Source organism: Malania oleifera, chromosome 9 (genome assembly GCF_029873635.1).
Source record: "Malania oleifera isolate guangnan ecotype guangnan chromosome 9, ASM2987363v1, whole genome shotgun sequence".
NCBI lineage: Eukaryota > Viridiplantae > Streptophyta > Magnoliopsida > Santalales > Ximeniaceae > Malania > Malania oleifera.
Genome location: NC_080425.1, coordinates 33,408,973 through 33,481,061, shown reverse-complemented (window position 1 = coordinate 33,481,061; position 72,089 = coordinate 33,408,973). Strand labels below are relative to the sequence as shown.

Genomic DNA, 72,089 nt, shown 5'->3' with positions numbered 1-72,089 from the left:
ACAACCTAGGCTCTGATACTAAACTGTAATTACCCAAAGATTACACCATTTTTTTTATTTACTCTGATACCCCTGTAATACCTACTAGAACATCTCAGGGCCCATATGGCACTGAGGCATCCCTGTATATAAATCGACACACCTATTTAGCGAAAAAGATAAAGTTATACATCCATATTTACAATACCAGAATTCAGTGTTTCCAAATCATACATACATGTTTACACGTCACCACAGTTTCATCTATTCCAAAAATACATTCCCATGAATACACTTACCCTTTAAAATAGGGCAGTACAAAAGATCTCTCTATCTGCGAGCCTGATCTGCTCACCTAACCGGATCACCTAAAAAATGTTAAACCACTGGGATAAGACAGCGCTCAGTAAGAGGAAATATGCTATTACTAGTGTGTGGCAACTGAGTTCATAAATATTATATTGACAATATCTAAAACTGTAAAAGCTGGTAAATCAATGTACAGTATAACTTGCATTTATCATAGTTTAAATTATAACTATAATATTTGAGTTTTCTACTTACCCATACTTATAGTATCATACTATATTTGCTGATATTCTGTAAATCTATATACATATACATAACTGAGATGTTTACCCTGGAAAACTATACATCATTATTTAACCCCTCATGACAGGGTTGTGCGGCCCGTAGGCGACACTTAATCTTGGTTGGCCTACTAGGTAAGTCAACTGTACTCTACCAATCCTTAGTCCGGTCAAACTGCAACCTCTCCTAGGCCCGAAACTAGTAACTACTTCATCAAATCAGCCTTCTTAACCCTGAATACTGGGGAGATTGCAATCTCTCCATAGGCACGGTTGAAAAAATTCACATACTATCTAAGATATGTGATTGTAGTCTGATCTGAAAATAGGAACAGTACCATGCTCTGCTGACTGAATCTGTCTAAAATAATTCATCAGGGATCTGATATTGTATAATACTTATAAATATAATTATCTTGTTGTTTCATCATGATTCCAAAATAACCATAACACTATAAATCTGATCTGAAAATACTATAATATCTTACTAAAATAACTGTAATATCTGACTGTAACAACTGTAATATCTGACTGGATAATCTGCAATGTCTGAGTGTTATGATTTTGGAAAGCATGACATTCTATAATTACTGTAAAACACTTGTTTGTATAATATTTGTAAAATATTTGTCTGGTAAATAACTGTCAGTAAAACATATCTGTCTATATATACACTGTAAATCATGATATTCTGAAAAACTATACAAATTCTATACTAAACGAATATCTACTCAAGCCACACAATTAATAAAACTCATATTCTGAAATATGTAAAACTGTATAATTTATACCATGTACCTTAATAAACAAATACTATAATTTACTAATAATATTTTTGAATTTGCTAGCATAGCATATTTCCCTTACCTAATTGGCTGGGAGGCTCGCCTCCAACTTTATCCTCACGCCCACAACATACTATCCCCAAAATTCTGAAACAATATATATACATATTTCCAATAAATCAACTATATTTTCCCGAACCTATATACTCGTAAATTTTTTAAATTATAATTTACTTAGGCTCTTGAAAATATTCACTGGGTCCTCAACCCATGCGTGCAGGGTCCCAACAACACCCTAGTCCCAAAATCATAACATCCAAATTTTATTCCACAAAACTCCAGTATATTCCCATATAACTTAAAATCTAAACTCAAATAATCCTGATAAAACTGAAAATATCAAAATATTCAACTCACCCAAATTTTGGGATGGTGCCCAAGTTGACCTAACCAACGATCTACTCCAACAGGCTTGAAGAGGATCTTCCCAAGAGTAACATGGCGGCTTTCGATCATCGAACCGGAGAAAAACGAAGTCAAAATATTAAAGAGAAGGGTAGAGGGTCGGTTTTAGAGAGAGAAGGGGTGTGCTGCGAGATTTTCTCACTAAAAACCCGGATTAGGCATATTTATAAACCTGGGTTAGTCAATGAGACACGTCACCTCGTCAATGAGTCCATGAAGTGAGTTCGTCGCCGAACTCAAATTTCTCGTCGACGAACTTCAGGCTCTGCTAAACCCCGTCTTGGTAAATTCTCGTCAACAAGACACGTGTCCACGTTGACAAGCCCAAGAAGGATGCTCATCGACGAGAAACCTGTGTTCGTCGATGAGACCCTTTGAGTCCCCTTTTTTGGAAATTTTCTTTTCTTCCCTTTTTATTTTACTACTTAATTACTATAATTCTTCGGGTCTCTACAACCCGGATGTACCATATGCTAAGAATGATGTGCCTCCTCCAGGATCGTCCTCTTTATCCCATCATCATTTGGAACGCACAGTCTGGTCCCAAACCTCAGTACACCTCCCTTGGAGATGTTCAAATCTGTAGCCAACCCTTGCTGCACTTTCTCTACAACCTTGACTAACTCCGCATCATTAGCTTGCATGACTTTAATCCTCTTAAATAATATCGGTTGAATCACCAAGTTAGTAATGAAATTCTGATGATTACCATCCACCAAATCCACGCTGAGACTCTCTAAATCCTGTCTGATATGATGTTGACCTACTATTGCAGATACTGACGCATGCTCTGACTTCCGACTCAACACATCAACTACCACATTAGCTTTTCCCAGATGATAGCTAATGGTGTCTTTGATCAGTTCCAGCCACCTCCTCTGCCTCATGTTCAACTCCTTCTGTGTGAAAAAGTATCTGAGGCTTTTGTGGTCCATGAAGATCTCACACTGTTCACCATATAAGTAGTGTCTCCAGATCTTTAATGCATATACTACTACCGCCAACTCTAGATCGTGCGTAGGGTAATTCTTCTTGTAATCCTTGAGTTGTCGAGAAGCATAAGAAATTACTTTCCTTTGTTTCATCAGCACACATCCCAAACCCTTCAACGATGCGTCGCTATAAATCACAAAATCACTATCCCCAAATGGGATGGTTAAAACCGAAGCAGTGAACAGTCAATGTTTCAACTCCTGGAAACTCTACTCGCACTCATCATTCCAATGAAATCTCATACCCTTTCTCATTAACCGTGTCAGGGGGCCAGATAACTTAGAGAATCCATCCACAAATTGTCGGCAATACCCATCCAGTCTTAGGAAACTTCGAACATCCTACACGCTCTTCGGTTTCACCTAGTCAACAACTGCTTCTATCTTACGAGGACCAACTGAGATACCACCCTTCGACACGACATGGCCTAGAAACGTGACCTGATTCAGCCAGAACTCGCATTTCTTCAGCTTCGCATGCAACTTCTTCTCCCGTAGAACCTGAAGCACCAACCTCAGATGATTCTCATGCTCTTCCGAACTTCTAGAGTATACCAGAATATCGTTGATGAATACCACTACAAACTAATCTAGATATTCATGGAAAACCCTATTTATTAGGTTCATAAATACCGTCGGAGCGTTAGTCAACCCAAAAGGTATGACCAAAAACTCGTAGTGACTGTATCTGGTTCGGAAAGTAGTTTTCGCAACATCCTCCATCCTAACTCTTACCTGATGATACCCTGACCGTAGATCGATCTTCGAAAATACCTATGTTCCTTACAGCTAGTCAAAAAGATCATCTACACGAGGCAACAGGTATCGGTTCTTCACTATTACCTTGTTGATCTCACGGTAATCAATGCACATTCGCATCGACCCGTCCTTCTTTTTCACGAACAATACTGGAGCTCCCCAAGGCAAAACACTAGGTCTGATAAAGCCCTTGTCCAGTAGTTCCTGTAACTGCTTCTTCAACTCTCTAAGTTCAGCTGGAGTCATCTGGTATGGAGCTTTAGAAATCGGTGCCTTGCCTGGTAGCAACTCAATAGCAAACTCCACCTTCTGATCAAGAGGTAAACCGGGTAAATCTTCCGGGAATACATCCAGAAATTTGTTAACCACTCGGATATCTTCAAGTTTTAGAATATTGCAAGGTGGTTCATTCACGCAAGTTAGGTACCCCTGACAACTGTCCAAAAGTAACATTCTTGCCTGTATAGTTGATAGAATCTGTGGCGTCGAATGCACACATGATCCCACAAACTCATACTCATGTTCCCAAGGAGGTATGAACACTACTACCTTCTTACGACAATCAATCACCGCATAACTAGAGAATAGCCAATCCATCCCCAGTATGATGTCAAATCCACACATGTTGTATACTACTAGGTTCCCCGATAGCAGCCTTCCCTGAATAACCACTGGGCAGTTTCCTAATATCCTACTACAGATCGTTATACTCCCAATCGGTGTAGACACAGACAACCACTCATCCATCACTTGGGTTTCAACCCCACAGTTTCACAAAACTTTCAGATATAAAAGAATGAGTTGCTCCCGAATCAAATAAAATAACAGCTTCATTCGAAAGTAATAACAAGGTAACTGTCACCACGTTTCTCTCATGTTCCGCATCTTCTGGAGTAGGAGAGTACGCCCTCGCCAGGGCCGTGTTTGCCTGATAGTTTTCCCTAGGCATCTGATTACTTCCACGGTTCTAGCTCTGTGCAGGTATATCACTCCTCTGTGCCTAGTAGTTTTGGGATATATGGCCTAGTTTACCACAGTTGTAGCAGTTACCCCAGAATGGCTGGCATTCACCGTCGTGCCATTTACGGTACTTGGTGCGTGATTCGGAAGATGGATCTCCCTAAGAACCCTGTCGTTCGGTATTCTGGAGATAATTCGAACTATAGTTCTTCTTTTTCTTCCACTGTCCCTGTCGAGGACCAGTCTGAGAACTAGAAGATACTGGCCTTTTCTTCTGTTCCTGTACCACCTCATCCCCCTGAAGGTCAGTCAGCCTCAACTATGGTGGCTTTATCCACCAGAATAGAAAACTCTCAAATATACAGCATCCCCACAAGCGTGCAAATGTCCTTCTTCAGACCCTTCTCAAACCTCTGAGTCTTCTCATACTTGTTCGAGATCAAATAAGGCATGAAACGAGATAACTTAATATATCTGGTAGCATATCTCTGCACCGCCACGGTTCCCTAAGTCAGGCTCAAGAACTCAACAGCCTTCGCGTCACGAATGGAAGTCGAGAAGTATATCTCAAAAAATACCTCCTTGAAGTGGCTCCAAATCATACTAGATGGACCAGCTCTCTGCTTTTCAAGCAGACTCACAGCCGTCCACCATCTTTCCACTTCTCCTGCTAGATGAAAGGTAGAATAGAGAACCTTCTGCTGATTAGTGCAGTGTAGAACTTCCAATATCTTCTCGGTCTTCTACACCTAGTTCTTTGCTACTATCGGATCGGGTCCTCTCGTAAACGTCGGAGGGTACATGCGAGTGAACCTCTCTATGGTACAACCCGTAGCAATAGAACAGTGCTCAAGTATCCTAATACTTCGTCCAATCTCCCGCATAACCTACCTCATCAAACCCCGAGGCACGAAGGGAGACTCGTCACTCGCAGTCCCCTCGGAACCACTATCCAAGTTGTTATCCTTGGGCTCCATTCTAAAAATAGGATAGGAATCGGTTAGAATTCCTATGTCATACATAGTTAACACAATCACTGAAAACTAATCATGTTAACTACAACTCTCACGGGTCCATATCTGTCCTACTACACCGACACGAAACCATCAATGGTTTGCTGTGATTTTACTAAAATCTTCATTTTAGGAAAAATACAAAACACCGCCAATGAGTCCCCATCTAGAAACAAGACAACCCTTGACCTACTCTACCTATTTCCTACATCTTTTACCTTGATATGTACACATAGCTACGCCTAACCAAGTCTACAAGATCTAACAACCTGGTTTGCTCTAATACCAAGCTGTCACGTCCTGAACCCGCAAATGGGCCCCCAGGTGTGAATTCAGTAACCTAACTTGTCTCTGTATAAATTAAAACATACACGATAATACACCGAATGAGGGTCCAACCTCGTGGAGTACACGTATACCCTATACAAATTCACACACATATCTATACACATCAAGTACACAGCGAAAATATTTTTTCTAATACATACATCATACCATACCAGAGTCTATATATGACTAGAGTCTATGCTCCAAAATATAGTACATATTCCGGGTATCTACAAAACCCAACAATGACACCCAATTACAAAATTCGTACTTACACAAGTACTCTACGTAGCAAACTAACACCCACGCTCCCAAACACTAGGATGCTAGTTTTAACTACCCGAAGGACCTAAAAAATATTTGTATATTCAGAGTGAGACACCTCTCAGTAAGGAAGAAAGTAGGTTATATCAGTGTGTGGCATACAAGTGTTATTTCGATATAAAACATAACACAATACAGTTCTAGTATTTTCACAATCCAATTCCAGTACATACGATACCAAACATACGGTCAGTGTCATCACACTCAAGCACTCGATACCCTGCAATAATCGAAGCCTTACAGCGATATCGTGCTAATACAGTGTCCACTCACACCAATCGGTGACCAGCTGGAACAAACAGGCGATATTTCACACCCTCAGATATAGAGTCAGACACTCTCGCCCACAATATTTAGCCGAAACATGGCGTTTGCCCACGGTAATCAACCGAGACATGGCAAATTTCACAAAACCTGGAACCAGTTTGGAACTCATGTTCCTATACCCATTAGCGTACGATAATTAGCCACCACTAGCTGTTTTACAAAACTTGGAACATTTTACATACAACAGTTTATTCCACACTTATTTGAGTATACAATAATCATATCGTTTTCAATTCGAGAATACAATTTAATATAAATATAGGTACGGTCATCCCATTACTACATTTTTATGCAACATACGATTTTCCAACATAAATAGAGATGATACCCAAAACCACCATTTTTCCCAAAAACTGTAACCCGAAAATCTCGTATTTTCACTTGATAGATTTTTCCAAATAAGTAGCCAAAACATACATACAATCGTGAACTACATGTTTACCAATTCTGATATCAAAAATAACTGATATAAACAGAATCCCCTTACCTTTTCTCGAAAACCAAAATACGAACTCTACAACTCCAAAACTACGAATATAGTTCCAAAAACCTAAACATCCAAGAGCTATACTTCACTATAAGTCTTACTACTACATATATACCGAAACGAAAATGAAATTGGCCCTTACCTCGGTTTTGGGTCAAAACCTAAAAATCCTCAAAACGAATTTTTGATCCGCTAAAAACATAGAGATTCCTCCCCTGATCCACGCAGTAACGTCGAATCGTTGAATCAAGCGACAAACAGTGAAGAATCGAAAAGAAAAGGAGAGATTTAGCTAGTTCTAGAGAGACAGAGGGAGAGTTTGAGTTTACTTAGCCTCGTCAACGAAATGCCGCCTTCATCGACGAGCTGAAGAAGGGAGTTCGTCGAAGTCGTGGTGGCTTTGTCGACGAAGCTGAGATTCAGAATTTTTCAGAATCTCTCGGTACCTCTTCGTCGACGAGAACAATGGCTTTGTCGACGAAGCCTGCTAAATTTACCTTTTTACCCTTTTGTTATTTATTAAATATGAAATTCTCAGGTCAGGTTCTTACATCTTAATCCTCCATAAACCAAAGTCATTTTTACCGGTGAATTTTTCTATCTCAAACTTAGCAGTCCCCATCACAAAGTCAGGCTTTGATACCACTTGTTGTGATATAACCTGATTGTTGATTCGTAGTTTTCAGATTTTAAAAACAAAAATAAATCTTCTTGCCAGTTTTCAGAAACGAAAAAAAAATTGAACTTGTTTTTGTTTATAGCAATCAGAGCAACAACAATAAATGAAACCTGCTTGTTTCAATGTGTGTCCGCGTGTGCAAAGCTTGATCAAGAAATAATCTCTTCACCAAACAACAACCAACAAGCCACAAGATTTGCAATAAACCATAAACATGCAAGATCAAAACACAAGAACACATTTACATGGTTCGACCCAAAAATTGGCCTACATCCACAGCAAGAACTCACCTTCGAAGACGCTTTATTAATAATGGTGGAAATGAATACATATACACAAATCTACCTTCTCGGCTTACCGATCTCCTTCACAATCAGCTCAAGAAAGACCCCAAGAAACCCCTCTTCGCACCTGCGAAGAGCTCTCAGCTTCCGTCTCTCTCATCCACCTAACTCTCCTGGAAACCCCCCCTCCCCAAAAATCTGAGATCTGATCTCCCATTTCAGCCTATTCGTGAGTGAACCACCGTTGGAAACGAGAAAACCCACCCCTGAACTTTTCTTCCACCTGCTGTGTGCCTGCTCTCTATTTTTATTTTTCTCTCTTGGCTGAACCTTCTCAAACTTGCACTGCTGGTTGTAGTTTATAAATATAATACAAACAACAGAAAATTACAGTAATGCCATTAATTAAAAATAGATTGCAGTCGTTAGATCTTCGCTGCAATTGACGACTAGGATTTTTCCAGCAAGCTTGACACTCCAACAGACACAATGATATTCAAGATTACATCAAACTTTTTTATGAAGTTGGAGACATCGTATTAAGCATAAGACTATGGTGAAGAACCTTTAAGCGTCGTTCACTTCTAAAACATAGTTTTATTTTTCTTTTCTAGATTTTAAAATAATTACAGAGCTTATTTATAGTTTTCTAATTTTGCAAAAAGAAATGAAAATATATTTTTTTATTATTTTCTAGATTTTTTGTATGAACCTTAAAATTTTGAAAAATAAATTGCATTTCTATAATTATTTAAAATCTGATAAGAAATGCATACTGTTTTCCAATAATTTTTAAGTCAAGAATTAAAGAAATCAGTGAGAAGTAATCACATATCAATTTGTTTTTAAAAGATGGATTTTCTTAAATGGAAAGCCTAGGTATGCTCACCAATTATTTATTTTTATTTATTTTTTCAATAATTTATTTTTAAAATAAACATAATGTCTTGATATTTCTGCTAGAAATTTGCTAGTTATATATATTAATTTTATAATATGGACACTACTGATATTTTTTTATAATTATTAAGAAAAATTCTTGGTGCCCGTTTGGAACTCAATAAGCATCATGAAAAAGAAAGAAAAATATGAAGTCGAAAAGAAAAATGAGAAAAAAAAATATATACCAAATTAAAAAACAAAAATTTGATTTTTTAATAGTATTAACATTTGACTTTTTAAAAAATTTTAATCATATTAAAATTATTTTTTTATTTTTAATATTATTTGATATATAGGGAGAGAGAATACAATAGAAATAAATTTCCCTTCTGCTTGAAATACAGAACCAATATTCTTAAAGGGAAATTAAATCCTTGGTATGCTTAAGAGTGGAGTTCTAGAAGCTAACATAAATCCATCTATTACAAAAGGGAAAATGGATGAGTTTCTGCTCTTGTTTAATGCGAAGAGTAAATTCAAAGGCAGAAATCTAAAGAGAATTGACTAAAGCTGGGGGATAGAAACAATCATTTCTTTTTTGCTGTTATAAGGGAAAAGGGGTGGGGGGGCAGTTCTCAGATTAAAATTTTGAAATCTGCAGAAGGTGAAATTCTGAATACAGCTGAGGAAATTAAGGAGGAGTTGTTGAATCTTTGTTCTAATCTACTTGGAAGGAAAAGATGCTAATGTCAGGAGCTGTAATAGAGATAGAGACGTCTTCTTTTCTTTACATAGTTTGCTGGAACATCATTGGCAAAGAGGTAGCAGTTCAGCTATTTTGTCTTTTTTTAAGGATTACCAAATGAGGTAAGCAAGTTAATATTACTTTCATCACTCTGCTTCCCAAAGTTAAAAACCCTCTCAAGCTAAGGATTATATGCCTGCAGCTTGTTGTAATCTTCTGTATGAGTGTATGACAGATTTTTTGCAAAGAGACTTCGAAAAATGTGTTGGTGAGTTGTTGGCCTTAACCAAATAGCTTTCATAAAGGGTAGAGAAATTCATGACAACTATCTTCTTGCTCAAGAATTTTAAAAAAAAAAGCCTGCTAGGGTTTATCAGAAGGTAGACTTGAAGTAGGCTTTTGATTTCGATCGTTGGAATGCAATAATAATGTCGCTAGATTATATTGGAACTCCTAAGAATTTTGTTGGTTGGGTAAAGGAGTGTATTACATCTTTTCCCATTATTATCAAAGGAAAATCAGAAGGTTTTCTTAAAGGTTAAAGGGGTATTTGTCAGGGTGATCCTATCTCACCTCATTTGTTTGCTCTGATCATGGAAATCCTGTCTAAGCTGCTCCTACAGCAAATGGTAATTTGGCTTTTCACCCTAAATGCAAAACAGATAAACTTGATGAATATGAGTTTTGTTGATGATTACTCATCCTGGCTCGTCGTGATTTAAATTCTATTGTTCATATTCTGCATTGACTTGATTATTGGTCTGAAATGCAATAACTCGAAGTCTGAAATTTTCCACTTCGGATTAAATGTTGAGGATGCAAGGAGAATTGCTCAGAACTTGGGTTTCTCCTTAGGTTTGCTGCCAGTGAGATATTTGGGTCCTACTTTAATTCCTAAAAGGATAAGTTAATAAGACTATGAAATACTAATAAAGAAGATCTCTAGAAAAAAATAATAATTGATTTTCTAAAATGCTCTCACATGCCAGTAGGCTTCAGCTTGCAAAGACAGTTTATAAAACATAGTAGTGTTTGAGAGTATGGATTTCGGATTTGAATTTGAATAGATTTAGACAATATATAATTTTATTCTATATTTTATTCAAATCTAACATAACTCCAAATTCAAAATCTCTCCAAACATAAGTTTCGGAGTTATTAGCAAATCTCCTTGTTCCCATCATAAATGATCTTGAAAGGAAATTTAAAACCTTTCTCCGAAAGGGAACTGACTGGAAGATAAGTCATTGCAAGGTAGAGTGAAAAGATGTTTGTAAGCCGGATAGGGTCTAAAATTGCTAGTTGATTGGAATATAGTCTCTCACATCAAATATGTTCCTCTAAATAGTTCTTGTGCGTGATTGGGTTTATTATTACAAAATTAGAAGAAATAATTTTTGGGAACTTGGTGAACCTTCGAATGATTCTTGGTTTTGGGAAAAAGCCTTTTAACGGGAAAAAAAAATCAATTTATCCATTGCTAAAATGTCAGGTTTGTACTGGAAAGTCTATATGTTTGCTCTACGATAACTGGCATGTTAACAGCCCTCTTATCATTATGGTCCTCGAATTCAGCAGGACTTGGCTCTCATGAAATTTGAAAATTTTATTCAAAGAACAAATTGGACAGGGCCAAGAAGAATTTCAAGGAATGGTGCAGGGTTTGATGAACTAGATTCGCTTTTACCCATATTCTTCTGCAAATAGCTTTGTTACTTGGAGCTTATCTAAAAAGGGGACTTACATTTCAACTGCAGCTTCGAACTCCATTAGAAACAAAAATTTAAAGATTGATTGGGCTCCAGTTATTAGGGAAAAATCTAATTGTCCAAGGCATAGCTTTGCAAGCTCGCTAGCTACTCGTGATAGACTTCCAACTCAGGAGAGACTTGTGCCTTAAGGAAAGATTGATTCCAGTTTATGATGGTTATGTAAAACATAATCTGAATCAAGAAATCACTTACTTTTTTACTTGCACTCGGATTTGCCAAATTTATTCAAGAAATAGAAATGATTGGAACATCAATGGAAGTGTAAATGATTGGGATACAAATCTATCTTGGCTTATTTCTGTTGGTGGCACAAAGGATAAAAAGCTACTCTCTTATGGGCTACATTAGCTTACTTTACTTGGAAGATGAGGAATAATTTGATCTATAATGAAATAAATCCAAGTATCAGTTCAGCTCCATAATCTAACAGGTACACACAAATGTTAAAATTAGCCCAGCTGATTGATCTTTTTGTCTGTAGCTTGTAATCTAATTGCATGAGGCTGTGGCCTATCCCTCTTTGGTAATAAAGTTGCTCGTCTTCTACCCAAAAAAACAGTGGGATCAGTGCCAACTTTGAAAACAATGAACACAGCCCATGGACCAATTTGGCATCTTGAAAATTCATGCTCCTACCTTCACCCCTCTCTCTCCAACCTGTCTTGCTCTGTTGCGAGTGGAAGTTGGATTTTTTACTGAGTTGGTGTAAATAAGGAATACAGATGCATGCTGTCACCTAATAAGTGTGTCATGTGTGGCACTTAATGTCTAATGCCAAAAAGTTTTTGAAGGAAGCCACCTTTGGAGAAAGATTGAAATGAAGTGCACTTTGTGTAAAAGAAAAAGAAAAAGAATACCAATATAACAGAGGCTACAGTGAGATTTACAGAAGGCTTTCTGTTTTACGAATGAGATTTGAGATCTACACATGGCATATGACTTCATTTCTCCTCGAACTCAACATCAATAATCTCCGGTTGAGAGTTTGAGGGGGGTTTGCTGCCTCCATTTCTTGAGAAGTAGTCCCCTTGGGGCTGCCACACAATGTTTCCACAGCCCGTGCAACGAACAATTTGGTTCTTGTAACCAACAAACTGCCTTCTACAAGCCGGGCAGGCCCCCTGTCCAAATATGTCAAAACAAGGCAGGTAAATACTTCTATGATTAACATATGCAACTGGTTTCTTTTGAGATAAGTATCCAAAATAAATGCCAACAGATAGTTCTACTATTTTACCACTAAGGGTGCTCAACATTGAACTTAAAAACTAAAATACTGCATATTCTCTGCAAGCTCAGTTCAAAAGAGAGCAAATTTCAAGAGGCATCGCGGCTATTGCTCTACTTTGACCAGCATGGAAACAAATTTGGAGTCCAGAAGTTTGCTTTTATCACATTGAAATAATTCTTAAAAGAAGAAAAAAATAAAAGGGTTGTGAACGATTCAATGGATGTCGAACAAGGAATTAGATAAAAAGAAAAATCAAGAACTAGAAAAAAAAAAAAAAAAAAGGGGGGGGGGGGGGGGGGGAAGGGGGGTGGAAGTTGCAGCATGAATTATAATAGCTCAAGCTGCTCAACAGAAATGTGATCACTTATTGTTTGAAAATATTTTATCAAGTGGATAAATTTTGGTTTTGCACACATGATGAAAACACAGAGAACTGAGGTTGTGAAGATAATTCAATGATTTTGCTACCACATCTTCTTGGTGATTCAGGATTTGAGTCAATTCCCTAATGAGATCAAACAATTCACGTTTATGTGATTGTAAACTGAATGGCTGAAATTCAAGAAAAGTTACAAGGTTCTATTTGTTAGGGAGAAAAACAAGAAACATTATGTTTTATATTTTAGAACATGTTTTGTCACACTGCAACTCCCACAGCTTTATCAAAACAACTAAATAAAGCATCATAGGAATCCCCAAGCTCAGGACAAGTGTGTAGAATTAGATACCTGGAACGCCATCTCTTGAAACATGATGCCACTAGAAGCTACGGGAACAATTTGTTAAAGCATTAATAATCCTAGATAACGTACCATAGGACACATCAATGGATGTGCCAGACCATAATTCATTTTATAGCATTACATCAGAATTTTATCATATACCTTAAGCAATCTAGTACCCATTTTCTTGGTTAGTAATTTAGTAATAAGACATTATGATGCTTGAGTCTTCGTCTATGATGTTCAGAGAGTGACAAATTGTAGAAATAGAAACTCAGTATCCTGCCAGTTAAAAAAGTGGCACCAGCTTAAGAATTTTTGCCATAATTTTGGAACAAAAGATTGCAATTACACACTTCATCCTCCGACCAAATTCCACCTGGCTGATGACCAAAGTTTTCAGACTAGTGCCATTAAGTATGCTCATTCCATTTAGCCAAAATGTGTGTGTGTGTGTGTGTGTGTGTGTGTGTGTGTGTGAGAGAGAGAGAGAGAGAGAGAGAGACGGACAGAATCCGCTTGTGACATGTTTTCACTTGCTTAACTACCAGGATTGGCAAACCAAAAATGATAAAATTGTGCAAACTGCTACCATCAAACCCTAAGGGCAATTTCACTACCAAAAATTTTGAAAATGAAAACCAGAAATGAAAACTAAAAACTGAAAACTGTCAACCTGTTTGGTTCTTTCACTAAAACTGGAAACCTGTTTGGTTGCTTGTTTTCAGTATTTTCTTAAAACTGAAAATGAAAAATAAAAGCCTGTCTAGTTATTTATTTTCAATTCTAATCTACATTAATTGGAATAATCTAGTAGATTTCATTTTAACAAAACAAAAAATTAAATCCACATTAAAATCCATATGAACCAACAGAAAGTTCCATTAATTGCAATAAACAATAATATTTGATGGAAAATAAAAAATGTAATAAACTGATTGGCTGGAGACAATGCAGATATAAATTGGACCTACATTTTACGTTAGTTGAAATAACCTAATATAGATCTAATTTACATTAATTGGAATAATTTAGTAGATCTAATTTTAAAAAAACAAAAATGAAATCCAAATTAAAATCCACATGAACCAGCAGAAAGTTCCATTAATTGCTGCTGTGGGCTGTTGCGGCAATTGTAAATGAAGGGGAAGCTGCTGCTCCTAGTGTTCGGCCTGCTCAAGAGAGCTGCTGCAGGGTGTTGCAGCTGCTGCAGGTTGCTATGGCTGCCCTTAACATTCACATCTCAGCAACTTTTATTTTCTTTTGATGTTGTTTCTAGTTGCCCAACATTTTGAACCATAAAGCATAACTGGCCTTATAGCAGTCTTATAAAACTTTCCTTTTAATTTTAAGGGTATTCTACAATCGCACAACACACTCGACGCAATCTAAAATATCAGTGCTATTAATCTCTTGATTATCAAATTTAATCTTCTCTCTATTGCTACTCCTTACATTGCTGAAATTACATTTCATATACTTTGTCTTATTCCTACTTATCCTCAACCCTTTTGACTCTAATGTCGCTCTCCAAAGTTCTAGCTTAAATTCTATTCTGCTCCTACTATCATCAATCAACACATTATCATCTGCAAACAACATATACCAAGGGATCTCATTTTCAATATTCTTAGTTAGTTCATCAATTACTAAAGTAAAAAGATAAGGACTCAAAGAAGAACATTGATGTACACCTATTATAATTGGAAAATTTCTAGATTCACCTCCTACACTCCTAACACTAGTCAATACTCTATCATACATATCCTTAATGACCTCTGTATATCACTATGAACTCCCTTCTTTTCTAAAACCTACTGAATAACTTCCCTAAGTACTCTATCATAAGCTTTCTCTAGGTCAATAAAAACCATATGCAAATCCCTCTTCTTTTCCCTAAACTTTTTCGTTAAACTTCTTAAAAGATAAATAGCTTCTATTGTTGATCTCCTAAGCATAAAGCCAAATTGATTTTCTGAAATCTCCATTTCTAATCTTATTCTATGTTCAATTATCATTTCCCATAATTTCATCATATGACTCATAATCTTAATTCCATGATAGTTATTACAATTTAGAATATCGACTTTGTTTTTATACACAGGTACTAATGTACTACTCCATTCTTCTGGTATTTTCTTGGTTTTATAATAGTGTTGAATAGATTAGTAAACCAAACATACACATAAAATCATAGCATAGGATGTATAAGCCACAATTAGAGACAGCTTGTCTTTAATTTTAAGTTTTAATCCGATTTCTATTGCAATTGACGGGTGTTGGAATAAGTCACAAATATAGTTCCCAATCACTAGAAGAAAAACTTCTTAAAAATATGATTTTTGCACTCACATGTCAGACGATTTGTTTAACTTCAATTAATTTGAGTTTAATTCTTGACAAATTGATGCTTGACAGTAAACAAGAGTTTATAAAATCTACTTTAAATATTAAAGCCTCAAATATTTCAAAAATATATAAAATTAGTGTAAAAAGTCATTAAAGCAATTCACAGCCAGCTTAGGGAATAAGAGCCTGTAGTCTGGGGCAGACAGTAATAACAGGTAATGGACCATAATGGCTGTTATGGCACCATAGCAAGCCATATCAGATGATACAGATGTGAATCAAAACACTCGCAAGATATCTTCTTTTACCAGTTTCAGAAGGCACCAATCCTGTACTAGTTTTAGTAGGCACCAGTACAATTGGTAACAGACAATTGTTAAAACCATGAGAATAACTGACAGACAAGATGGGCTTGTAGCCATCTAATCAAGTAGGCTACGTACTGGTGGTGCTAAGAGTGAGGCATTGAAAGGATGGTGGAAGTTAGCTAAGTTGCAGTGTCCATTCAAACTTCATTTCCTCCAGGATCAACCAACCACAATCCCATTTCATCCAAAATATTTTGGGCAGCAAAATCCTGCTCACTTATCATCTCCTCAAGGATAGGAAGAATCCCATCACTCACAGCCAAATGCCCCTCCAAAATCTTGAAGTGGAGAAGGGGGCACAAAAAATTATCCCCCGGTGCATCAGATAAACAGGAAGTTTAATCCAAAATTTTGCAAATTTCATCCAACAATAGACCACTATCACAAGCAAAGCCACTATCAAATTCACTTTCCCTTTCCAAGGAATCCCCAATTTTATTTTATTTTTTTATGATTACCTTCTGTATCCATGTCAACCTTTGAGCAATTTTGGGGCACCTCAACTACCAAAAAAAAAAATCCCCACCGCCATACAACAACAACAACAAAACCAAGCCTTAGTCCCACTAAGTGGGGTCGGCTATATGAATCCTTTTCCTCCAATTTATGCGATCAGGGACCATTTCTTTTGATAGATTCAAAGATATTAAATCCTTACTTATTATCTCCTCCCAAGTTATTTTAGGTCTACCCCTACCCCTTCTACTGCCCCCTACAGTAACTAAGTCACTCTTCCTCACAGGTGCACTATAAGACCTACGTTGCAAGTGTCCATACCATCTGAGTCGTCCTTCCCTTATCTTATCTTCTATAGGAGCTACACCTAACTTACCACAAATATGTTCATTCCTTAATTTATCTTTCAATGTTATAACCACTCATCCATCTAAGCATCCTCATCTCGGCAACTTTTACTTTTTGGATATTATGTTTCTTCGTCGCCCATCTATTTTAAAAATTTTCCCTCCTCATATTTGAATTATGCAATTATTTACAAGAAAATTTTTATTAATCCTTCTTTGCTGATTAATGCTCTTTACGTATTCATAACCAAAGCCTTCTTACATAATACCCCGAAATGCTACTCTTGACACGAATCATTGTTAAAACTCTCAAAGTTCTCTCCTCCATGACTGAATTTTCAGCCGCACCTGAGAGATTCCCCAATTGTGTCTTTGACTAAAAACAGCCTTCTCAAACCATTATCCCTTTCTGAAAGATTCTGCTCACACTTTTCTCTCAATTCCAGGTTCTTGCTATGAGAAACTTCTTGGACCTCCTCTAATACCTGAGCCCCCACTAAAGGAAAACCCAGCCCTAATTAGAAGTAAACCAGACCCTAAGAATGGGCTTGATCCTTATAGTGGTCCAACTCAGAAGCAGAAAAGCAATCTGTTTTCTCCAAAACCCTATTTAAGTCTGACCCTTTCACAGACCAGGCCTTCTCAAGAGCATGGCCCAGCTTAGATAGGAAAGGGGTCTCTCCCTTGACACAAAAACTGTACCAAGTCTAAAACAATCAACAAGTTATAGGCCCAATCTTGATCTCCTTATCCTTTCCAAGAGATACCCTAGCTACCTCTTCTACCTTCAATACTCCAGTCAAAACCCTAGCCGCTTTGACTGCAGTGGTTGACACCTCCAAACAAGATGTGAAAGCTTATAGCGCTGAACCCTTCAATTGCAAATCACCACACCGCAACGAGAGTGTCTTTCTCTCTCTAAAACACCACCTCCACCTTCACCTTCAACATTATTCACTGCTGCCATCACCTGACCCATGACCCATGATCTTGCTCTTTACCCTGAACTTCCTTCATGAGCAACATCATGATGGAGATCCCTAGCCAACGCACAGAAATCATTTTCAAGACTTTGCCATCCTTCATCTTCAGATCCATCAGGAATGAAAATCAAATATCTCTTTTCCTTGCACCCCAACCTCAATTACAAAAATCTTCCCACCTCTAAATGAATCAACATCCAATAATGCACACTACCCAATCAAATGCTACAACATCCTCCATCCAACCAACAGAACAAAGATAAACCATCTGAAAACCATTTAGCAGCACCTGTAGATAACCTCATCCATGTTGCAATTTTGATTATGTTCAAGAACAAACAAAAACCGATTGACCACTACTTTCTCCAACCTCTGATTGACGGGCTTTTGTTCGATATGAGTTGAACTTTTGCTCATATCTACTGGGTTTTACCATCAATTTCATGGCTCAATCCTGCAAGAATGAACAGAAGAGGTTTCGCGAGAGAGAGAGCATATTCCATCACCAGAAGTGCTGATAATAAGTTCTTAACTAGAAAAGTGCTAGTCATAAGTTGGTTTGGCCATGTTTTAAAATAAGTGCTGATTATTCATCTAATTCATTATTATTATTATTATAAAAAAATAAGATATTATAATACATAATAAAATAATATATGGTTATTAATTTACGTTATTAATAATATTATTAATTAAATTAACAATTATAATTAATATAATTCATCATTATTATCTTCTAATTAACAATAATATATTATAATGCCTACATAATTATATATGATTAGTAATTTTTGTAAATATATTATTAATTAAACCAACAATTTTAATAAATATTTTCTAATTCATATAATCCACCATTATTATTTCTAATCATTAATATGTCCAAATACATAATAAAATACTACATGATTATTAAATTTTACTAATAATGTTAGAAAATTGCCACCCTGCATGAGCAGTGCCCAGTTTTAAGTGGCAAAAAGCAGTATTACTTTGCTTCTCAAAATTCACTTTAAAAGTGGTTCTTTTTCAGCACTTTTTAATAAGCATTTTTTTGGGAACATGCCAAATTTTTTTTTATTTTTTGCATGAAAACTTATTTTAAGTGATGAGTGCTATAAGCATTTTTTCTTTTTAAGTGCCGCCAAACTGTATCTACGTATGCCAACCACTTATATGTTATCATTAACACCATACATTCACAGCATAATATTGTTCAAAACTCAATCACTCTGCTTGAAAGTTTAAAGCATCATGGAAAATGCAGAACAGCAGAGTTTTACCCTTATGACCAAATTATTGGCAAGAGTCCCAATGAGAAGAGGACCAGCAAATGGTAGTATCCATGTGGCAAATATCAAGCAGCGAAACAGCCACCCAGACAACGCAAACCAGACGAAGAAGATTGTCTACAAGAAAAATTAATGAAAAAATAAATATATGGAAAGGAAAAAAAGGGAAACAATTCTATGTAGCTGCTCACAACTCAAGGAAAAATAAATGCTTGCAGAAATAAAAACAATAAATACATCACATTTTACTATGATTGCTCATAAGGCCTTATAAGCTCTATTTTATTCTGTCAATTTAATTAAAGTCACATGAAGCAGGAGTGGGTACAAGAGTGGGGCAGCTGCATGGGTAGGTGCAGGAAAATGGAGAGTTGTACAGGAGTCAAAGGTTAGAAAAAGGTTTTAATAGTTGGTTTCAACTGAAAAAACAGAGGCTTCAAAATTATGCAATTTTGATGTCGATTTCAAGTCTAATTCCAATTTCAAAAAAAGATGGAAATTAGTTGTAAAACTTGAATTTTTTTTATGAAAATTTAGAATCTGTTAATAGACATAATAATGCAAGATGTATGGGTAAGATAGTAAAAATACTACATCAATGACAAGCATGTGGTGCAGAAGGTGTACTAATTGTTAAACAAGGACCATATCAGATAATCTTGAGTTGATATAAATGAAATTCATGAATCAATTAAATATTAGTTCTTATGCAAATATAAGAACTAGTAATCTGAAAAAGGCCTTTTTTTTTGGTCCATCTGAAAAAGGCAAATCACCAAACTGATGATTAATTGATCTTCAACATCTAGTAGCCTCTCAGCATCTACTGTCTTCATTCCTTATGACATTATAGAGAAGCAATATTTTGTATTGCTCACATAAATGAATGAGCAGGCCATACTCATCCAAAAACGCCAATCCACAAGCAATATACATTAACATAACATCAGCAACTATTATAACCTATTCAATATCACTATTTTATATTGCTCCTACAAATCAATGAGCTGTCTATGTCATCCAAAAGGAACAACTCACAAAAAAACCATCAGTAACATAATGTATGTAAATACTATCGTCCATTACCTGAGACGAACCTTTACATTCCTTAAAAAAGTTCGTACTTCACATGAAATTACATGAATGGAACCATGGTCTTAAATTTGCACAAAATCATCAAAATTTCCGCTTTCCATCACCTTTGAAATTGAAATGGCAGTCAATTTCTGTCTTACAAAATTGTTGTTGGAATTTCAACAAACCATCCAAAATTTAACAAAATCTCGATTTAGCGAAAATTTTCAAAATTCTAACTGCCGAATGAAATTTTCTTGGAACTCAAATATCAGATTAAATGCAAAGTGAAATTATCTTATTTCTTCATTGAAAACAAAGATTAATACAACGTCTTTAGGAATTAAATGAAAAAATTAAACTTCGATATTGGCAATAACATTTATATTTTTCTTTAACCATATTTTTCTAAATTATAGTTATTTGTACAATAAATAATATTAACCATTTATGAATTTCATTTAAATTACTCAATATGTTTAACATGAATATTTTATTATAACTACTGCACCTCATACAAAATATAACTGCTATTGATGTACTTAATTTACAATATATTAGATCTAAAACATGCTCTATTATTTCAATTAAGCATTTCTAAAGTCTCACAAAAGAATTTCAAGCTTTACTACTAATTCCCATCATTTTTTAAAATCAAAATTGACATCGAAATCGAAATTTTCATATATTTGAAGAACTTAAATGGAACAGATAAGCTCACTCTCATCAAGAACATGGTTCCCATCAACAAAAAAGATAAAATGTAGTATATATTTGAGTGATACTCACAGTGAAACTTCTTCCCAAAGGAGTGTCAAAAAAATCATTGAGCTGCTTCCTGTACTGCAAGAATAACAAGGAAACCAATATTACTCATATTTTATACATACATACATACATACATACATATATACAATATATATATATATATATATGGGTTTCACAATTAATCATTTAAAACCAAACTGAGAAGTATTCATTTGCATAACAAAAAGAAAACACAACCAATAAAAGAAATGAATACTACTTCACTGAATTTGGAAAAGTTCACATTAGAAAGTCTTACTTCTCAAGCTAGTTAAATGGCCCTTTGGCCCCAAAACTACTCAAGACATTCTAGCTTAATTTTCCAAAGAAATTCTTGTAGTCATTGAAATTTTAATTTTTTATAATTCAAAGTCAAGCCCCATCATTGGATTTGACCAAGGGTGCAAATGATGGCAAGTAGGGCTCCACCAATCCTCTATTATGTTCAACCTCTTCGCTTCCACTCAACCACCTCTTCTATCATCTTCAACCTTTTTGCCTCCTCTCAGCCATGGATTTGTCAATGCAGTTTTTGGCACATTATTGCTGTCATCTGCAGTTCTCTAGTGGCCTCCCACTCTATGCCATAATGAAGCAGGGTTTGGAGTCACCACTATCGCCAGCCTTTGGCACCATTAGGGGTGGCAAAACAGGTTCACAGGTCGGGTTTGGGTGGGTCATAAATGGGTCCGGGTTGATCCGTTTATTAATGGGTCACTACTATGTAAACCCTAACCTGCCCATTTAATAAACGGGTCAACCAGTTTAAAATATATAATTTAATTTTTTTAAAATTTTTTGAACATTTTATAACAATTTCAATCCAGGCCCCTGCCAGTTCCAATCCAGCAAAGAAGAGACAAGATGGAGAATTCTCTGGCAAGGGAAGCCATTGCCGTCACCGAGTTTGTTCATGTGGATTTGGAATTGACGTCGCCCGCATAAATTAATTTTAGAGAGGAAAGGATGGTGAGAGAAGGAGAAGGCAGATCTAGCTTCAACGTTGACGGAGACGGGGTTGGTGGAGCACAGGAGGAAGGTGGTTCGACATGTGGCAAGCACATCAATCTTTGACCCTGATCGGCCACCATATAATTCGCCGGCAAGGACCTCCACCTCCAACCCTTTGAATCGAAACTTCGTCGTCAGTGCTTCCACCTCTCCGCCACCCCTGTTCTTCGACAAATCAAAGCAAAGATCCAGGCCATACAAGCCTGACCTCAGCCTCAAGACCTTAAGCTTCATTTGCGACACAAGCTCCCTCCTCACCTCTACATAAGCCCGCGGATCCAGCATAGTCAGCGTCGTTCCAGAATCCACCACCATCCCTCTGCTTCCATCAGATGAGATCTCAATTTGAATGTCAATTTCGAAATCGGCAGAAAAATTTCCCCAACCACAATTTCCTCAAGTGATAGATAATAAAACGATCGCACTTGCAGGTTTTGGATCAAAGGGGTACTCCATTTTTAACGTCAGAGTAGTTCAAAGCTGCCATTTCTCTGACTAGAAGGACTCCATTTTTTACTGTGTGGGAGGAAATCAACCCAACCCAGCAAACCCCACTTCTTCCACACTATAGTCTACAGCTTCTGTTGTACAAATTATATAAAACCAAAAGCCTTTCTGGTTATAGACCCCACAGGGTCAACAAAATTTCAACCCAAAAAGTCCTCCTAAGCATTGTATGCCACATCCCCATACCCATCGTCAGATCAGATCCAATCAAAGATCCCCATCAAATCATCATCTACTCCATCTAGTCAAAGTACATGGTTGAAATCAGCCAGCTCCATACCTGAACCCTAGAAGCTTTTCCCTTCAATGCCAAAACCCACACGTCCCATCACTGCCATTATCACCTCCCACGCAAGTTTAATTTTTCTTTTTCTCCTCTTGGGCTCCAAAATCCTAGAGGTGTAACGACGTATCGACACAGCTTGCTGCCCCATGCCGGTCATTTCCCATCATGGGCTGGCAAAATGGTGACCCGACCTAAACCCGCCTAACTCGTTTAATAAACAGGTCAGATCTGGATTGACCCGTTTAAAAACAGGTCAGCTTGTATTAAACCCAAACCCTGTTTAAACGGGCAGGTCACCCATCGGGTTTCAACCCGTTTTGCCACCCCTAGGCACCATAGGTGGCTGAATTCATCGGTAGACCTCCAGCGTTTCGATGCCTCTCATCCACACTCCTCTCCACTTCTTTGAGGTTTTGTTTCACAAAGACAGATTTCCATTTCTGAACACAGGTACCATTACCATAGTGTACATGCCGTTTACATCTGTAGCTTAGCTCAATCCTATTTATTACTTGCACAGAAAAATAGAGTAATAAATAAAATGCTTCTAGAAACAGTAATTTGCCACTGACCCTCCCTCCTCCAGTGATTTCTTATGCCACATTGAAGCCACCTAATTGTTGCCAATTTCACCATGGAGGGCAAGGGGTTAGCTAGAGAGGTTGTCATGCTGGCACTCAGTAATGTGTGAAATTTGAGGATTTATAGGGTTTATTCATAGCTCTTTCGCAGAGTTTCCCACCAGTTTCCCTTTCAGATGTTGATTGGTTTTGTGTATTCTAGATCAGTTTGTGATCACTGTTCCACGATCCCCAAGGAAAGAAACCCTCATAGCAAAAGAGACGTTGTCGACTTAACTAAAACATTAATCAGCTGAATAAGAACAGTTCAGAGTTCTGGTGTCTGTGCCCGCCATAGGTGGATTTCTGGGTGGACTCTCTGACCGCCTCATCAATCTTTGACATCCACATCCCCTTGTAGGCTTTTTATTTTCCATTATTTTTTTTCTTTCTTCTATATGACTAATCTTTAAAAAGTGAAAATATGTATAAAAAACTCAGGTCCTACATCTCATTTGCCACATCAACTACAAAATGCCACCCTAACATCACATGCATACTTGGTCAACCCCCCATTTTGGGGGCACGTCTCTAGGTTACAAAAAATTTAAGACTTTATTATGTTAAATAGAAAACAATTATGACTTTAAAATATATATATATATATATATATATATATATATATATTCATGAGGGGCAAAGGTGGAATATTTTAAGTAGTTTAGGGACCAAAGGCCATATCAACTCACTCAAGGACTTGCAATAGAATATTAAGTTAAATTGGCAAGATCTACTAAGTCACAACCAATGTTTTAGAACGCAAAAAGGGCAAGGCAAGGTGTTTTAACCCTTATGAGGTGAGGCATAAGCTTTAAGGCAGTGAGGCTTAAGCTTTTTAAGTTATTGTTAGATAAAAATATGTGAATAAATTACATATATATTTTTAAAATAAATAAAAAATTGAAGTAAATTACCAATAAATTTTAAAATGAATTATAGTTTGTAAACTACTTGTTGGCCATTCAAAAAAATACTAACTTAAATTTAAAAAGTAAATCATGCCAAGAGATAGCTATAACATAACAATGTTCAAACTATTTTCATGATTTAAGATGCAACTCTCAATAGAATAGGAGAATGATATTCAAGTGCATTTTCTATTAATCAAAAGGAAACTATGAAAGTCATTCCAATAGGCCAACTTGATTTTTTTTTTTTTTTTAATTTATAAACATGCTTTCCATCTCCAATTTTATTTTCCTGCAGACTTAACATGTTTTCTCAAAAATTTAATACAATTAACAGTATTTTTTGCACAAATGATAAATCTATTAAAAGAAAATACAAACAGAAAGCATATTCAAAACAGAGAGAAGAACATCAAAAGGTTGAAAAACAGAACCTCTAAACAACAGAAAATTAATAAACAGAATCAAAGATCGCAAAAGAGAAGAAAAAGGCATTCCCTATAGTTCAAAGCCATTTGGAAAAGATATAGCAAAAGCCCTATTTTTGTCTCCTTCCAAATAATCCACATGCCCAAAGGAACAGAACTGATTCTTTTCTTTTAGACTTCTCAAATGGAAGGCCTCTCCAACTTAGCGATGTAGCATGAGAGGGGAAAGTAGAAGATAAAGAAATTAATGGATAATGTTTTTAAGTTAGAGATGGAGGTGAAAAGAAGAAACAAAGAGAAAAAGAGAAGAAAAGAAGAAAGAAAGAGAAAGGAGGAAGCGGCAGTTTCCTGGAGTTACATCCAGCTCCAGGTCTGCCCTTTTATATATTAATTAATAATAATAAATCTTGAAAGACAAAAATATCCCTACTTACACAGTTAGACCACATAATTACTAAAATAACATATTTCTTCTAACACTCCCCCTCAAGCTAGAGGTGTATAAAAATCACCTAACCCCAGCTTGTTGCAACCATTAGACAAGGCAGGCTTAAATAAAGCCTTTGTGAAAACATCGCCAAATTGATCCATGGATTTCACAAATGGAGTCCTCACAACCTTCTTCCGCACAGCATCCCTGAAAAATCACAGTTAACTTCAATGAGCTCTGCCCCCTCATGAAACAATGGGTTGCTAGCAATATAAATGGCAGCTTGATTATCAAAAAATGTATCTATGGGCTTCTTGACCAAGAATCCCATCTATGAGATGAGAGACTTCAACCACGTAAGTTCACTCACAATATGATTCATAACTCGATATTTTGCTTCAACACTAGATCTAGCTACAGTAGTTTGTTTCTTGCTACTCCAGGTAACAAGATTACATCTCACAAATGTGCAGTATCCAGTAGTAGACATTCGATCATCAACTGAGCCAACCCAATCTTCATCAAAGTATCCCATGATCTTACATTTTTTGTTACATTTATATATCAAACCTCTACCAAGAGAGCCTTTGAGATACCTTAGAATCCTACAAGCAGCACCCAAGTGTGGTTGTTTGGGATTTTCCATAAACTGACTCACCACCCCCATAGCAAAGGCTACGTCAAGTCTAGTGACAGTCAAGTAGATCAACTTGCCAACCAACAGTATATCAATGTTTATCTTCAAAGTTCAGTCCAACATCCCTAGACAGCTTCACATTTGGATCCATGGGAGTATCTACCAGTTCAGCTCCCAACATACTAGTCTCACTTAGGTAGTCCAAGTATATTTTCCCTAAGATAGATTCAACCCTTTGTTACACCGTACAATCTCAATACCAAGAAAGTAACATAAGTACCCAAATCTTTGATTTGAAATTTTCCTTGAAGCCACTGCTTGACTTCTACAATCCAGCAGTAATGATGATGTCATCAACGTAAACTACTAGAAGCACCACACCTATCTCGTTTTAGTGAACAAATTCAGAATGATCAAAGTAGCATTGAATGAAACCAAATGCAGAGACCACCTCACCAAACTTATCACACTAGGCTCAAGGAGATTGCTTAAGACCATAAATGGCCCTATGCAACCTAAATACCTTACCATCCTCTCCTTGAGCAACATACCCAGGAGGTTGCTCCATGTACCTCTTCCTGCATATCTCCATACAAGAAGGCATTCTTCACATCCAATTGGTATAAAGGCAAATCAAATTAACGATCAACAAGATCAATACATGAACAGAACTGAGTCTAGCAACAAATGAGAAGGTGTGCAAATAATCAATACCATATGTTTGAAGTGTACCCCTTGACAGTCAATCGAGCCTTAAGCCATTCAATAGAGTTGTCAAGAAGATATCTGACGATGTAAACCAATTACATCTAACCAACTCCTTACCACAAGGAAGATCCATCAAATCTCAAGTCACCAAGTGGTCAAGGCATCCACTTCTACATCCATTGCATGCTTCCACCCAAGGTTAGCAAGTGCTTCAACATGTGAAGCAGGGATAGAGACAAAGGTCATTGACAAGGCAAAAGAAGGCATAGGACTAGGAAGGTGTTGAATTGAAACTATTGACTTTTTGAGTTTGATCCCTGTTTTGATGCTGAAAAAGCACAAGTGTGTTATATGAGCGTTGAGTGTTTGAACAGGTTTTTAATTTGCCACACACATAAGACAAAGGGAAATGGAAGCCAGAAGGACTTAAAGAGCACATACTTCTGGCACATTTCATGGGATAATGAAGAGTAGAAGAAGAAGACATTTGCCTTTTTTACTGTATTGCATTTAGTTTTTTACTTGGTCTGTAATAATGCATTGCATGCATGATGTGGATGGAAGCTCAGTGATAACCATAGACCTTAGGGGATCTATCCCTTCATCAAAAACCTTTTCATAAGAACTAAAAATCATACAAAAATGTTTTAATTAGTTAGGGTCAAAAACAGGGCTAAAATTAATTTTACAAAGAGTCAACCGACGTTGCATTTTTAGGCTTAATTAAAAAGCCTCGGTTGACCGACCATTTTTAACTGAGAAGCCTCAGCCGACCGACCCTGTTCATAGGACGTTCTTACACACCCCAGCTAATTGATCTTTCAGCTAAAAAAAAAAAAAACGCCTCAGCCAACCAGCCACATGGACCAGCTGACCAGCCCTTGCCCACGGTCGACTGAACCTACGAAGGTTCGAAATTGCTTTTTGGCCAGCCGCCCGGCGTCTCCCTAAGTCGACTAAACCTAGTTTTAAATTCAAATTTACTATGAGAGGATAGCCGATCGACCAATGCCACGGTCGACCGAACCTCTTGGGTTCCGGTTATTTTCCAGCGCTTAAATGTCATTAATTTTTTAATTAAACAATTTCAAAATGACGAGCGTGTCCCAAAACGGTCAAAAATTCCAGAACTCTATATATACACACAAACATAATTAGCAAGATGATTAGCCCAAAAATTCTCTAAAAATATTTTTGCTATTTTTCATCTTCAAAGCCTTAATTTTTACTCTCTTACTCTCTTTTATTTCAAAATCATTTTTAAGAGAGCATTTCATTTGGGCAATCATTCTTCCCTTTAAATTTCATTTACTCTCATTCACTCTTTCTTTTTCAAAATCATTTTCTTGAGAGTAAAAAATTTGTGTTTCTCCACATATCTTTATTGATAAATATTATTGGAGAAATTTCATGGTTGATTGTGAATCTTGCACATCCATTGCAAGATTCCAATAGCTCATAGTATTTTATTGAAAAATCTTTTTGAGCACTTAACCCTAGTTTTCCTTGAACTTATTTTTAACATCTTTTCTTGGGAAAATATTTATTAAGGGTTTATGATCTTTGAAGTATTTATTGCATACTTTAGTTCAAATCAAAGATCATCATCTTCATTTTCTCTCACCTTATTACATGAATTCATTTTTGAGAGAAAAATCTCACATACTCAATTGAGCTTTATTTCATATCATATGTGAGTGCATTTATGCCTATTGTTGTACATCATATGCTTAGCTTAGAAGCATTATATTTGTACACAATGTTTTTATTATTATTGTATTCCCAACGTGTGGTCGGAAGAGGATTGCACTGGCTTGTAACGTGCACCGAATAGACTTAGACCCGGTTAAGAAAGTCCCGGACTGGTTCAAACCCGGTTAGGAGAACTAGGAGCATCGTCTTGTAAGGTGTAGTTGTAAAGGTTGGGGTCAACCCTGCAATGTGACCTGGGGTATTCCCTCGCCCAGAAAGGAGAGGATGTTGTATTTGGTGTCGCTCCACCCGTTAAGAGAGCATTAGTGGAATCCTCTTACTGGTGAGCTTGAGGCAAGGATGTAGGCAGGATTGGCTGAACCCAGATAACAAATTGTGTGTCGGCTCTTTATTTTTGTACTTTAAATTTCTACACATGTATGTTTAATTATTTGTTATATTGATTGTTTTACATACATGCTTTTTATATTTGTGGAATTGGAATATGCTTAAAAAGTCCCTAGGTTGTGATATACTGATTGTGGAACTCACTTGACCTAGGAAGAATATTTTAATACCCAACTCACAACCCCCCCCCCCCTTTCTTGGGAATACACCATTCCTGTCGGAAACAAAATGAGCAATAGGTTAAGCAATTGATGACTGTTATGTACATGTTCAAGTAACGTTCCGTTGTGCAATTGAAAAACCCAAATCACACTAGGATGGATCTCCAAAACAAGTCGAAACAATGAAGGGTAGAAGAGGCAATTGCATAGTGGTACCAATGTCTATGCCTATTTTATGTTGTTCATAAACCCTTAATTGTTTCTTTGGATCAGTAATTGAAGGATTTGGAGGAGGATCAAGATTTTTTCTTCCAGAGGGATAAGGGTAGGCATTGGAGGATCAATGCACGAGGGGGAGCCAAAGATCATTGATGGACTCAAAATGCAATCATCCAATAAGGACAAGCACTAGAGAAATAAGGCATTCCCTCAAAAAAGGTAACATCTGCATTAACATATATCTTGTGAGTGTGGGGATCATAACGTCCATACCCTTTCTAAGTTCTCAAGTATCCAAATAAAGACACATTTAACAATAGGACTGCATAAGGAGAGAACTTGACCTAAGTCGTATATGGAATATGAACAAAACATGTGCACCCAAAGACATGAAGTACAACAAAGAACATGGATGTTTTTAGATATACGATAGAAAAGGGAATTTGTCCCCTTAGAACACTAAAAGGCATCGTATTAAGCAAAAAACAAGTTGTAAGAAGAGCAACAATCCAAAGGGATTTAGGAACATGCGTATGGAAGAGTAGAGACCGTGCTATGTCAAGTAAATGTCTAATTTTCCATTCAGCTACTCCATTTTGTTAAGTGGTGTGTACACATGATGTTCAATGAATAATTCCTTTTTTGGCTAAGCAAAAAGTCTTAAGCTCATTTTGAACAAATTCAAGTACAATATCAAATCGAAAAATTTGAATACTAATGCCAAAGTGGGTTTTTATTTCCCCATAGAAATGAATAAATACATTAAGAAATTTAGACCTGTCTTTCAACAAGTAGATCCAGGTCATGTGCGAAAAATCATCCAAAAAAGACAAACAATATTGATGACCAATCAAATTCTTGACTACAGATTGAAGCAATGAATAAGAGAAACAATGATTTACAATGAGGCTCAACTCTAGATAGAAAAGAACTCCTAGTATGTTTTCCTAATGCAGAACACTCAAAATAAGAAATAGACTAACATTGGAAAAACTTGTTGCAATTTTTTAAGTTATGCATGACCCAAACAAGCATACCACTGATCTAGAGAAATGCCATGGGTAGAAATTAAAGAATCTGTATTACAAGAACTGGATCTACCACCACTACCATCAAAATAGTACAAACCATCTTTCTCAAACCCTCCACCAATCCTCTTCTTTGTCTAGAGATCCTGAATAACACAATGTGAAGGAAAGAAGGTCACAAAACAACTATGTGATTTATTTAATTGACTAACTAATAACAGGTTCAAGGGAAATTTAGGCACGTGTAACACAAAAGATAAAGGAATAGAAGGAAACCAAAGAATATTACCACGACCAAAGACTAGTGTAGCCAAACCATTGGCAAGAGTAATCTTGGAGTGTAAAGTAGTAGGTTTTATGGATTAAAATAAATTAGGACTGCCTGTCATATGGGAGGAGGCACCAAAGTCAATAACCCATGGTGAGGAGGATAAAGAGGCAAGAAGCCTAGTTGTACTTGAATGGACCACAATAGCACTAGATGTAGAAGACTAGGTTTCAAGTTGTTGAATCATGCAAAGAAGATTGTTATACTCCTCTCAAGACACTGTAGATGACGTACTCAACTCCCTAGTGGAATGGTTAGGTGCACTAGAAGTGTCAACCATAGAATCACCCTCGGCAAGAGACTTATTGGCCCAATTAGGTTTCTCATTGAGATCCCAACATCAATCAATAGTATGATTGTCCTTACCACAGTGTGCAAATGTGAGAATTGCTATGACAAACTCTTTGTCCTAATACGCTACTTTTGCCACGACTGCCATCCAAACCTCGTCCTTGTCCTCGTCCTCTAATGCTTCCCCGACCACGGTTAAACATATCGTGGCTGAACTATCACATTAAGAAGCCTGAGAAGAAGACTGAGAGCCATATTTGATGATTCTTTGGATTTTAGCTCATGCTTAATTCATAGATGGATGGATTCACTAGCAAGAATCTAATAGAAAATAGGTTGAAGCTCTGGACTCAACCCAGCTATAAACTTGGCAGCCAAGAACTCTGCCCATTGCCTTCAATATCTCAATGTCAAATCTAATTGATTGATAAATGTTTGAGTTCCTTCCACATAACCTTTAGAGTGATATAATACTCACTAATAGGTTTACCTACTTGGTCATATTTGAAAAGCTCCTCATATAGGTCAAAAACACGAGTTTGATTTTTATTTTGTGAGAAGCTTTCATGGAGATCATCCCAACGGCCTTTACTGTTCTATGAAACATCACCTTCACAACAATTAGTGGCTCCATGCTATTCCACAACCACACAAGTAATATGTCATTCTCTTTCATCCAATCTTCATAATCCTTGGAATCTGGAGATGAAGGAGAATGCAACAAATATTTGGACTTCCCTTGCGCGTTAATATACTACTGCCTGAGACCATAGTAGGTAGTTGGAGAATCCACCCAATTTGATAGCTATGATCTGTATGTTAACAGTATCAGTCGAAGCTCTCTCCGTAGAGTCCATCAAAATCACACCCAATAAGCTGCAATAAGTGCACACCAATTCTGGAATGAACAACACAGAAACAATGTAAAATCAGGCAGCAGACACAAGCACAAAGAAAAACTTCAGAACTTCAAAGGGCTGCTCTAACTACGAAACATAAGCTACAACATCCTACAAGGAATTACTTTACCATGGGGAAGCAGGCAGCCCATAACAAGCACCACAGGCTAGGGGGGTGCAGAATTCGAGTTAAACCGAAGAAACCTATTGAACCGAACTAATTCGGTTTATACACCTGTTCAGTTCGGTTCGGTTCAGTTCAGTTGTAATTTTGCAAACTGAAGAAATATCTATTCAGTTTTCAGTTTTGAAAGTTAAAGTTCAGTTTAAACTGAAAAAAAATATATATGAATTGTTATTTCTTTGGGTTTTTTTTTTGCTTTGACTAAATAAAGAATAAAATTGAAAATAACATAAATATGCAGATTGTGGCCAGGGAAGGCCTATTTGGTCAGTTCGGCCATCAAAATGGACAATTAGGTTTGTTCAATTTTATTTTTATTTTTTATCTAAACTAACAGATGGATATTTCAGTTCTGTTTGGTTTTGACCTTGAAAAACCAAAATACAATCGACCAGTTCAGTTCGGTTCCATATAGAAGACCAGTTTAGTTTTCTCTGTGTAAAATTGAATTCAGTTCTTCATCTTTTCCACCCAAACCAAAACCAACCAATTGCACACCCCTACCACAGGCACTTGATAAACAACCTTGCAGCACAGCAGCTACAGGTATGATGGCTGGCAGCAACCAGAACTGAGCGCAAGAGCAGGGAATAAAATCTTTGAACACCAATAAAAAACACCAGAAACTGATACAAGATAGCAGCAATCAATTACAAACACACAGCATCAGCATGCTACAACCTTTCACACAGCAACAGCACCAGAAACAAAGCTTAACTTCACATCAGCAAATCATCATGAACACACAGCATCCTGCCAGGGATGCTGCACAGTGAAATCAAGATGAAAAGTGACCTTCAACAACCCTCAAGCCAACCAGAAAATGATTTGAGAGACGATTAGGGGAAGATAAGAAAGAAAACAAAAAACAGTGTCAAGGAAAAAAGTCCTTCAGTTCAGATTTTGAGGAGATTAATGCTCTGATACCATGTCGCAAAGTTAAAGATGGAAGTGAGAAGAAGAAAAGAGAAGAAAAAGAGAAGAAAAGAAGAAGAAAGAAAGCGAGGAGGCAGCAGTTTCCTAGAGTTATGTTCAGCTCCAGGTCTGTCCTATATATTAATAATAAAAAAGCTTGAAAGAAAAAATACCCCTACTTAAAGCACACAATTACTAAAATAGCCTATTTCTTCTAACAGAAAACAAATAAAAGAAGATAGGATAAAAATTCTTCAATAAATAAATTCAATTCATCTTAATCTAATCAATATGTCAATATGATTTTAAAGGCCTAACATGCTTGGAAACAAAAAAAATATAAATTCATCCCTCTCACAATTTTTTGATCCAGATCGTAGGTAGGACCTTCAATCTAAGATTGTATAATGTGGTGGAGGGTCCTTATTTGTATGTTGTCAAACACAATCACTGTCTCAATGGATGAGTGAGATTCCCTTCAGTTGCCACCAAGTCGATTTCTGACGGGCCGTCATTAATCTTTGGACAGTTGGGTAGGGGTTTTTGAAGCATTTGTATGGGTAGCATGATGTATTGATGCAATTCAACTAACAATTGTGAGAAATTTTCTGGAGTTAGGACCGGGTTGGAAAGAGCAGAGATTCTTGGTGTTTGCTCTCATGCTTCAAAAGGTGATAGGTTGCAAAGCTTTGTGAATGAGTTCTATGCATTTGCTAGGGATATCCTTCCTGGTGCTGGTGGCAGAGGTGAAAGAAGTCAGCAAGTTCGTCTATTGTGAGTCAGGCGTGGGCAGAGAAGAATGGAAAAGGTGAAGGAAGGAAGTAGGTAATCTTTCATGGAGCCAGGTTGTGTTGGCAGAAAAAAAAAATCAGGTTTGTACATGTTGTCGTGGTGAAATGCAGATGAAGTAGGAAATCATTTTGAGAAGGCAAAGAAATGAGGTGATATTGGGAAAAGGAAAATAAGTACGCGTGATTTTGAGTGTGACGATGGTCTGCAGCTGGATGAGTTTTGCAAACAATTTGGTTATGTTTCAGACTCTTCTGCTGCACCTGAGGATATTTCTTATGCGCCTCCTCTGATTGAAGGTTTGGAGGATTCATCTATTTGAGGGAGATCGGACATAGACTTGGCAGTGAGTAATTAATGTAGGGACACGATCTTACCTATCTCTGGAGGTTAATATTCAAAAAGTCAATGCTCAAAAACTTCTGTATGAAATGGGATTATGGCTGGTTAATCCTGGAGAGAATGAAGTTCGCTGGGATGGCGCTAACGAAAATGGAGAAAGGACAGCATGAATTAGCAAGATTACAGAGCTCAGTCAACCATGATGGAAGGGCTTAAGGAGGGGTTTTCTTAATTAGGGATTATAAGGTTTTTCTATGTCTTTATTTCTTTTTCTGTTCTTCTTTTGTTTCTTCCCTCCTTACTATGAAGATCCCTTGTCCTTTTCTTGGTTGTAATTCTCTCTCTTTTAGTTCTTAATATACTCCTTCTGCAAAAAAATAATAATAAATAAATAAATATTATCAAAAAATAACATTAAAAAATGAAAATCACAGTAATAACTAAGAAAATATCTATTTTGAATTTTACTACTTTTAGTCACTCCTCTCATTTCTCATATTGCATCATTCTCCATTCACCATAAGAAATTCAGCCTCAAGTTTTTAAAGTGTGGTTGAATCATAAATCAAGGGCTGGTAGCGAGCAAGAATGTAGCCACATCTCTTGGAAGACTGAAACTTGTTGAAGACTGAGATAAATTTATGTACTCTTCCAAAAGGATGAACTCCACATATGGAATTTCCTTGAAAGATTTCACACATAGTGCCTGTTGCTTCACACTCTAGTCAGGCCTTCATAAAGATGACCTTCCTTCAACTTGAAAAATTGGATTCTTTTACTCATTGGACACTTCAAAAGATGCTTTAAAAAAATAGAGTTCAGCTTAAAATCACATGCATAAAGTACTCCCTTGTCTAGTCATTAAGCAATAGGAACAATAGGACAGTAGATAGAAATTTTCTAAATAAATAACGAAAATTATTAGAGAAAAAAAAAAAGAGTATAGAAAAAGATTTTAAAATAAAAAATACGTGGAGAACAAGATATCCTCCCAAAACACAAGAAAAAGAACAAGACAAGAAGAAAACAAAAGAAAAATAATTACAAAAAGGTCTACTAGAGCTTAGTAGACCAATCCAGCTGTAAATTTGCCAAATGCATGCCAAAAGAAGCAATTTGCTGACACCAACAAATGGCGCAAGAAACCCCAGTCTACTCCAAATAAAATTAAGAGAAATTAGCACACTTAAACAACCTCTCTCCTCCCCCCTTCCCAAACCCCCCTCCCCCACATAAACTATCTTTCAAGGAACTTCATCTTTCCAAATGAACGAGTAAAGGGCAAAAAGAATAACATTGGGTTCATGAATCAAATGAGAAAAGAAAGACTTACAAGAATATTCCCGACAATAGTCTAAACCCAAATTCTTTGTCATTTCCCGACAAACAAAAAGAATCAAGGACATCAATCAAAGGGGCAAGATTGTTGGTATCTCTCTCATTAAGGTTCCTCGCCAAATGAAAATCCCAATAATATCCAGTCTCTTGCGAAAGGAGGAGAGCAGAAATAGGAATCATCACAAAAAGAAGATAAGCAAGAAAAGATGAGGATATATAAGAGCCAAAGGAGCCTTCCTAATCCAATTATCCTTCCATAAGCGGATTCTCTCCTCATTACCAACACTACACTGAACATTAGGAAAAGAGATAAATCGGAGACACAGATTTCCTGGGACTCAAATAAGTAATATCAACCCCAAATGTAGCATCTCATCTATTTTGCAGAAGCCCAAATTTACTAAAAATTAACTCATGCCAATGAGAGTTAGGTTCTAAAGGAAAGCACCATAACCACTTCCTCACCAAGGAAAATGTTATTGGACCCCCCACTTTTGGACATGCTCTATCTCTCCCACCAATTCCCAACCACAATAAATCCCTCCTTAATTTATCTAATCTCCAAGTCGCGCTCACAGGAACTTTAAAAAGAGACAAGTAACACAATGGAATATAAGAAAGACATGCATGAATAAGAGTAATACAACCCCCAAGAGTGAAATTTTAGTAATATGTACTCAGTTTCCAGACAATGATCATAATTGTCTCATGACAGAAAAGACTTGCTCTGAATGACAGTAACTTATGCAAGGATATAATGGAAAACAACAAGGATTGACGCCTTTCATTCAAAATTGAGCATCAAGAGAAGAAAACCTTGGCCATATTGTCAAGAATGGAGATCCCTTTGCTGTATGAATGGCTAGAATTGTCATGGACGCCTTCAAAAGTTGACAAAATCAACTGAGTCACCTCTTTCAAGGGCATCAAAGTAAGGAGAATATGGAGTATTCTATTGAAAAAGAAGATTATATGAGTGTAATTCTCAAAATCTCACTAATACAAGCATCAATAGTAAGACCTTAACATGTAGCAGGCTTCAATGGGCCAGAAGTTCATCCATGACTCAGGTGGGAATTGCTCCATTTGGGCCAAGCCAATCTTAATTTGATCTAGCAAATTAAAATGTCCTCGACTGCAGTTGGAGGGGAAGAAACTCATTCCCGGCTTTGATTGAATTGCTCCTTGAGTTCTTTTTCCAACAGCCAGTGAGGCTTTAGTAACAACTTCTTTGTAGACTTGCATTAAGTATAGGTAAACAAGTGCGTTGAAGCCATGGTTACTGGACAAAACTGGCTAAAGGGCCTGGGCAAGGAAGTGGCTTGAACAGTGCTAAGTTGAGCTGGAATTATGGATTAGGCAAAGAAAATGGATCTGGGTTGTATAGGGCAGGATCATTCAGGTTAAAGGAAAGGGGTAGGGATTCAAAATTGGTTGGTTGAGAGGGTGAGCCACACAAAGGCTCCTGCAATGAAGTTACTGCTAGCTGCCACCAGGAAACAGTTTCTCCAGCAAGGCTAGTGAAGACCTGAAGGTTCAGGCAATGTGCTTTCTACTGATGCAGTGAAATTCTGTAAAAGGTTGCTGCAACTGAGTTGCAGGTGACAGTGTAACAATGTCCAACAAGGAGCAAGCAGCACTTGAACTTTTTCTTCTTGGATGCTTCTACTGCCTCTATTCATTTTTTGGATCAAAGGCACTTTACAGTCCGGAATGACAGTGGGTGGCCCCTGGTTGATAAATGAGATCATGACACAAATAAAAGGAGAAGAAAGGGTAGGTAAGTGGCATAAAAGGCAGCACAGATGGGTGACAGCAGCTCTGAATATGGCAATTGAGATGACAAATGCAATACCACATTGATGCAGTTTAAGAAGGAAGAGTATAAGAAAGAGAAATCAAGAGAAAAGAGGGTATATTTATTCCATTACTCCTTCAATCGATTGCATAATAGACTGATAGAGATATTAAAGGCCTAACAAACTTTCTTTTTTCAGTAAAGAAAATTTCATTTGAAGGGCATTAAGGGGATGCCACCCAAGTACAAACAAGTCAATCAACAAAAAGCCACTATGCCAACTAGTTGCATACTAGTAGCAATCCAATGGTCTTTAATAACATAAGGGATTCGCTGATGCCTCAAAAGCTCTCTTATTTCTTTCCCTCTACACAAACCAAAAGATAGCAAGGGAAATGAGAGACAAGACAAAGCTTTCCTGCTCATAACTACACTTCCACTGCTCTGACAGTAACCCACTGCTGGCTGATCATAAAAGTGACCAAGTTGCAAACATTCCTCTTCAAGGTGCAGAGAGGATATGATCAATAGATTCAGCATTGCCCAAACACCATAAGCACCTATCAACAAGGTACAGCCCGTTTTCGGCCAACAAAAACTCTGGCCCCATTAACATCACAAGTAATAAATAGAAATATTCAGCAAAAAAAAAGGGTCTAAACTTCCCTTCCAGAAAAATATTTTCTCCTCTTGAATCTTCACTGTGGTACTAACAAATAGAAATACTTGACAAAAAAAAATTAAAAAAAAAAAAAGTCCAGACTTCCCCTACAGCCAAATAATTTTGTCCTCTTGAATGAGCTATCTTTCTCAGCACTATATAAAAGCTACACAAAAGTTAGTGATGGCAAGTTTATGATTTTCACATAACTATAACTATATGTTTCTACATGTCTAATAAGTTTCTATATATAGTTTTATTTACTTTTTATTTATCATTTCTCCTCTTAAATCACCTTTTACATTACTAAAATGCATTTTTATACAAAAGAATCCACACACGCATTAAACTTCACCACTCAAAAATGATAAAACCTTGCCTTGCACTTCACTACTTCATTCTAACAAACATTCTGCATAGAGGCACAAATTACCAAAACAGGCAATCGCAGCAGCCAAAGCCATGCACTAACAACAGTTATATATTGTGCAAGTTATAAATAGTGTGCATGCACAACATTAACAAGACCCAAACCACTATCAATGTCCTCCTCTTAAGCAAGAGAGAGCATTACAATAATTTCATTTGTACTCATCACTAATGAACCAACTATTGCCACAGGCACTAGTATCGCGAGCCAAGCTTGTCCAAAGCATCATGCTTGCCTGTGACCACTCGTCTTGTGCACATGAGATGGGTAACCATCAAGTAAATACTAGCGTAGCTCTTATTCTTTGAGTAGGATAATGCATTAGTGAAAATGGGGAGTATGACTCCTCTGTCACATTGATCTTTCCTAGTGCTAAAATGAGAATAGTGTAGAAAGCTCCTTAGGAGAGGGTGAGTGTTCTTTAGTCATTGTTAAACTCACTAGCTTTTGTAATCGCATTTAGCTGGCCTCCCTCGCTAGACACATGTTGCCTATGACACTGTAATAATAATAAGAATTGCATTGCTTTTCAATTTTACCACATGAACAACTAGTGTCATCCAGCCCTCATGTTGAGTGTTTAGCCTGTGAGAACTTGGTATGCAACCAAACCACAAACTTGAATTTGATAGAACACCACAAATACTGCTGTCCTCACCAGCAACGCCATCGGTGCAGTTTATATAACAATTTTTTCAAAGCATATACAATGATCATCTCCCCACTAGTGCACAAACACTATAGTCACTTCTACAATATCATCAACCCTCCACTAGCATTGCCATTACCAATCATGCACTCATGCCATATTGCCACCATCTCTCCACATCACAGCACCATTAGCACAACATTCATACACTAGAATACCAACTCAAAGAGCAAAAGCAAGAGTAAAACACAAGGACAAGAAGTTTAGAAGCATCTTCCACAGCACATCCAGAGTGCTACAATTTTGCAGTAAAAAAACACAGAATTTGAAGAACAACACAATCTGATTCACTAGCCTACTGATTCAAATCTAGTAGTTGAACCAAAGAAAGAATTGACAATGAATCATATTGTTTTCAGTTTGAATTTTTGGATAGACAATTCAATATGCAGTTGAATAAGCCAGCACATCTAACTAATTCCTAATTAAACCCAATTATCTAAACCCAAAAATACCATTTTCAATACCAAGGGCTTTATAACCTTTTCCAAGGGCATCTAGAATTAAAATAGCAAATCCATCAATCCTTTCTTTGATAAGAAACGAACTTGTGATACCTGGAACCATTAATCAGAAAAGTATAGAACAGAAAGTCACTTCCCCTTAAGCTTTTCAAGTGAATTTTACACACCATCAAATGCTCCAGCATTCCTATTTTCTCCAAATAATGCAGAAAAGTGCAAAAGGATTGACATACTGGCATTCCAAACACCCTTTTATCCTTCCCTACACCTGGAACCCTTCCAAGCATGCAGCTCCAACCCCACCTTATCTGCAACAACCCAGTGATTCTGGCTGTAACATGCACCAGACCTACTCCCACCAATTTACAATGCAAAAACAAATGGCTACACCTTTACAGCTTCACCTTGTTACTTACACATAAAAATATGCTTAATGTACGTCCCCTTTTTATCATATCATCAATAGTTTGGAATCCCTCCCAAGTAGCCTCCCAAGTAAAAAGTAAAATTTGCATCTGCTGCCTTTCTTATCTTCTTTTTTAACAAGGGACAATAAGGTTTCACTATTAAAGACCTCACTCTCGAGTGAAATGATTTTATAGTCTCCCCCTCCCCTATACCTCACCCCCGACAGCCTTTGACTCTTGTCCTAGTGGACCTAGTTAATTTTAAATTTTTGAGTTCCTAAAATTTTTCTAAGGTGCGTGAAAATTTCATAAAAGTTTTCACTTGTTTGATTCTCCTCTAGAATGATTTATTTGGAAGTTAGATGTGATTTCAAGTATGAAGATTTTTTAAAGCTGTGATATTTCAAGGGCAAGTTATTTTAACATTATGCACTTTCCCATAAATACTCTTCAATATCTACCTAGAGATGCATGTACACGTGCTTGAACATGTGATTATTTAATATTCATCAACATTGTTTATTTGTACTGTATTTTTTATTTTTATTTACATATAAAGACGAAAATTACAACTGATTTTAGAATTTCGGCTGAATCATATGATTCAATTTGATCCACAAATTTAAGTTTTGAATTCATTGTTCAAATCTCAATTTGACAACTATACCGAGTTCAGCCAGTCCTTATAAGGTGACCACTATTGTTCACCCAAACAGGAAGATTGCGTTCTTCCTAAAGGCAGACTTAACAATATGGCTCCCTAATAAAAACCCACGCTCAAAACACAATCGAAACAAAGATAGGACTCTTAATTTTTCTCTTAGCTTATTTTTCTCCATTTTCTTAGCAACAGAGCAGACGACGCAAAAATTATTAGTTCAAAAAATTAAACACAATCCCCTAATTCACGAGTGGCTATCAAGCAATACTAGAATTACAATTGAGCACCAGAGAAAGAACAAACCTGTGGCCAGTTCCTCCTAAAATCCAGACTAAAAGTCCGCCATCGGCGCGCAATCTCAAATTCGCGATCAATATCGCGGGCGTAGTCAGCGGCTGCCCGGGCGGCAGAGGAAAGGCGCCCGGAGACGGAGTACCGGCGGTCGATGCGCTCGGCAGTCTTCCTGGACTCAAAGAGAAAAAGCTCGAATCCATCGTTGGCGCGTCGCCAAGCGTCCGTCCAGGCCTTTCCTGTGGCCATGCGCTTCGCAAAGCCGTTCCAGTCGCCAGGACGGAAGGCCTGCACGGTCGCCCCGCGGCGAAGTGGAACTAGGCGCTTGTGAGGATTTGGAAGACGGACAGGCTTCGAGGAGAGGAAGGGATGCCATGGCAAGCTCGTCGTCATAACCCACGCAGGAAGGTGGTCTGCTTAGTGCTGAAGTGAGATGACACAGCTGGTGAAGCATTTGTAATTTTGTCGTCTGAAATACATGAACCTACGACTTATCAGCCGACTCCAAGGAGGCAAATGACCGTTCCTCCGCAGGCTAACCTCAGCCAACCCGATTGGCCCAATGTTAAGGTTTAGTTTGGGCCCTAGGAAATCCTACTACACCTTTTTTTTTTATTTTTTATCGTAAGGGTAAATGTATTGATCAAAATCAGTATTTACATGAAACTCTAAGCATACCCAAGTATAGAGGGGGAATTAATAAGTCTCATAAAAAATACAATCAATAAATCAACACTTAGGAACACAAGAAAACCTATGCAATCTAGGGGCCTTTTGGCCAATTACAACAATTCAAGACACATACAACAAGATCCAAAATGAGATTATACTCCTCCGAGTGTGTGTAGCCCAATCTATTGTAGACCACTATGTATATATGTTTCTAGATGGTCACAATCAGCTCCTTTGGGGATATGGATTTTCCTTCAAATCTTTTTCTATTCCTGGCATTCCATATAAGATAAACAGTAGAGGCCAGGCCAACTTTCTTGCCTACCGAATGAATCCCAGTGCCCCTGACCTCCTTTCATAGCCATTTCACTGCAGCTCTAAGTGTTGTCATAGCCCTGTTGAGCCCCAGCCAACTTCTAATTGTGTTCCAAACCTGAGAGGAGAATCTGCAATTAAAAAATATATGATCAATGGATTCATGTTCCTGGCAGCAAAAGGAACAATACAGGTCTCCTTCAAAACCAATAAGCCTATCACAAGTAGGAAGTTTCCTTTTAATTCCCAGCCAAAGAGTGAAAGCATGTTTAGGGGTACTTCCACTCTTCCATACCTCCTTAGACCAAGGAATCGTAGTTCCTTTAGCTCTCCAGAAGTTATAACAAATGGAAGAGCTAGTGTGATCAAGGTCCCATTCCTCAAAAAGCTGAAGCACTGCATCCAGGTGGTTGGCACATCTTAACATAATCTGATTCTTAATTCCAATGAGCTTTTTGTATAGTGGGGAGTCATCATGTTTTATCCCGACCTCCCAAAGACTTGAACCTTTCAAGTAGATTTGATTAACCCATTTGGAATAGAGAGAGTCTTTTTTAGAGTGGATATTCCAAAGGGTTTTTGTGAGCAAGGAAAGATTCCAGGCTTTCAGATCCATCACCCCCAAACCACCTTCTGATTTTGGCAGGCACACTTCCTTCTAACCAACCAAAGGCTTCTTCCTCCCGCCCCAAAGAAAGGCCCGACATAATTTGACAACATGCTCCAAAACTTTATTAGGGATTGGGAAAATAAATAACCAAAAGCATTCAACACCCTGAATAACAGACTTAATTAACTCAAGTTTCCCTGCATAGGATAAAGTGAAGCTAGACCAACCTTTGAACAAATCAACAATCCTATTTATTAGAGGGGAGTAATGACTTGAGTTCAGTCTGGATGTAGCCAAAGGGAGCCCAAGGTATCGAAAAGGGAAAGATCCAACATTGAAGCCTGTAGCCTGTTTGAAGCACTCAAGGTCGTAATCTTTTATACCTGCATGAAATAGGTTAGATTTCATATAATTAGTTATCAATCCAGAACAATTTGAGAAACCCTCCAGAAAGTCCATAAGGGCTTTAATCGAAGCAACATCCCCTTTAGAAAAGAGTATCAAGTCATCAGCGAAGGCCAGGTGAGTGATTTTGAGACTCTTACATCTAGGATGGAATTTAAAATCAGGGTTAACCTCTAGGGATTTCAACATCTTTGAGAAATATTCAAAACAAATCACAAATAGCAATGGGGACAAAGGATCACCTTGGCGAAGACCCTTGCCCCCTTTAAAGAATCCAAATATACTCTCATTAATGGATATAGAGTATGAGGTGGTGGAGACACATTCCATAATCCAATTTACCATGGTAGGAGGGAAGTTCAGATGGTCCAACATTTCTTTAAGGAATCTCCATGAGATAGAGTCATATGCCTTTTTAAGATCAATCTTTAGCATACACCTTGGAGAGATCCTTTTCCTTGCATATTCCTTGCTAGTTCCTGGAAAATATATATGTTTTCAACCATGCTTCTTTTCTCAATAAATGCAGATTGTGCTAAGTTTATAATTCCTTCCAGTGCAGGCTTGATTCTTGAAGCAATGATTTTAGCTATTACCTTGTAAAAGATATTGCAGCAAGCAATTGGTCTATAGTCACCCACATAATTAGCATGGTTGGATTTAGGGATCAAAGCAATCACAGTGTGATTCACCTGTTTCAATAGCTTTCCGATGATAAAAAAATTCCTTTACTGCACTTGTGAAATCATTCCCCACTATGTTCCAAGCTTTTTTGACAAGCATGTTGTGAAGCCATTAGGACCAGGGGATTTTCTATCCCTGATACTGAAAAGGGCCATCTTAATCTCCTCCTTCAATATTGGAGCCATCATATTAGTATGTTAAGAGTCTTTAATCAGAGGACCCCTTGTAACTGTGCACCTATCTATCATTGCAAAATCCATTTCCTTTCCCAGCAGCTGGCTGTAAAAGTTCAAGAACTCCTCAACTACCTGAGCTTGGGAGCTGGTCTGATCTCCATTTAATTTGGTAACCACTGAGATGTAATTCCTATTCCTTTTACTTATCATCAGACTATGGAAGAAAGCAGTGCCTGTGTCACTTTCCTTTAAGTATCTACATTTAGAAATCTGAGAAATGAACATTCTATTGGCTTCTACAAGCCTAATAGCTTCAGATTTTTTTTCATTCAGAAGCAATTGCAGGTCACCATCCAAGGGATTGTCGTGCAGTTTCTATTGTATCTCGATCACTTCCTTATCTGCCTTCTCTGCTCTAGCGAAAATGTGGGAGAAATGGGGGGCATTAAGAGCCTTTAGAGGTTTCTTCAGGCCCTAGAGTCTCTTTACCAATTTGAATTGCTCAAAGCCCTGAACTTGAGCATCCCAACCTTGTTTAATAATGGCCAGAAAATTATGGTTTAAAGTCCACATGTTGAAAAATTTAAAGATCGCCTTCCCAGACACCCCTCTTCAAACAGTGAAATGAGGCACACCGAGTGGTCAGAGAGAATCCGAGGGAAAAGGAATTCAACCTTAGCACTCAAACCCTCCAGAATCCATCTCTGATTAGCAATCACTCTGTCCAATTTGCTCCAAATCATACCATTTGTCCATGTAAGGAAACTCCCTGATGATCTTAGATCAGATAGACCAGAGTTGAAGAAGCATTCACCCATATCTCTAGTATTATAGTCTGAGATAGGCCGACCATTCTCTTTCTCAGCAGCTGAAAGTACACAGTTGAAATCCCCCAGAAGAAGCCATGGGGAAGGGATCTTACTAAGCTGGTAGATGCTATGCCACAAAGCTCATCTGGCCATGATTGTATTGAAGCCATACACAAAGCTAACATTGAATTTGTTAGAAGTTACTAAACATTCAATGCAACAGTGGATTACCTGGGGGTTCATGTTAATCATCTGAAGAATAACTTTCTGAGGGTTCCACAACACTAGAATTCTCCCTGCCTTATGGAGATCGAAGCGCTTCCAACTCTTGAATCTTTTTCTCATCATTTCTTTTAAGTTTTTAGTAGACATCTTTGTTTCTAGAATGCCTATGACATCCAGTTTATTCCTTCTCATGAGGCAAGAAACCCCATTTTGCTTCAGGGGTTTGTTTAGACCCCTGATATTCCAGCTTGCAATATTCATCGGGCTTTAGAAGGGGCTCTCAACCCCTTACCAAAAGCAAGTGGATTAAAGTGTGGACCTTTCCCTTTCTTCTTTTTTTTGACGAGTTGGAAATCATCAACCTTACCTTTTCCTTTCCCATTGGCATTTTGGTTCTGCTGTTGCCTAGGGGGATTTAAAAAATTCACATTATCATTCTTCTTTTCAATTCTAACCCCCAATATGGATTTTTCTTTGTCAGGAACTGGAGGACCAAGGCAGATATCATTATTCTCCTCAGCTGCATCTATAACTGCAAACTCTAAGGAAGCCTTACTGTCATTTTCAAACTCTTCTGAGGGGACTTCAGGGACCTGAATCGTCTACATTAGATTGGACAACCCTAGGATTTTTTCCTTCTTCCACCACCCTTATAGGACTGGATGTAACCACCTTTTCATTTTCTGACCCTACAATTCTAGAGGCATCAGCAAATTCCTCAGTGTTTGGTAGCCTGGCATTCATCTTGGGTCTGTATTGAGCAACCAGCGGTTTTTTTACCCCACCTCTAGGACCGCAAAAAGCCTCAATGTGACCAATGGTCTTGCACTTTTGACAAAACCACAAAAGACTTTCATACACTATTTCTTGGGAGATCTCAACTTCATCTGGAACTAGAATCTTAACTTTGTGCTTAACTTCTTTTGCTATGTCTATCTCTACCATGGCTCGAGCATAGGAAATTCTACCCTTGTTAGTGGTTAATTTATCCACACATAGAGGTTTGCTAATTGCAAAACAGATCCTACCAATAGCTTCAGGAGACCACAGTTCAAAAGGGAGATCCTTTAGTTGAACCCAGACAGGAACAACCGTTCAACGCTCCAAGCAAAATTGAAAGAATTTTGGCATTTTCTTGAGGATTAGAGTTCTTCCATATATAGAGTAAGGACCATTCTGTAAGACCTCATTAAGATCTTCCTCCCTTTCGAACTTAAGAACAATCCAAACCTTATCATGTTGAGTAAAAAATACATTGACCTTCCAGGACCTTAATAAGGAATTGAGAGCCGTCTTACCAGGGAATTTCCCTGTAAAATACCGCACCAGATGTTTGTTTGTTATCCCCTCTGAGTTAATCGTAGAATGAGGGATATGAACAGAATCACCAATATGCTCAAAACCTGGGAGGGGACCACAGTTTGAGGGATTACGATTATTGGCAAAAAGCTCAGCCTAAGCAACCTTCTTATTATGTCTAAGGATTGTTCTCTCATCATTTGGACCCTTCTGATCTTGTATCTTCTCTGAGGGGCCATCCACATCAGCATCCATATCATTACCCATCTCACTGCATAGTGCCTCACTATTTTCTCTTTCTTTCGAGTCTTGCTTTTCAGAGACTAAGGGGACAACAATAGACCTCACACCGTAAGTTTCATGGGGAGGGACACTGTTATCCTCTACTATGTGTGGTAGGCTAGGAGCCCTAATCCTCTCCAAGTTGCTACTGAGGACCTCTTCACTGGAACATTTGTTGGAGCCCTTCTTAGGAATCAGGCCATTCTCCTTCTCAAGGGATGAGGCATCTTTGATTAAGGCCCCCTGAGGATCCGAGACCCCAAACTGATACTTGATAGCTACCTCCTTCAAACATCCTTCACTCGCATTACTCAAAGAGGAACAAAATTCCTCACTTGGTCTCTAAATCTGTAGGAGCGGATCAGATGTTTCTTGAGCCTTTCCTCAGGTTCCTAGACTTTCTTCAGTTGCTCCCCAGCAAGCCAAGAGAACTCAACCATTGTCTCATGTTTTTTTCTTTTTCATCCATAGATCTTTATTTCCACCTTTTATTACAATGAATTTCAAGGCCTCCTCAACTTCCTTCTTGGATTCTTCATCTTTACTCTCTCTTCATTGTGCCCTAAGGGCTTCCTTTTGACCCATCTGGTTCATACAAATAGGAAAGGAATTCAAATTGAACTTGGGCTGGAAAACCACAGTCTTCTTCCAGCACTTGATTTCTTCACAGATCTTCCAAATGGCAACCTCACTTGTTGATAACCCAGCAAGAAATCAACCATAGGGATCAGTACCAACACGTTTTCAGCAAGGATATCGCAAATTCGCCCCAAAGCCATGCGCCTCTCTAGAGAGAGGAGAGAGCTTCTCTCTCTAACATGGAAGGGGGTTATTCAATCCTTCCTCCTACACTTGAATTGATGTAAATTGTAAAAAAAGCTAATTGGGGAAAAAGGCTCAACATTGACAGGTGTCACGGCCGTACACACTATATTATGAGGACCGGTAACACAAATTGTGACATGCAAAGTTTAATTGTGACATGCAAGTTTAAGACTAATTGTGAACGGTAGTAAGTGAGAAGTAGGTGTAATCCCAATAAAAGGGGTAAATTGAGTTTTTAAAAAAATTTTAGGACTTTAATTTAGTCCTTGTTGATTGCAACCGCACTCTCTTATCAAATAACTTATTTATATTAACCAGTCAAAATGATGTTGCTTATTGAGCTTCTAGAATTTCAACAGATAAAATATCATATTAGATTTATATAGCAAGGATAATATTAATTTTTGAAAATTATCTTAAGTGTCCTTGCAATTTTGTTTCAATAGAATGATATATTAAATTCAGTTTTAATATTCAGCACTTTAGTATTTGAACCTAATGCTTCAATATATAACTAGATTGTTAGAATCAATTTTTCTTATAAACAATGAATAATTATAGCTTCAATGAATAGTTCCAATAAATCAATCTTGAGATTCTTTGTAAAATAGATGAGATAAGCACAAGATTTAAGTCAGATGTGTATTTCAATAATTTCAGCTTTGAAAAATTTAATCCAATAAAAAATCTTGATTCAAATTAGTGTTCAATAAAATCCAAACTTTCATCAAATAGTAAAACAACCACGCAGTTAATATGTTTAAAGGAATTTAAAGAGATTTAGGGAAGAGGAGAGAGACACCGGATTTTCACAAGGTTCGCCTCGCAGCCTATGTCCTTACCTCAAGCAACCGCTGTGAGGATTTTCCTTTCCAACTTTTTTATAGGCCAAGTTACAATGTCTCCGTATCAGGTGGAGATCCCTCTTTAACAAGAATACCCCTTCTCATTAGCCAACAATTCAATAACCATGAATCGTCAAACAACAAAAGAAACAAGAAACAACTTGTGTACAAGAAAAGCTCTCAATTAAAGCAGATTAGTACAGTTGAATATCAATATACTTCAATCAAAAATCAAAATAAAAGAGTGAAGCTCAGATTTTTATCACCGCAATTCTGATTAGATTTGAAAAACTTAGTAGAAGAGATCATAAGCCATGAGTTTGTATTAGCAAGAACATAGTAAGACTTCAAAAAATATTTGAGCAAGAAAGCTTTGAAGAGTAGAAAGAATTTAGATTGATTGCTGCTTGTAGGCATGTATGATCTTTAGGTTTACCATGTATTTATAGATAGAAAAATGTTCATTTTCATATTCCTCAAGTTTCTTAGAGTGTTTCCCAAGTTTTCATAAGATTTGGGGACCAAGCAATCCAATTTGGAAACTTTCATTCGCTGTTTTAATTTGAAAATTATGAAGGTCAGTCGATTGAGACTATCGGTGTCAGTCGCCTGATCTTTTATAGAACAACAAATTTTGAAAGTCAATGTAGTGTCAGTCGCATGATCTTGAATGGTCAGTCGCCTAAGCTTTTACAATTCAGTAAATTTCAAAAGTCAGTACTGAGTTAGTCGCCTGAGCCTGAGAGATCAGTCACCTGATTCTATTCTCTTTACTCAAATATTTAACAACATAATTAAGTCAGTTAACTGATGAAACACTATCAGTTGCCTGTTCTTACAACTTTTAGAAATTTCCAAAAACTTTGATTTTAATCTTTAATCTTGGAAAACTTAATTGAGTCTTTAAAACATTTTCCTAGGTGTTCAAAAACAGGTCTCTAAGTCTATAATGATTTCTAAGAGCTTCAAACATTTACATTGAGATTTTCGAACTTCATTAAGCACTTGAGATCTTAAACCTTTTATTAAAACCACTTGAATCCTGAAACATTATCACTTAACCAAATATGTAAGTTCCCTTGATTTGTTATCATCAAAATAAGATTCTTAACCCTTTTTAGGCCTACAATCTCCCCCCTTTTGATGATGACAAATAAGGAGAAAAAATGAGTAAGCCTTAATATGGCTCTCCCTCACAATAAGCATAGTCTTAACAAAATTTGGAAAATAAGTCATTTATTTATATGATTGCATATCAGATTGTATCAAATTCAGTTTCAATTCATCAAATTCAATTCAAGTTCATATTTCAAGATCACCAATGTTAAGTTCATATTTTTCAATTCATAATATCATTAATGTTAAGTTCATATTTTTCAATTCATAATATCATCAATAGTGTATATCAGCAGTGTATATCTCAATTCATAATATCATCAACAGTGTATATCTCAATTTATAATATCTATATTAGCAATATATATATCTCAGGTGTGCTTCAATTTTGCTCAAAAGGTCTCCCCCTTTTGACATCAATCAAAAAGAGATGAAACAATAAATACAAACAACCTAAAGCATAGAGTAGTATCAACACAAAAACAGAGAATAACAGTCATTATGTTGCAATCAAGGAGTCCAAAGGCAACATGAGAAACATCCAAGAATTACAAGGCAAATTTCTAACATGCAAATTTCAACAAAAATATCTAATCATCTGCAGTTGTATCTTCATCTTTAGTTCCTTCTTCTTCTTCTTCTTCTTCTTCTTCTTCTTCTTCTTCTTCTTCTTCTTCTTCTTCTTCTTCTTCTTCTTCTTCATCTTCATCTTCTTCTTCAGTGCTTGCTTCACTTATCTCCATTGGATCTTTTCCTCGTGAAGAACCTGTTATATGATGTTCAATATGAGCAAGTCGTTGATCTAGTGAAGAATAGTTAACTTGAAGAGCAACAAATTTGTCCTAAAGAGTTCGAAAACCAACTTTCATTTCATCATTAAATCGGTGAATTGTTGATGGTAAGTTAAAAACCAAGATGGTTCATCATCAGCTGGAGGAGCAGGGTGTTGATCTGGTTGCGGAACTGGTTGTTGTTGTTCCTGAGCCTGTAGGTGTCTACGATTAAACTTAGGAAACCAACCTTGATTAAGTTTCTCATAACCCATTTACTTAAGTGTAGTAGAGGTGAAGAGGTCATAGTGGGTTCTCTTGATGAACAAGTCAGATGGAGAGGATACGTTTAGATGGACAAAAATGAGATTTAGAATTCCTCCATAAGGAAGAATTACTCTACGGGCTTCTGTTATAGAGATCATCCATTTGAGAATTAAACTTGATAAATCAAACTTCTTTCCTTTGAGTATGCACCATATGATGAAACAATCTAGATAGGAAATGTAGTCATGTGATCCTACCTGAGGCAAAATATTGTATGTAATGATCTTTTGGAGGATCTGTGCCTGAAGATTTAGTTGCTTGTACAGTGGGGGATGTCCAAAATAAATAGGTTCTTCAATCATGATTATAGGAAAAAAGTCTTCAGGAGTGAAACCTTGTTCCATAATCCAGGATTGCCCAAGGGATGGACATTCAAACTCTCCTTGTCAGATATTGAAAATGGTGGTCAAGGTCTGAGGAGTCAGCGCAATTGATTTTCCCACAACTTCGGTAGTGGTTATCGTCTCTCCTTTAACCATATTTGCATAGAAAAACTTAACAAGGTTTGGAAAGATACCTTTAGCTTGATAGGTGATCAATTTCTTCCAACCTATTGCTCTAAACATAGGTAGAATATCAGGAAAGTTTTCATCAAAGAAATTGATATCCAAAACTTTACCAAAAATGGGTTCCATCGAATGAAGATGCTCTTTGTATAGTCTCTTTGCGCGTGAAGCTACAAGTCATTGCTTAATAGATGAGCTATAGTCTTTCCTAGAGGATGATGCCTTATTTCCAACTGTGTTTGTACGTGGCATGATGATTTCAAAGAAAATAACTAGTGAAACCCTAGAAAATAGTGAGAGAATATTGTAGGAAGAAGAGTTTCAAGGTTGAAAAGGAGGATTTTGAGAAATGGGCACTTTGGATCGGAGGAGAATAGGTGGATGAGAGGATAGAAACAGGGTCAGGTGCTTAGGAAGTTGAAAGGTTAGGGTTTTGCGCACTTTAGGTATTTAAATCTCCGTCAGTTAGTCGACTGCAATCGAGGGTCAGTCGCCTGACAATTTAGTGCATTTAAATTTTACCCAGACAGTAGCAAGTTAGTCGACTGAGGCTCAAAGGATCAGTCACCTGAACTCACTTGCCTTTCAATATTTTCTTGGCTACACATCCAATTTTTTTTAAACAAATTCTCTATTGTGTAATAAGCCTAGTTCTAGTTTTATAGAGATAAACCTATCCTCTGGAAGAGGTTTTGTAAATATATCAGCCCATTGATCACTTGTATTCACAAATTCAAGTAAGATGTCTTCTTTTTGCACATGATCTCTTAAGAAGTGATGCCTTATGTCTATATGCTTGGTTCTTGAGTGTGATATAGGACTTTTGGAAATATTTATGGCGCTGGCATTATCGCACTTTATAGGTATAGAAAAATATTCCAAATTGAAATCTTTTAATTGTTATTTCATGTAAAGAGTTTGTGCACAACAGCTATTTGCTGCCTCATATGCAGCTTCAGCAGTAGATAGGACTACAAAATTTTATTTATTGGAGAACCAAAACACAAGAGATCTTCCCAGAAAGTGACAACTGTCACTTGTACTTTTTCTATCAATTTTACATCTAGCATAATTAGCATTTGAATAGCTAATCATTTCAAAGTCTGTGTCTTTAGGATACCGTAGACCCAAGTCAATAGTAACTATTAAATATCTTAAGATTCTTTTGACAGCTATTTGGTGAGATTCCTTAGGGGCTGCCTGAAATCGAGCACACATGCATACATTAAACATAATGTCCGGTCTAGTAGTTGTCCAATATAGTAGATTTCCTATCATGCCTCGGTAATATTTCATATCTACCGGTTTCCCTTTTTCATCCTTATCAAGACTTATAGACGTACTCAATGGGGTTCCTATAGGTTTGCTACCTTCCATATCAAACTTTTTAAGCATATCTTTTATATATTTTGATTGATTTATAAAGGTTCCATATTTAGCTTGCTTAATCTAAAGTCCTAGGAAGTAAGTTAATTCTCCCATCGTACTCATTTCAAATTCTTCTTGCATACACTGTGCGAAGTCTCTACATAGATCTTTGTTTGTAGCACCAAAAATGATATCATCCATATAGATTTGAATAATAAGCATATCTTCATTTTTAGATTTAATAAATAATGTACTATCTACTTTTCCTCTAGGAAAGCCATTATCCAATAGAAATCTACTCAACCATTCATACCAAGCTTTAGGGGCTTGTTTTAGTCTGTATAGTGCTTTTTTTTTTTGTCTAAGCACATGATTAGGGTTATGAGTGTCCTCAAAACTTGGAGGTTGTGCCACATAGACTTCTTCACTTATAAATCCATTTAAGAATGCACTCTTCACATCCATTTGATAGAGTTTAAATTCTCTGTGAGATGGATAGGCTAATAACATTCTTATGGCTTCCATTCTAGCTACAGGAACAAAGGTCTCATCGTAGTCTATTCCTTCTTCTTGATTATATCCTTGAGCAACAAGTCTGGCTTTATTACATACTACTATACCGTTTTCATCCTTTTTATTCCTAAATACCCATTTGATTCCTATTACTGAATGGTCATCGGGTCTAGGAACTAATTTCCATACTTTACTTCTTTCAAACTAATTTAATTCTTCTTGCATAGCTATTATCCAAGAATCATCACTTAAGGCTTCTTCGATATTCTTGGGTTCTTCTTGAGATAGAAATGCATAATGATTACATAGATTTTTCAATGAGGATCTAGTGGACACACCACGTGAAGGTTCACCAATGATTTGGTTTTTTGGGTGATTTCTTACAAACTTCCATTCTTTAGGTAGTTCAGAATTATCTGTAGGTCCATCATTTGATTTATTGTTCTCATCTTTTATTTCCTTAATTTCCAAGTCTTCTTGTTGTTGTATTGTTTCAGCTTCCTCAATATCATTTTTAGTGAATGGATTTGCCTCATCAAAGGTTACAAGTATTGATTCTATGATTATGAGTGTTCTTTTGTTGTAGATTCCGAATGCTTTACTATTTAATAAATACCCTAGGAAAATTCCTTTGTTTGATTTTGCATTAAATTTTCCTAAGTCTTCTTTATCACTCAATACAAAACACTTACATCCAAACACATGAAAATAAGATATGTTAGGTCGTCTTCCTTTCCATAGTTCATAGGGGGTCTTATCTAGGCTTGATCTTATGAAAACTCTATTCATCACATAACATGCGGTATTTACCGCTTCAGCCCAAAAATATTTAGGTAATTTATGCTCATTAAGCATGGTCCTAACCATTTCTTGAAGAGACCTTTTCCTCCTTTCAACAACTCCATTTTGCTGAGGAGTTCGAGGTGCTAAAATAGTGTGATTTATTCCATGATCATTACAAAATTTATCAACTTTTTTATTTTTAAATTCTCTTCCTTGATCACTTCTAATATTTAGAACTCCATACCCCTTTTCATTTTGGAGTCTCTTGTATAAGTTGATTAACATCTTGCAAACTTCATCTTTGGAGGCTCAGAAGAGTACTCAGGTAAACCTGGAGTAGTCATCAACAATGACGAAAGCATTGCTTTCCTCCTAGACTTTATGTTCTTCTAGGGCCAAATAAATGTAAGTGGATAAGTTCTAAAGGTCTACTAGTGGAAATGTGTTTCTACCTTTTAAAACTTGTCTTAGTTTGCTTTCCAAGCTGGCAACCGTCACAAATTTTGTCTTTTATGAATTTTATGCTAGGTAGGCCTTTAACTAAGTTCTTTTTAGCTAATTTAGATAACAAGTCCATACTAGCGTGTCCTAGTCTTCTATACCACAACCAGCTGGCTTTATTCATAGCTGTTAAACATGTGACTTCTTGAGATATTAGGTTTTCAAAATTTATGCGGTACACATTATCAACCCTATTTGCAGTGAATAAGATACCATGTTTTTCTTGATTTTCAACTACACACTTATCTTGTTTAAAGATTACATCAAAACCTTTATCACTTAGTTGACTAATGCTAAGTAGATTATGTTTCAACCCATCTACTAATAAAACATCATCAATAGTTAAGGAGGGTTCATTACCTACTTTTCCGATACCAATTATTTTACCTTTTGTGTTATCTCCAAAGGTGACATGTCCACCATCTTTTTGCATTAATGTGGTAAATTTGGACTTGTCTCCGGTCATATGTCTTGAACATCCACTATTCAATTACCATTTGTCTTTTGTTGGAGTTGTCCTAAAACTCACCTATAAGAGGGGATTCAAGGTGTTACTTTTGGTGCCCAAACCTTCTTAGTTCTTTTTATTTTAGGTTTATTTTCAGTTTTGACTCTCCATACTTTCTTGACTTTAACATTTTTCCTTTGAAACGGACATTCAAACTTTATATGTCCTTTTTTCTTACACAAGAAGCAAGTAGTGTGTTCATAAGCATTTGTAGAAGATGTGCTAGCATAATGTCTTGATTCTTTTACGAAGTATAACATATAGAGATTCTTTTTCTTCTTATTTTCAACTCCGTTGCATCCAATTCCTTCTTTATCTAATGACATTCTTTGTGTTCCAATTAGCTTTTCAAAAATTTCCTTTTCCTTTTGTGAAATTGTAGATGATTTTATCTTTATCCTTAATTTTACTTTTAAGGTTACTTATTTCTAAATCCTTTTACTTTCACCATTTACTTGCAACTTTACTAAGTCTTGAGACATTTCATTTATTTTATCCATGAGATCATCAATGTGTGAGTTTTTTTCTTTTTCAACTGATTTTGAAAACTCAAGTTGATTTTTGAGTATTTCATTTTGTTCTTTCAAAACTAAGTTTCTTTTGGTTACTCTTATGAACCTTTTATGCAAAGTAAATAGTTTAGCCTGAATTTCTCTATATGAAGGCATGCTTCCACACGTGTCACTACATAAATCATTAGTAGATTCTTCAGATGAGCTAGTGTAGGAATTTACCTTAGCATCTCTTGCCATGAAGCAAAGGTTTGCAACATCTTGATCACTTGATTCTCTTTTTGATTCACTTGAGCTCGAGTCATCCCATGTAATTGCTTTCATTGCCTTTTTTTTCTTCTTCTTGGCTTCTTTCTTTAGCTGTGGACAATCAGGATTTATATGTCCATCTTTCTTGCAGTTATAGCATATAGGAGGTTCATTCTTTGTTTCTTTCTACTAGTTTCTCCTTTATCAGTTTTTGAGCCTTTGAATTTTCAAGTAAATTTCTTGTTCTTTTTGAAGAATTTTCCAAGTCTTCTTGTAATTAAGGCTACATCATCATCATCATCTAGTTCGTTATCTTCTTCGTCTCTAGAACTTTCTTTTGCAGCCTTAAGGCCTATTGATTTCTTGTTTTTGTTACCTTTAGAATTTCTTTCATTGATTGTCATCTCGTATGTGAGGAGTGATCCTATTAATTTATCTAGGGAGGTATTTTTCAAGTTCCTTCCTTCCGTTATTGTAGTGGCCTTAGGTTCCCAAATAGGTGGAAGTCCTCTAAGAATTTTTTGAATCATTTCATAGGTAGAGTAGTTTTTCCCTAATGCATTAAAAGAGTTTATAATATGGGTAAACCTAGTGTACATACTAGTGATGGTTTCTTCAGGGTTCATTCTAAATGCTTCATACTCGCTAGTGAACATAACAATCCTATTATCCCTTACGTCAATTGTTCCTTCATAAGTTACTTCAAGTTTATCCCATATTTTTTTAGTTGATTTACATGCCCTGGCCCTATTGAATTCATTTACATCAAGGGCGCAATATAATGCATTCATTACACTTGAATTTATTTGCAGCATCTTTAGGTCATTATCAGTCATCTCTTTTTCTTCCTTAGGTATGTCTTTGTTGTCTACGTTTTTAGTAGGGATGAGATCACCATGTGTTACTACTTTCCAAGCTTTCCAATCCCTAGTTTGCAAATAAATTCTCATTCGTTGTTTCCATAAAGGTGTAATTAACACCGTAGAAGATAGGTGGTCTAGAAGAGGATTGTCCTTCGACAAAGGGAGATACATCTAGGTGTGCCATATGGATCTTTATGTAGCTTCTAGTTTAAGATTTACTACAACCTACGCTCCAATACCAATTGAGAAGTAAGTTGTAATCCCAAGAGGGGGGGGGTGAATTGGGCTTTTAAAACTTCTTTAAAACTTTAGTTTAATCCATGTTGATTGCAACCACACTCTCTAATCAACAACACAATTCTTATCAAATAACTTAATTATATTAATCAATAAAAATGATGTTGCTTATTCAGCTTCTAGAATTTCAATAGATAAAATATCATATTAGATTTATATACCAAAGATTAGATTAATTTTAGAAAATTATCTTAAGTGTCCTTGCAATTTTGTTTTAATAGAATGATGTATTAAACTCAGTTTTAATATTTAGCACTTCAGTATTTAAATCTAATGCTTCAATATATAATCAGATTTTCAGAATCAATTTTTCTTATAAACAATGAATAATGATAGCTTCAATGAATAGTTCCAGTAAATCAATCTCGAGATTCTTTGTAAAATAGATGAGATAAGCACAAGATTTAAGTTAGTTGTGTATTTCAATAATTTCAGCTTTCCAAAATTTAATCCAATCAAAAACGTTGATTCAAATCAGTGTTCAATAAAACCCAAACTTCCAGCAAATATTAAAACATCCACACAGTTAATATGTTTGTAGAAATTAAAAGAGATTTAGGGAAGAGGAGAGAGACAGCGAATTTTTACAAGGTTCGGCCAATAGTCTACGTCCTTGCATTAAGCAATCGCTCTGAGGATTTTCCTTTCCAACTTCTTTACAGGCCAAGTTAATAACCTCTCCGTATTGGGTGGAGATCCCTTGTAATGACCCCAAAAATGTATATACGATGAAAGTATAATAATAATAATAATAATAATAATAATAATAATAATAATAATAATAATGGTCATTAAGTTAATATCAATACAGAGGTGTTTTTCTGTAAGATCTTTGATTCCATGTTTGATGCTTAAGAAAGACCTTGTCTTAGCGAGTGCTTAGAGACCATTGCGACTCAGTCGCTCCCTAGAGATCGGTCTAACCAAAATGGAATTTCATAGGATAAACAGGATAGACACCGTTTGTACACGTAAATAAGTATATATACATAAAATAATATTTTGACTGATATAATTTGTAAAAAGTATATGATAAAATAATAATAATATAGGCATCCTATGCGAGGCCCACATAATTGAGTGGGGCCCACACGATTCTCTGACTCGAACTTATTTCGGCATATCAACTACAGTCTTCATGCACCGAAATTCTTAATGTAATCCATATGTACCTACAAAGAGTTACGAATTGAAGTGTGTTTTAAGTGTATGTGCTTGTGTGAAGGTTGAACCGTAGGACATAAGTCGACCAATTCCGTTCTATATCAATGTCCTTGTATACACTTCATAAATCTCGCAATACAGGTGATTATTCCCACATCCATCGCATGTGAGGCCCATAAGATCGTGTGGGGCCTACATAAGTGTCAAAGCCTTGTGGGGCTCACATAAGTCCCAAAATTGTGTAGGGCCCATAAAATCGTGTGAGGACTATTGGAATTACATGAGGCCCACTTGAATCTTGAAGTTGTGTGGGGCCCACAAGAGTTTTCAAAATTTGAACTTAATTCTTCTTTTATTATAAATACTAAAACATAACTTAAAAATAATAATAATGAATTCAAAAATTAATTAATTAATTAATTAACTAATTAATTAAGTAAATTAATTAAAAACTAATTAAATGAGAGTCTCGGCAAGCACTCTCATTTTCCCCACATGTATCCCCATCCCATACCCCCCATCAAAAGCTCATCCCATGCCTATTGCTTTATTTAAAAAAAATTATAATTTCACCCCTTTCCCCACACTTTTATAAATTCCATTTTCCTTCCCAAAATTTTCCTATAAATATGAAGCTCTTATCTTTCATTTTTCACAAAAAAATTTCTAAAGGAAGAGAAAGATTAGTGAGTGAAAGAATTAGTGGTGGAGTAAGAATTTTTGTTATACTTAAAATTCTTACTCACCCACTCTTTTCGATCTCATTTTTAGATATATTCGTTGTGACCATCTCACAAGGTTAAGTAAAGGTAAGTAAATTTGATTATGTTAGATTTTTATTAAAATTTATACCCGAATTTATTTGTAAGTAAATTTTGATTATGCTAGTTATTTTTCATAAACTTTTCTCGAGTTTATTTTTACGCATATTTAATTATATCAGTTTTATCTTTAATATACTTGCGTTTATTTTTGAGTTAAGAAATATTCTAAACCCCTCATATATTTTTCAGCATTAATTTCTATTTGAGAAAATATTTTTAACACGAAAATCGTGTGGTATAAGTTTATTTCTACGTTACATATTTCACGAAAATATGAGTAAAGATGACATGAGTTTATTTTTATATTGCGTATTTCATAAAAACATGAGTAAAAATGAGATCTTAATAATTGCATAAATTATATAATAAGATGTTTTCAAAACCCCTTATGGCTCAAAGGATATAGAAAATTACGAATGTTCGGTATTGTAGCCTAAAGTTTAAATGAATCAAAGTGCACCCACACTATTTACAGAGTGGTTATATATGGTAGTAGATTTCTCTTGATTGCACACTTGGTTCCGGGTTAGAAGTTAATAGGGAAAATCTCACTTAATGATTATGTACGTTAATTTAGTTTGGCCGGTTGGTCAACTAGCTAAGCCTAGGCTTCGGACCGCACAACCCAGTCCTGAGGGTGAACATGACTTATGATTAACAGACTTAAGGGTGATTTTTACAGTATGTGTATATACATATTTAATTACGTGAACAGAGCTATTGATGTTTTGAAGGAAAAATATATGTTTATGTGAATATGGGCATCTTTATGCCTAAATGATGATTTGAAGGAAACACATAAAGAATATATATACATGATTAAGTATTATAGTTATAGTTTTAAAGTTAAAAAGTTTACTTTAACAATTATAGTATATGATTATAAAATTTTACTACTATAAATGATTGTAAAAGTTTTATACAAAAATTTTTTAATTTACATTTATTTTAAAAGTAATTTTGAAGTTATAGTATTAAATATTATTTTACAAAATTTTAATATTATGAAAGCTCATTTTGGCCACACACTAATAATAATCTTATTTACTTACCGAGCGTCGTCTCACCCCAATCATTATTTTACATTCAAATAATTCTAAAGAGTGTATCAAAAACTTGGCGTAGCAAGTGAATGGACGAGAATAGAAAGAGCAAAGTAGAATAAAAATTTAGCATAATACAATCTTAGAATATGCTTGTGTATTTTAGAATTTTAAGAATGTTAATTTTAATAGTTGAAATATATATTTATAATAAAGCTAATTAGTGCTCTAGTAATAAAAATAATTTAGATTTATTTGCTTCCATTGAAAAATTTATATTTAGGAACCCACTGGGGTTCAGGTCTTTATAATTAGTATCAGATAATAGGATATAGGTCCTGCATATTCTAGCATATAGATTTTACTAGAGCTTAGGCATGAATCATGATGTGGGTAGGACTGGGTAGTTTATGATATTTTCTTTCAGCCTATTACATTATTATGCGTTAACAATAGATTTATGAATTTAAAATAATATTTGGTTATTGTTTAAAAATGGATCCTAAAGATAGTAGCATTGGAGGAAATGAGATTAACGTAAAGACTCCTAAGGACAAGCAACAATTTTATATTCTCTAAGAAAAATGGTAGTATTATTAAAGACATGTCAATTAGTTAAAATATATTATGATTATAGAAACACATACACATATTAATGATCCATAATTAAATTTTAAATTAGGCACATCAACAAACAAAATTTCATATTCGTAATATATAAATATAATAATATAATAATATTTGAGGTTTATTTATTTTCGTTGTTATTATTTTATTTTTGCTTAAAATATTTACAGGAAGTAGCACCTTAGACCCTACTGGGTTTGGAGGCACTACACATACGAATAGATATGAACAAACGATCTGTTCTAAAATCTGACTTTACCCAAAATTCCTTTGTGTGTGCAAGTTGGATATGAATATGTATTTTACATTACATATTCAGTTCTCATCAAAATATTCAAGCCTGATGGATTTTGATGAAATCTTTAATCTTAAATTTTTTATTAGTTTATAAGGAATTAAATACAATTTAAATGTTACTATATTATATTTAAATTCAAATAAAAAAAATTCAAGTTCATCATTCAATTATTGTAGGCTTCTTCTTCCAAGATAGTTAAGGAAATTAACCAGCCCTTACCAGGGTTGTCTACTGTAGTATAAATTAGAGTAGAGCTCCTTATACAAAAATATACATAGGTGGCTCAAAGTAACTTAATAATAAATAAATAAATAAATAATAGTCTTATGGTTGGAAATCATTGGCTGTAATTTCCTTACCCCCGGAGCAAGGCCAGGGCATGAGACCACTTGGGCAAATTTCTCGGGGGGGGGGGGGGGGAGGAGATTCAAAATTGTGACCTTATGAAGGCACGACCGGCTCCCTACCACTAGGCCACCCACCCAAGTGGTGACCTAAGATGGGATTAATTATAGTTAAAGTATTAATAAAATGTAAAAACATGAACATAGCCTTGATTTCGCAAATTTCGCAATACACGTCGCTTGCTTGATTTTCATGACACGTGTCGCTCTCTCTCGATTTCTGTGACACATATCGCTCTCCCTCAATTTTTTCAAAACACGTCACTCGTGGCATGTGCCGCTCTCCTTTGATTCTTGCGACACACATTTCTCTCCCTCTATTTTCGCAAAATGAGTCGCTTGCGGCACACGTCGCTCTCTCTTGATACTCGCGGCACACATCGCTCTCTCTCTATTTTTGCAAAACACGTCGTGCATTTGATATCTACGGTACGCGTTGCTCTCTCTTGATACTCACAGCACACATTGCTTTCTCTCGATTTCCACGACACACAACCATTCCCTTATAAAAAAGGTCTGCCCTCCTCGAACTCTAAGCATCACAACCTTTTTCTTCTTCGCAGAGATTAGCTCTTTCTAACTTTTCTCTTGGTTGTTTCATTGCTCGCATCATTTAACCGAAAATGTTGCCAAATCACCCAATTCCCCAGGTTGCTGAAAGCAGCACTAGATTGCCAATCCAACGGTGGAAGCCCAATGAGGGACAATTGGTGATTCTAGAGGAGGCATTCCGCAGTGGTAACGGGGAGCTCCCCTCTATGGAGCGGGCTACCTTGCTTGTAGCACAACTCCGACGTTATGGTTCGATCGAGTCGAAGAATGTACGCTTCTAGTTTGAAAATCGTAGGCATAGGCGAGGACCATTTGAAGAGGCCGCCATTCCAACTACTGCCCCATTAGTCATCAATTTTCCCTCACCCATCACAGTCACCATGAGCAATATCCCAACCACTACCATGACTGCTTGTGCCTTCACCCCCATTGGCGATGCTCTGCCAATAAAGCTGTTGGAACTGGTGTATTCCCAAGAAGGGGGTGAATTGGGTATTCAAAAATTTTCTTCATAGGTCAAATTAGCCAGTAGCAGTAATACACAACCTAGGATCTGTCTAAGTATTTTCCAATCATTCACAATATTTAAATCATGCACACATTCAGAATTAATTAAATCTAAACATACATGTGCAAGAAATTAAAGTGCATGAATGTAAAAGCAGACACAAGACATGTTATTGGGGTTCGGCAACTGTGCCTACGTCCCTGCCTCAACTCATAAGCCCGAGAATTCCACTATTGCTCACTTAACGGGTGGAGCGGCACCGATTATAACCAGGTCAAATTATTAGGGCTAACCTCAACCTTTACAAACTCTCCTTATGGGACGAAGAAGGCCCCACCGATCCTTAAGGGCTTGATCAAACCCCCTCAAGCCACGCCTGGAATATAACAATGAGGATAAAATTTTTGTACAATACAAATGCTTCTAAATAAGCAGATTATATACCAATACGCACAAGCAATAATTAGTGCTCCTCAAGTATATAGGAACTATAAGCTCAGTGCAAATAATGTGTAATAGCACTCTAGGTAATGTCAATAATCAATCAAGTGCAAGAGTGTATTACCAATCTATCTTTGAAACAATATGTAAATATATTTCAACCACAAGTAGAGTTTCAAAAATTTTCAAAGAATATAATCAAATGTCTCAAAATGATTTTCAAAAATTTTATGCACAAGAGACAATAGCAAACAAAGCTTGTCAAAAAGATTTTTGCAAGAACACAATACAAGACAAGCTTAATAAGTCTTGCAATAATAGTGCAAAGACTCACAAGCTAAAAGTTTCCCCAACCAATAGATTTATTAATTAAATCGGGGGAAAACTTTTGACTAAAACTCTCAATCAAAATCAATCAAACAATCAAAGACAATGAGAGTTATAGCTTTTGTAAGCACAGTGGGATGGTTTGAAATACTTTCACCCAAAAAGATTTTGCTAGATATTGAACAATGAAAGAGTATTTGGGGCTTGAATGAGTAAAATGAGACCTAAAAAATTCAGAGGATTTTTCAGCTAATCAAATCCCTAATCCCATCTTAATTTTGCAAATTAACTCATATTTATAGACATACCCAAAAAATAACCATTGGGACATAAGGGTAATATTTAAAATTATTTTAAACATGTGTAGTCAAAATAACACTGATTTACCCTTAATTACCTGCAGTAAATTTGGCCAACCTGAGAGTTTCGGTCAACCGAGCCATAGGTTCGGTCACCCAAACAGATACATGAGAAAAAGTGATTTTTTCATGTTCGGGTGCTTGAAAATATTTTCGGTCTGTTGGCCTAGGCGATTTTCAAAATGTTTGAGGTTCGGTCGCCTAGTATCAAGTTTGATCGCTCGAGGGTATTTTGAACGTAAAGTTTGGGTGCCTGAGTGGTTGGAAAAGTCCTTAATAGGAGTTCACTCAACCGTGAACACTAAGTTCATTTCGGTTCGGTCGTCCGAAGTCAGGTCAATATTCTGACTTTTCCTATGTTCGGTCGACTGAGGCGTTTTCAATGCCAAGGTTCAGTCGCCTGAATCCTTAGTATTTTAACATCTAAGTCCTATTTTTGACAAATGATTTCCCTTGAAAGCATATATGAAAATGGGAACTTTCCTAAGTGCTAGTGCAAGGACCTAAGGTCTTTTCTAAGACCTTTTTGAACTTATGGTTCTTATATGCATGATATGCATCATTTATTATAGACGTTTGCATAATTATATATTACAGACCCAAATTGAATGAAATATAAAATTACAAAGAAGATAAACAATTTGGAACTTCTTCTTCAAGTCACCATATGTCGCCATATGATTTTGCCAAAATGATCCTACACACAAACTTGGCAAACATTAAATACCAGTGTATTTGTTATAATCAAAATGGGATATGACGCATAAGGTCAACAATATTTCCCTTTTTGATGATGACAAATACTCTATGCAAAAGTGGGTACAACTAAGAAAGACTCCCCCTGACACTATGCATAAAGTGAATTTTAAAGTTTTTAAAGTTCAAACATTTGCCCCAAGTACCCAATTTTGCCTAACTTCTCCTCCTTTTGGAAACAACAAAAAGGGCATGAAAAATTGAAGCGTATAGGCAAGCAATGGATAAACATCATTCAAATACAAGATTATGGTTTTGGGAAAAAAAAATTTAGAAATTTCAACAGCATGCCTTTTGAAAGTGGAGCATTTCCCAAAAAATTTGTATTTCAATGACATGATTGAGTTCAAGTATATAATTATCCACAATAATCAACTCAAACAGTCCAGTGTGGATCAAAATAATAAACATAAGTATATCTTTCAATCAATTAAGAGATAGAATAGTCATGCAATGCAAAATGAATGACAAAGATAACCTCATAAAGTATCGAATATAACAATTAAGCACGCAAACAATATAACTAGTCATTTAAATGATTTAAATGACATGAAAATAAGGTTAGAGCATAAATATACACAAACCATTGCAATTGAAATATATCATAAGACCCGTGAAAGATTTGAGTTTAACGCACACGGCATATGATAGCAAATAGAGGGTTTGAGCACAAACATAGTCTAACTAGTTCACATGCATTTTTATGTGAAGTTATTGAACCAATTATGTAATTTAAAAATATATATGTATATAATAATAATAAGGCAAGAGGTAAGGAGTTTTAGTTTTGAAATTTGATTTTGCCAAAAATTATGTGTATATATATATGTGTGTGTGTGTGTGTGTGTGTGTGTGTGTGCACATGCAAGCAGAATTTTTCTAGTGAATATTTAAGCATAAAACATCTCATGACCAGAAAAATACAACCATATGAAACTTAAAGACATATTCGAAGATAAAAACAATATCATATGGCAAAAAACGGATGATTGAGGCAAAACGAAATATTTCAACTTAATATTTTCAATATAATCATTTTATTTAAGCACAAGCCACACTTGATTCAAAACAAATCTAAGCTAAGAAGTGTTGGTGAACATAACAGGGTAGGATTTAATTTTGGATGCTCCCCCTATCGGTTTGAATTCATGCTTAGATACAATAAACTGCTTATACCAGTTAAAAACTAATTTCATTATGCTTAGTAGTATAAGCCATCAATCTAAATTATTTAAAATCAACTATACTGAATATTTATCAATTGCATTTGTCACTTGATCAGTATAGTTGTCTCTATAGACCATAGATTCATCAAAGAATGTATATTAAGACATGCTATATAATTCATGACCCAGAACAATCCATATCTATTTATAGATCTTTAAAGAGTGGATATGATGTTCAGGATTCTTAGAAGAGTCTCAATATTCAAAAAGTAAAACATGATGCATATGAATCCATTAAGCTCTTTTCCTAGGGACGGAGCTGAGCTCCCCTAAATGTTTGATGATTATGCAAGAAAAAAATTTAATATTCAATTAGTATTCACTCATCCTTTCAAAAAATATTTTAATATTTATTTCATCATAATCATCTTTGTATAAGGTTTTATTTTTGGGAAAATCCTGGCAAAATTTCGGCAACATGCCGTTTGTATATAGGACATTTTGCCATAAAACTTGTACCTAATAGATGGTTGTTCTCAACAAAACATTCATATAAAGCACACAACAACCTAAATTCCCCTACCAGCATGCAGTTCACATCCACTACATCCACCATGCAGGAGGCTTTCAATACAAACATGCAATCCAGTAGTATTTAATTAAAAATAATCTATCCATCAAGGAATATAAATAGTAAAGAGCAATGGATAGGTTTGCGTTCAATACAATGTTGTTTTCATTAAGGCATATGGACGTAAATGATATAAGATGATGACATCATTTTAATTTATATGATCATGAGAAATATATGCTCCCCTTGAGTTATGCACTTAATCATTTATGCCTTTTCATATTTTTCAAATTCTTTAGCTAAGTGATCTAAGATTTTCAATGATTGAAGCTTGGCTTTGAGTTCTTAGGCTTATTGGACCAAAAAGTCGCAATAAATATTCGTTAAGATGATAAGCCTATGAATGCCTCTTTTCTTATGAATCTCAAAACGTACGAGGCACTAGATGGAATGGCTTTTGATATTAATTAGATGTACATAGGTCACTTTGAGACATACGCATTCATCAAGATTAGGACCTAGGCAACCAATTTAGCCATTCAACTCAATTTGAAGAAAATGAAGCTCTAATAGATTTGACTTATAGTTTGAGAGCTTGTGAAGGAAGGTTGAATAAATACCCTTTGAAAATTTAAATCACTAATGGGTACAGAAGAGTATTTAGGATAGACATTACATTTTTCAAAATATTTTTGTGATTGTAATCATGTCCAGACTTTTTGGCAAAGAACAGCTAGGAGTATATGAATTTTTGAACACTGCTCTTTGGTGAATGGAGTGTATCCTTTAGATATGATTATAACTATGAGCAAGGATACGATCCAAGGAATGGGTGAAACCTTACCGAATATGATCGTGGTTTGGTAAGGAACTCTTGTGAAGGAGATGGTGAATCAAAATAGAGGATTTTTACATTTTAAGCACAAGGAAAAAATTTAGATTTAACTAAATGAGAAACCTGATTTCCTTAGTAGATATCCCCTAACTTGATTCTAATGGATGTGTTTTAATAAACACTTAGTGAGATAGGCATTAATTATCATTAGTGCTTTAGGCCAAGGTGATGACTCAATTTTGATTAAAGAGTTTAGGATTAAATGATATATGGCAAGATGAATTCCCTAAAGCTCAATTCTGTGAAATGGACAAAGTATGTTTAACTTAAAGTGTTTATATTTAAGTATGAATTAAGAATTTGGTATTATTTATTGGGAACAAGAAGTGGATTTCAATTCTTAGTATAGCAAGATAGGGAATGCATATACTAAGGTTTGATATTTTATGCACCAACCACTTCCCAAGCCTATAGACATCACTCCCCCTAAACCTAGGAACTAAGGAGGACTTAAATGATTAAGTAATATTAATTTAAATCCATTTTTCCTTAGGTCCTATAGGGTTTGCTTTGCTGATTATTCATTTCATTTCTTTTTCTAAGCCTCCGGCACTTCTGAGTAAACAATTAAACCATATGTGCCACATAGTTTTATAAAATAAGCAGGTATTGAATATACATAAAAGATTATGCTTATTTATTTTGTTTTTACCTGATGAGATATGATTGTGGGTTTGATAGATAGAGCATGAACCCTTTTTGAAAATATGTTTCATTTTAACAGCGAAGGGTCTGTTATGATTATTCTTTTCATTTATAGCTTTAATTATAACTCTAGAATAATCATTTATTTCTTCCTCTAAGCAGATGATCTTCAAAATCTTCTTAATCTTTTTGTTTTCAAGAATAGCCTAATAATCTTTTAATTCATCTAATTTCTTTGCTATCCTTTTATTCTCACTTTTCGAAAATGATTTATGCTTAGATAAATTAACTAGAAATTTATTCATTTTCAATAAAATCTTTTCTAGTTTTTCATACGACACCATGCTTTCATTATTCAATTCAGCACATGATTCATCAAAAGAATTAACACAATAATTTTCACATGAATCATTGCATGCAACAACAGCAGTATTTTCACAAAGTTCGACAAATGATTCACCACATGATATTTTGCAACAATCAACATAAGAATCATCAACTGCATAACGAACTGAAACGGGAGGCGAATCATATACCTTCTCGTTGATTACTAGCTCATGATTCGCCACTACCTGATCATTTGAACTTCGTGCTTCTAGAGTGGCAATCTCCCTCTCCTGGGTCACTCCATATTTCCTTTCCAGATCAACCCAGATCTCCCTCGCATTTGTACATGTCATAATCTCAAGAAAAATATTAGAATCTAAAGCGCAATACAGTAAATCCATGGCATGTGAATTTGTATGCATCAAAGTAATATCATTTTCATTCATAGACATACAAATTCTTTTATCAATCACCTGCCAAACCCGCCAGTCCATTGCTTTTATAAATATGCTCATTCTAAATTCACAAGACGTGTAATCAACACCACAAAACACTGGAGGGCTGAAAGGTGACCTTCCTTTGATGAATGGGGATACACCAATGTGAGCCATATCGATCTTTAGCAAAAATGTTTAAGTCAATGTCATGAGACTCTGATACCAATTTTTGGAATTGGTGTATTCCCAAGAGGGGGGGGGGGGGGGTGAATTGAGTATTTAAAAAATTTCTTCCTAGGTCAAATTAGCCAGCAACAGTATTACACAACCTAGGGTATGTCTAAGTATTTCCCAATCATTCACAATATTTAAATCATGCACACATTCATAATTAATTAAATCTAAGCATACATGTGTAGGAAATTAAAGTGCAGGAATATAAGAGCAGACACAAGATATGTTATTGGGGTTCGACAACTGTACCTACGTCCCCGCCTCAGCTTGTAAGCTCGAGGATTCCACTAATGCTTACTTAACGGGTGGAGTGGCACAGGTTACAACCAGGTCAAATTATCAGGGCTGACCTCAACCTTTACAAACTCTACTTACGAGGTAGAGAAAACCCTATCGATCCTTATGGGTTAGATCAAATCCCCTCAGGCCATGATAGGAATACAACAATGAGGATAAAATTTTTGTACAATACAAATGCTTCTAAACAAGAAGATTATGTACGTATATGCACAAACAATAATTAGTGCTCCTCAAGTAGTTAGGAACTATAAGCTCATTGCAAACAATGTGTAATAGCACTCTAGGTAACGTCAATAATCAATCAAGTGCAAGAGTGTATTACCAATCTATCTTTGAAACAATATGTAAATATATTTCAACCACAAGTAGGGTTTCAAAGATTTTCAAAGAATATAATCAAATGTCTCAAAATGATTTTCCAAAACTTTATGCATAAGAGACAATAGCAAACCAAGCTTGTCAAAAAGATTTTTGCAAGAACAAATTACAAGACAAGCTTAATAAGTTTGACAATAATAGTGTAAAGACTCACAAGCTAAAAGTTTCCCCAACCAATAGATTTATTAATTAAATCAGGGGAAAACTTTTGACTAAAACTCTCAATCAAAATCAATCAAACAATCAAATACAATGAGAGTTATAGCTTTTGTAAGCACAATGGGATGGTTTGGAATACTTTCACTCAAAAGGATTTTGCTAGATATTGAACAATGAAAGAGTATTTAGGGCTTGAATGAGTAAAATGAGCTCTCAAAAATTCAGAGGATTTTTTAGCTAATCAAATCCCTAATCCCATCTTAATTTTGCAAATGAACTCATATTTATAGACATACCCAAAAAAATAACCGTTGGGGCATAAGGGTAATATTTAAAATTGTTTAAACATGTTTAATCAAAATAACCTTGATTTATCCTTAATTTCCTATGGTAAAATTTGGTCAACCCGAGAGTTTCGGTCGACTGAGCCATAGGTTCGGTCGCCCGAACAAACACATAAGAAAAAGTGAATTTTTCATGCTCGGGTGCTTGATAATATGTTCAATTTGCTAGCCAATGCAATTTTCAAAATGTTCGAGGTTTGGTCACCTGGTCTCAAGTTCGGTTTGCTGAACTTGTATGTTTGGTTGCCCGAGGGTATTTTGAACGTGAAGTTCGGGCACCCGTTGTTGGAAAAGTCCTTAATAAGAGTTTGGTCAATCGTGGACACTAAGTTCATTTCGGTTCGGTCGCCCGAAGTCAGGTCAACGTTCTGACTTTTCCTATGTTTGGTCGACTGAGGCATTTTCAATGGCAAGGTTCGGTCGCCCGAATCCTTAGTATTTTAACATTTAAGTCTTGTTTTTGAAAAATAATTTCCCTTGAAAGCATATATGAAAATGGGATCTTTCCTAAGTGCTAGTGCAAGGACCTAGGGTCTTTTCTAAGGCCTTTTTGAGCTTATGACTCCTATATGCATGATATGCATCAATTATTATAGACTTTTGGATAATTATATATTGCATACCCAAATTGAATGAAATATAAAATTACAAAGAAGATAAACAATTTGGAACTTCTTCTTCATGTCACCATACGCCGCCATATGATTTTGCCAAAATGATCCTGCATACAAACTTGGCAAACATTAAATGCTAGTGTATTTGTCATAATCAAAACAGGATATGATCCATAAGGTCAACAAAAGCTTACCACCGTCATCACTCCAATGGGTCCTAATCCTTACAATTTTAGTATCGTAGACACCACGGTGGATATTTTTGAAGAAGATGGTCTATACACCCATTTCTAGTAGGTCCTACTTGCATTGAGAAACACATTTTGGCACTTGACGACCCATTACGAACATCCCCACCTGAGGTCACAAGGTGAAAAAGGCAGTTCTTCTTCCCTTGCCGAACAAATGTACGTTCTCTCTTTTTTTCTGATCCAAGCTGGTGACATTACAAAAGGTCAACGCCGCCAAGAAAGAACCCAGACAGATAATAGTGACACCGCTAGCACTTTAATAGATGTTGACGTTGAGTTAAGGCTCTAACTTGAGCACACACATGGAGGAGAAGGACCGAATTTTTTTATTTTATTTTTTCTTTGTAATTTATGAGATATGTATTTATATATATATTTAAAAATTTTGTTCCATCCTTTTTTACATTTTCTGAGTTCTTCCACTTCAACTCCTATTAGACCAACGATTCTTACTTCAGTTTCCTAGACAAATATTCTGCCAAGCTGGTCCAATAATAAGACTTAGCCAAATCTTTCAAACCAAGAGTCAAATACAGTACTCATTTTTAAAATTAGCAAATTTCGAGGACGGAATTTTTATGAGGAGTGGAGGATGTAATGACCCTAAAAATGTATATACGATTAAAGCATAATAATAATAATAATAATAATAATAATAATAATAATAATCATTAAGTTAATATCAATACAAAGGTGTTTTTCTGTAGGATCCTTGATTTCATGTTTAATGCCTAAGAAAGACCTTATTTTAGCGAGTGTTCAGAGACCATTGCGCCTCAGTCGCTCCCTGAAGGTCGGTTTAGTCAAAATGGAATTTCATAGGATAAACGGGATAGACACCGTTTGTACACGTAAATAAGTACATATATATAAAATAATATTTTGACTGACATAATTTGTAGGAATATATGATAAAATAATAATAATAATAATAATAATAATAATAATAATAATAATAATAATAATAATAATAATAATAATAATAATAACAACAACAACATAGGTATCCTATGTAGGGTCCACATAATCGGGTGGGGCTCATACGAGTTTCAGACTCAAACTTGCTTTGGCATATCAATACCGGTCTTCATGCATCAAAAGTCTTCACGTAATCCATATGTACCTACAAAGAGTTATGAAATGAAGTGTGTTTTGAGTGTATGTACTTGTGTGAGGGTTGAATCGTAGGACATAGGTTGACTAATTTTGTTCTACATCAGTGTCCTTGTATACACTTCATAAATCTTGCAATACAAGTGATTATTCCCACATCCAGCGCATGTGAGGCCCACAAGACCGTGTGGGGCCCACATGAGTCTCGAAGCTGTGTGGGGCCCATATGAGTCCTAAAGTCGTGTGGGGTTCACATGAGTTTCGAAATTGTGTAGGGCCCATAAGACCGTGTGAGGACTATTGGAGTTACGTGAGGCCCACGTAGGCCTCGAAGTTATGTGGGGCCCACATGAGTATTTGAAATTTGAACTTAATTCTTCTTTCATAATAAATACTAAAACATAACTTAAAAATAAAAATAATGATAATAATAATAATAATTTTAAAAAAAATAATTAAATAATTAATTAAGTAAATTAATTAAAACTAATTAAATGAGAGTGTCGGCAAGTACTTCCATTTTCCCCACATGTATCTCCATTCCCATCTCAATCCCATACCTCCCATCTTAAGTCCATCCCATGCCCATTCCTTTATTTTTTAAAAATTATAATTTCACCCCTCTCCCCATATATTTATAAATTCCATTTTCCTCCCCCAAATTTCCCTATAAATAGGAAACTCTCAACCTTCATTTTTTATAAAAAAAAATTTCAAAGGAAGAGTTGGATTAGTGAGTGAAAGAATTAGTGGTGGAGGGAGAGTTTTTGTTATACTTAAAATTTTCACTCACCCACTCTTTTTGATCTCATTTTCAGAGATATTCGTTGTGACCATCTCAGAAGGTTAAGTAAGAGTAAGTAAATTTGATTATATTATATTTTTATTAAAATTTATACTCGAGTTTATTTGTAAGTAAATTTTGATTATGTTAATTATTTTTCATAAAATTCCCTCGAGTTTATTTTTACGCATATTTAATTATACAAATTTTATTTTTAATATACTTGCGTTTATTTTTGAGTTAAGAAATGTTCTAAACCCCTCAGGTATTTTTTAGCATTAATTTTTATTTGAGAAAATATTTCTAACACGAAAATCGTGTGGCATGAGTTTATTTCTATGTTGTATATTTCACGGAAATATGAGCAAAGGTGACATGAGTTTATTTTTACGTTGCGTATTTCATGAAAACATGATTAAAAATGAGATCTTCATAATTGCATAAATTATATAATAAGATGTTTTCAAAACCTCTTATAGCTCAGAGCATACAAAAAATTATGAATGCTCAGTACCGTAGCCTAAAGTTTAAATGGATCAAAGTGCACCCACACTATTTA

The 72,089-nt window shown here is 36.0% G+C and overlaps 1 protein-coding gene across 1 annotated transcript; it reads right to left on the bottom strand.

Moving 5' to 3' along the window:
• Positions 1-12,152: 12,152 nt before the first annotated feature.
• LOC131164523 (uncharacterized) lies at positions 12,153-41,110 on the bottom strand. The gene is made up of 4 exons (XM_058121787.1): positions 40,562-41,110; positions 20,982-21,035; positions 19,110-19,235; positions 12,153-12,491 (listed from the first exon to the last, which is right to left on the bottom strand). The coding sequence occupies exons 1-4, from the start codon at positions 40,940-40,942 to the stop codon at positions 12,312-12,314; spliced, it is 741 nt and encodes a 246-aa protein (XP_057977770.1). The 5' UTR covers positions 40,943-41,110; the 3' UTR covers positions 12,153-12,311.
• Between the last annotated feature and the right edge of the window lie 30,979 nt (positions 41,111-72,089).

Coding starts and splice junctions, on each gene's coding strand:
- LOC131164523 (XM_058121787.1), bottom strand. CDS start 40,942: ATGACGACGAGCTTGCCATGGCATCCCTTCCTCTCCTCGAAGCCTGTC. Junction 19,236..20,981: donor CTTTGGGAAGAAGTTTCACT/GTGAGTATCACT, acceptor TTTTTCTTGTAG/ACAATCTTCTTCGTCTGGTT. Junction 12,492..19,109: donor CCAATAATTTGGTCATAAGG/GTAAAACTCTGC, acceptor ATATTTGGACAG/GGGGCCTGCCCGGCTTGTAG.